Source organism: Urtica dioica, chromosome 7 (genome assembly GCF_054948205.1).
Source record: "Urtica dioica subsp. dioica isolate 48M chromosome 7, U.dioica_male_clone48M_v1_H2, whole genome shotgun sequence".
NCBI classification, from domain to species: domain Eukaryota; kingdom Viridiplantae; phylum Streptophyta; class Magnoliopsida; order Rosales; family Urticaceae; genus Urtica; species Urtica dioica.
In genome coordinates this window covers 33,204,754-33,275,425 of record NC_142762.1, presented here as the reverse complement: position 1 = coordinate 33,275,425, position 70,672 = coordinate 33,204,754, and the positions used below count along the sequence as shown (strand labels likewise).

The 70,672-nt window shown below is 36.5% G+C and overlaps 6 protein-coding genes across 10 annotated transcripts; 2 read left to right on the top strand and 4 right to left on the bottom strand.

The window, feature by feature from the left end:
• Positions 1-2,244: 2,244 nt before the first annotated feature.
• On the top strand, positions 2,245-11,553 carry LOC149390923 (uncharacterized). Its single transcript, XM_089620307.1, has 22 exons — positions 2,245-2,472; positions 2,918-3,241; positions 3,332-3,654; positions 3,898-4,552; positions 4,795-4,881; positions 4,957-5,003; positions 5,115-5,224; positions 5,370-5,470; positions 5,667-5,759; positions 6,091-6,174; positions 6,330-6,482; positions 6,959-7,018; positions 7,552-7,623; positions 7,775-7,882; positions 7,974-8,050; positions 8,729-8,812; positions 9,641-9,773; positions 9,902-9,988; positions 10,086-10,151; positions 10,258-10,353; positions 11,048-11,176; positions 11,380-11,553. Exons 1-21 carry the CDS (start codon positions 2,392-2,394, stop codon positions 11,165-11,167), a joined length of 2,961 nt encoding a protein of 986 aa, XP_089476433.1. The 5' UTR covers positions 2,245-2,391; the 3' UTR covers positions 11,168-11,176; positions 11,380-11,553.
• Positions 11,554-20,429: 8,876 nt separating this feature from the next.
• On the bottom strand, positions 20,430-21,241 carry LOC149390922 (uncharacterized). The gene is made up of 2 exons (XM_089619890.1): positions 21,103-21,241; positions 20,430-20,968 (listed from the first exon to the last, which is right to left on the bottom strand). The coding sequence occupies exons 1-2, from the start codon at positions 21,239-21,241 to the stop codon at positions 20,430-20,432; spliced, it is 678 nt and encodes a 225-aa protein (XP_089476016.1).
• An 8,672-nt stretch (positions 21,242-29,913) lies between these two features.
• On the top strand, positions 29,914-43,742 carry LOC149390920 (uncharacterized). Of its 5 annotated transcripts, none has more exons than XM_089621128.1 (24): positions 29,914-30,072; positions 30,515-31,030; positions 31,128-31,253; positions 31,347-31,717; positions 31,880-32,534; positions 32,741-32,827; positions 32,919-32,965; positions 33,126-33,238; positions 33,351-33,451; positions 33,634-33,726; positions 34,077-34,160; positions 34,329-34,412; positions 34,987-35,055; positions 35,234-35,293; positions 35,711-35,782; positions 35,874-35,981; positions 36,077-36,153; positions 36,741-36,824; positions 37,494-37,605; positions 37,818-37,907; positions 38,034-38,099; positions 38,194-38,289; positions 38,392-38,546; positions 43,490-43,742. In XM_089621128.1, the coding sequence occupies exons 1-23, from the start codon at positions 30,058-30,060 to the stop codon at positions 38,533-38,535; spliced, it is 3,270 nt and encodes a 1,089-aa protein (XP_089477254.1). In that variant the 5' UTR covers positions 29,914-30,057; the 3' UTR covers positions 38,536-38,546; positions 43,490-43,742. The 5 variants fall into 5 exon arrangements, with proteins under 5 accessions (XP_089477254.1, XP_089477253.1, XP_089477256.1 ...); XM_089621127.1 differs by lacking the exon at positions 43,490-43,742 and adding an exon at positions 39,624-39,857; XM_089621130.1 differs by lacking the exon at positions 43,490-43,742 and having other exon boundaries at positions 38,416-38,952.
• Positions 39,587-43,102, bottom strand: LOC149390921 (U-box domain-containing protein 35-like). Its single transcript, XM_089621131.1, has 10 exons — positions 42,885-43,102; positions 42,711-42,808; positions 42,497-42,618; positions 42,137-42,354; positions 41,979-42,036; positions 41,601-41,886; positions 41,206-41,307; positions 40,692-41,120; positions 39,856-40,614; positions 39,587-39,687 (listed from the first exon to the last, which is right to left on the bottom strand). The coding sequence occupies exons 1-10, from the start codon at positions 43,090-43,092 to the stop codon at positions 39,604-39,606; spliced, it is 2,364 nt and encodes a 787-aa protein (XP_089477257.1). The 5' UTR covers positions 43,093-43,102; the 3' UTR covers positions 39,587-39,603.
• A 155-nt stretch (positions 43,743-43,897) lies between the features above and the next one.
• Positions 43,898-45,915, bottom strand: LOC149390919 (protein kinase C-like zinc finger protein). Its single transcript, XM_089621132.1, has 3 exons — positions 45,784-45,915; positions 45,218-45,697; positions 43,898-44,571 (listed from the first exon to the last, which is right to left on the bottom strand). Exons 1-3 carry the CDS (start codon positions 45,886-45,888, stop codon positions 43,987-43,989), a joined length of 1,170 nt encoding a protein of 389 aa, XP_089477258.1. The 5' UTR covers positions 45,889-45,915; the 3' UTR covers positions 43,898-43,986.
• Positions 45,916-47,572: 1,657 nt separating this feature from the next.
• LOC149390918 (ribonuclease H2 subunit B) lies at positions 47,573-50,191 on the bottom strand. The gene is made up of 10 exons (XM_089620326.1): positions 50,045-50,191; positions 49,860-49,919; positions 49,597-49,698; positions 49,086-49,162; positions 48,864-48,987; positions 48,686-48,750; positions 48,535-48,604; positions 48,337-48,412; positions 48,130-48,220; positions 47,573-47,978 (listed from the first exon to the last, which is right to left on the bottom strand). The coding sequence occupies exons 1-10, from the start codon at positions 50,091-50,093 to the stop codon at positions 47,850-47,852; spliced, it is 843 nt and encodes a 280-aa protein (XP_089476452.1). The 5' UTR covers positions 50,094-50,191; the 3' UTR covers positions 47,573-47,849.
• Between the last annotated feature and the right edge of the window lie 20,481 nt (positions 50,192-70,672).

The window sequence follows — 70,672 nt, the reverse complement described above, 5'->3', positions numbered from 1 at the left end:
ACCCTGGTCTCCGAGGCTGGACGGGGTGCAAAGGTCGACCCTCGTCGCTATGAGGGTGGAGGTCGACCTTGGTCTCCGAGGCTGGATGGGGGTAGAGGTCGACCCTGGTCTCCCGAGGCTGGACGGGGGTAGAGGTCAACCCTCGTTGTCGGGGTGGAATGATGATGGAAGTCGACCCTTGTCGGTAAGGTTGGATGTCATGGAAGCATGTGTCGACCCTTGACGTCAGGACGGGAGGGGTGTCCCCTTGGGGCGAGCCTGACTTGTCTTAATTCCGGGCTCTACTCCTTGGACCGGGCTCGCCATACTCCCTCGTTTGGGTTGGGCTTTAATGTTTTTTGGATGGAAAAAATCAAACATAACATTAACCCCCCAATTTCTTGAAGAACTTAGTAATTCAAGAAACTTCATGTGTTTCCTAGGTGGATCATTGCTTGCCCGACGGTTCCCCAACCGCCTCGATCTTTAGTTCAATTGCGCTGATGGTGAGCTCCTTCTCTCGCTTTCGCTTCATATATGCTTTTCCTTCCTTCATCTTTTTTTTTTCGTGATTGAGGGAGTCTGTTTGCCTTTGAAAATGTAATTTTCCCTCCTTTTTTATGTGTTGTGTGGAGCCTTAGAGTGAGAAAAGAGTTCTCTTCTCTTCTTATCATTTCTTTAATCATTCGTTTGTCATCTTCTCCAAGTATTTTATTCTCCATTGATGGATCCTACCAACCCACATGATGACGGTGGGGTCCATGATCTCGAAATTGATGATATTGTGGGGTTCGAGGAATTGAATGCAAGCTTTTCCCCTCCATGTAAAGGTTTTTTTGAGTTTGAGGGGGAGAATGATTTTCATAATATTATTATAGCTGCTCAAAAAAGTCTCCAAAGTTTTGATGAAGTTGCTAAAAAAAACTCAAAAGGTCATGAAAATTTTCGAAAAAACTCCCCTGTTGATGGTAGGATGGTAGGGTCACGGCAATATGCTCTCATGATAAGTGTGGTGGAGTTTCTTTAATTGGGCTTTATGATAGTAGTGACGTGGGTGCATTTGCTTCCTCTAATTTCTTAGTAAATTCAAATACTAGGTCAAACTCTTTGTCTTTCACCTTGGAAAACCCCCAAATTGAGAATGAATGCATGCATTTGTTTCTCTTGTTATTCTTGGACCACTTTGTTAGTGACAAAATGCTCTCTAACTTGGCTACTTTTTATGAAGCCATCTTGGCATTATGAGATGTTGTAGTTCATAATCTCCATCACTATATCTCCCTCGTTATTTTATCTTTGCAACAAATTGTATGAGAAACAAACGTGAATAATACTTTCTCCAATGATATTGTATGAGAGAGAGAAAGAGAGATGAACCTAAAAACCGAAAAAGAAAGTGTGTGAGAGGAGATAGATGATAGATAATTATGAAAATAAAACTAAATTATTTAAAAAACGAGAGAGGTAATTATGAAATAAATACACAACAAAGTTTAAAAACGAAATTGAATAATTGATTTCATTGTCACGTCACACAAATAAACTATTTTGCTAGAAAATTTTCAAATGTTTTGTGTTTGGTAGTTAACTCAAAAAGTTTTTGTTTTCTGTTTTTTAATTTTTGTAGTTGTACTGAAAAACTGTTTTGTAGTTGTTTTCAAAAAGCTGTTTGTTACAGTTTTCATTTTTGTTTTTGAGAAAGTGAAAAAACTGAAAAAAGTGTTTGGTATAGTTTTCATTTTTGTTTTTGAAAGAATGAAAAGAGAAGATGAGGAGAAAGATGAGAGAAGAGAAATTTTTTTTTTTCAAAAACACCTTTTATTTGTTTTCAGTTTTCTTTACTTTTTTCCAAAACAACTTCAAAATTTTTTGAAATTTTTTTCCAAAAACTTAAAACAAACATGTTTTCAATTTTTGTTTTCAACTTTTTCAATTCAAAAACTAAAAAATTGTTTTTGAGAGGAATACCAAACATGGTTGCGGTCTCTACTCTTTACATGATAAACGAAATAATATGTATAGGATATATAATCAGGGGTGGACGCATGTGTAACCCTCAACAGACTTTGGCCCTTCCAAAGCTCCATCGTAAACCATTTATGATGCTATGGTTACTTCATTTAATCCGATCTAATTATAAAAAAAAATAGGGTATAGTATATTTTTTTTTTTCAAATTTAATTATTTAAATACCCGATTTATGTTTTTTTATTAAAAAATATCTGTTTTTTTATAATATTTTTCTTGCTGTTTGTAGTCAAGTCAGTCATAGAACACGTAGTAATTAATCAAGGGCAGCGAAAAACCCTCCCAAAACCCCCCAAACACTACCAAACTCGCAGCCTGAGACTGACTTCATCTTCATCGTCGTCAACCCTAAATCCTGCTCTCTCGATCGAGCGTGAATGAATCATGATTCAGATTCGCAGACGCTTGTTCTCAGCCTCTTCCGCGTCTTCTTCTACTCTCCGACTTCGTCTTTTCATGGCTGAGGTTCCTCACCGCTCTCTCTCTCTCTCATTTCATTTCATTACATTTCCTTTGTTGGGTGTGTAGAAATGGCATGTGCATTGGTGTTTCTTATTTCCTTCTGCAAAACGGGCTCTCAGTTTACAAAGATACGTCGGATGATAAAATGGGCTCTCAGTTTGCTTCTTTATGTTGTTTATTTTGGTTGTATTTGTACACTTAATGATCATATGTAAAATTCTCTCAATTAGACCCCCAAAAACTCTGGTTTAGTCGCAAAGAATTTCAATTTCAATGCTGAGCTGTAATGAGTTCACCGTCTCAAGTTTTCTGAGCGCCAAATCCTTTCGAGTTCTTTTTAAATTCGACATTTGAAGATTTGGTTCTACTACCTTGTCAGAGAATTTATGTTCCACATATTGGGTGTGTTGTTTTAAAGCAATCTTTTTTATCATCGTCTTCGTTTCAGCTACAATGCAGGGGAATTCATAGGAACCCGGAATTTTGCTTACCAAGTTCTCCGTTTGTGATCACTGACGAGTATAGAAAATCTCCTTTATCTAGACCGAAAGAAGTGAGCCATGAATGCATCAACATGGGCAGTAATTTGAGTTTACCTACTTTTGGAGGTTTTTCCAAGAGGTTTTATTCCAGAGCACAAACCGTCTCAAGTGAGCCCGACTATGAGAGTTTACATAGCGACGACAAAGGGGACTCTGGAAAAAAGAAGCCGAGGGCCAAGAAAAGCCTTGTACAAAAAGGTGATGCATGTTCTTCATTACATGACTCAGAGGTAACAAACTATTGACTCCCTAGAAATAATTCGGTTTAGTTCCTTATATGTAATGCTACAATTCAACGACTAACTATCATCGTTTCCCAGTTGGGCGTGAACGAGAATGTTTCTTTGACAAAACCTCTCCCCGAGAAGAAAAGTAGAAAGGGAAAATCGGCACGGAAAGTAATTTTGAAGCCGTTATATCCCCCAATTGGAAAATCAGTTGTAGTGGTGGAATCTGTCGCAAAGGCAAAGGTAATTCAGGGATACTTGGGCGATATGTATAAAGTATTGCCAAGCTATGGTCACATGAGGGATTTGGCTGCTAGGCGCGGATCTGTTCGGCCCGATGATGACTTTAGTATGGTGTGGGAGGTCCCTTCTTCAGCCTGGACTCATCTCGAGAGCATAAAGGTTGCGTTGAGCGGGTACGAAGTTTCCCTTTCTAAATTTTCTGCCATTTTAAGTTGGGCTAACGTTCTGCATTTAATTACAGACGTATGGTCTATGAAGAAAAAGTTACTTCTAATATTTTCCATTAAAGTTAAACCAACAGTGAGTGGTGGATACTTTTTATTTTTCCATTTGACAATTCTATTTCCTTGTTTTCTTTAATATTCTTGTCTTGTTACCAATCTGACCTGCTCATTCTTCTGTGGCTTTCGAATCAGGGCGCAGAATCTTATTCTTGCATCAGATCCCGACCAAGAGGGAGAGGCTATTGCCTGGCATATCATTGAGTTGTTGCGGCAACAGGATGATTTTCACGAAGGGATCACTGTTGCAAGGGTTGTTTTCCATGAAATTACAGAGTCGTCCATAAAAAAAGCTCTGATGGAGCCTAGAGTAATCGATGAAAACTTGGTCAATGCCTATCTCGCACGTCGTGCTCTTGATTATTTGATCGGATTTAATATTTCGCCATTGTTATGGAAGAAGTTACCTGGGTGTCAAACTGCTGGGCGCGTCCACTCTGCAGCTTTGGCTCTCTTATGTGACAGAGAACTGGAAATTGAACAATTTAAACCACAGGAGTATTGGACTGTTGAAGTTGAGTTGCAAAAGAAGATAATGGGTTTAGATGGCAGTCCTTCATCCTTCCCAGCGAACCTGACCCAATATGATTCTACAGGATTACATCAGCTTTCTATTAGCTCTCGTACAGAAGCAAAGGAAATCGAAAGTAAGATCAACTCAGAAAATTTGAAGGTGGTCGGCTGTACAACACAGAGAGTGCAGAAATACCCTCCGACACCATACATAACATCAATCCTTCAACAAGATGCGGCTATGTTATTAAATTTCTCCTTGACGTACACAATGGAGGTTTATAAGCTTTGTTGTTTTCATTTTTTTTTATGTGAATCCATAATTTTTTTTTTTTTGAATTGTATGTGAATCCATAATTGCAACTGTCAACGCATTTCTTCTTGACCTTTACAAATTAAGGTTCATCAAATTGTAGGCGCAATTTGTAGGCAACCTTATTATCAAGCCTTGCGTTATTACTTCTGAGCTGGGTCTTTATCATAAATTTGTATTCTTACTTGCTGAAATTGTGAATGCAGGTTGCACAAAAACTTTATGAAGGGGTTCAGTTGTCTGATGGTGAGGCAACCGGTTTGATTACATACATGAAGACGGACGTGCAACATGTAGGTATTGCTTATTCCTCTCTGGTACCTGGTTGCTCGAACGTGTGTAGTTATGCTAGCTTTGTTTTGTTTCAGATTTCTGATGGTGCTCTCGAGGCCATTCGCTCATTGATAACTGAAAGGTGAAGCAAATATATGTTGCTGTGTTACTTTTAGGACACAATTCTTTACTTCATATATTATTTGAAAGCCATTTCGGCAGTATACTATAAATGCAAATATACTCTCTGCAGGTATGGGCATGATTTTGCGGTAAAAGTTTCTAAGAAACATTCTAAGAAGGTGAAGAATGCTCAAGAAGCCCGTGAAGCAATTAGACCCACAGATATATCAAGGCTCCCATGTAAGTGGTTCTGTTCTCTAGATGGACTTTTACTGTTGTTCACCTTTTGTTTTCAAATGAGATACTACCCAACAAGTTTAATAGCAACATGATATCATGTGAGATTATATACACCCTGTAATTTATTGTAGTATTTGGTTTCTAGCAATGCTTATGGGTATACTTGATGAAGATTCGCTAAAGTTATATACTCTTATCTGGTGTCGCACGGTGGCCTGTCAAATGGAACCCGGGATCTCTAAGCAGGTTGGAAGCTTAACTCAATTCATTTTTTGTGGTTCTCCTGATAGGACCTGGGGAATGAGGATTCATCATAATAATAGGAAGCTATATCAGTCATTATCTGCCTTTACTCATTATCCTTTTTTCTTTCTCTAATTAAGATGGTTTAAGTGTTAAATTTGTTCTATCTGTATGCATCTAATATAGTAAATTGACCCAGATTCAAATTGATGTTGGAAATGGTTCCAAATCCACTATTTTCCAATCTTCATGCTCAAAAACTGAGTTCCTTGGATTTCAGGCAGCTTATAAGGTAAGAAGTCAGTCATTTCTCATTATTTGTCACGCTTATTACCTGTTTACGATATCATATAGAAAAGACTCTTGTTTGCAACCCGTATTTTTATGCATCATCTAAAATTCAAAACTTATTTGTTGGAAATTTATGGGGAGTTTATCCCTGTCTTTATATCACTGAAGCGGCCTAAATTATTATGAAGAATTTCAAATAGCCTACCTAGATATGCTTTTTTCTTCTTTTCCAGTGACTTTATGCATGTGCTTTATATATTGCATCATAATTTAAATTTTGACTTCATTTTCGACATGAGTGTTTCATTTATATCAATATAAATTTTATTTAGGACTTGGAAGCTAAAGTAATTGGATATGATCAAGATGATGGAAACGAGCCTAAAGAAGTTTCCACACTTCTTTCTTCATTGACGGTAAACACAACTCATACTCCCTCTTATTCTTTTCTCTCCCAAAGTGATATAATACTTTATTTAATGCTAGCAAGGAAAATATTTACTGTGATATTTTAAACTTTTATTCTTCAAAATATTCCAGCTGATTGGGTTTTCATCAAACTGTCTTGTAGAATGGAGAGGGACTCTCTGTTCGTGAAGTGTCCCTTAAACAACATCATACTCAGCCGCCTCCTCGCTACTCTGAAGCTTCATTAGTAAGAAAAATGGAGGAGCTTGGTATAGGAAGGCCTTCATCATATGCAGCTACGTTGAAAGTACTGCAGGTAGTTATTGGGTTGGTTGCAAATATAAATCAATTCCGGCTGACTTAAAATACCTATGTATAATGTGATACAATTTAAAGCTCTTCTAAAAAGATCTGTTGATTTTAAAACAGCTTGGTTTTTATTTCCATTTTCCTGCGAATTAGGACGAGGTTGTACTATTACTGTTGCTTGCCTTTTAATCATCATCAACAAAATTTATCCTTTTACATATGAAATAATATCGATAAAGAAATAAATGGTTAAGATAAAAAGCTCTTTTTCCCAACTCATTTATTTCTTGTTCGAAGAAGTAAAAGAGAGGAGGCAAAAGCAGAATGAACTTCAAAGAAAGAAAGAAGTTGAAGTTTTGAGTATTTTTTTAGGGTGTAAATTGAATAAATTGGTCGTGAGGATAATATAGAGGTTTAAATTTTGCGATGTTTGGATCAATTTTTTACGCGAAATTATTGATTTTGGATCAATTTTCATACCAGGATAGGAACTACGTGACAATGGAAAGCCGCGTTCTACATCCAGAGTTTCGTAGTCGTATGGTATGATTTGTATTTCTTCTACTCTAATATGTACCCTTCTTCTTGCACCAATTATTCTCGAGGGAGTGAACAAACGTTTGTAAAGTACTTCCACTCTCCTTTCTGTCCTAGTTCTTGGCCTACTATTTCGCATTTCTAAGAAGTCATATTGTTGGCTGCTAGATGTTTCAAAGCAGTAGGTGTAGTAGCATATACGACATCCATATATGATGTGAGAAACTTGTTTCTTATTTTCTAGGAATGTGCTAGACCACAAGGGTAATTAGTAGTATAGTCAAATATCGGCTAGTTATTTAATTATATTCAAGTCTAGTGGGTCATTAGGGTTATAAGAAGAGTTATTAAGTTGGGTGTTGTATTTATTAGTAGAGTAGTATAATCTGAGGTTGATTCACCTCTCAAGAGTCGTAAAACTTTTGATAATTAACAGGCTTTCTGAATTTTGTTAACCAGAAAAATATTATATTCTATTCTAACCTAGATTACCATTCAATTTGTGGTCTTACTGATTTTTCTTAATGTGAAATATCTAGGTGTCAGCGTTTTTAAATCATCATTTCACCGAGGTTGCAGACTATAGGGTTACTGCTAAAATGGAGTCCGAGGTAAATTATTCTGTCATGGTGGATAATAATCACTTCATTTGCACACAAATAATAATAATAATAATAATAATAATAATAATAATAATAATAATAATAATAATAATAATCGCTTCACTTCTATTCTATTCATTTCTTTGCCGTAATGCTTCAGCTTGATAATGTATCTGCTGGTTTGACGGATTGGAAAGGCCTCGTGAAAAATTATTGGACTCGATTCAGTGCCTACTGTGATAGCTTAGACAGGGTGCAAATCAGTCAGGTAATTTAGTTGTTGGGGGAATCCACTAGTACACAACTAAAGAGTGGGTTCTTTAGAATTTTATAAATTGTGGTCTGTTTTGATATTTCAGGTGGAGAAGATGTTGGAAGCAAAATTTGATGAGTTCTTGTTTGCCTCTCTTCCGCACAAAGATAGGACATGTCCATGGTACTCGAGTTGCTTTTTCTATGTTATACGAGAATTTCAATTTTCAATAACAATTAATCAGTATCAAAAGACCTCCCATAGTTGCATCAGTGTCCAAAAGAGATCGCTGATTACTTAATAGAAGTGATTCAGAAAAAATAAAATTCTGGATTAAATTTTTGCAGCCTGGAATTTAGGATTTCTGGTGGTTCTACTTTCTAATCTACACTAAATTCGCGATAATCCTACACTGATATGTAACAGCCTCTTTATTGAATCAAGGCTCCCAACACCATGAAGTGGATTAAAAAGTGCTCTTTGATTTCTGACTGCACTCACATGATTGTCAGTGTCTATTAGAAATCATCTTCACTGGGAATAAGAGATGAAAATACCCGTGTTACATCCTTGAGTTGGGTGTGAAATCATGGTCTGATCTGATGTATGTAGATTGAGCATCCAAACCTCATGCTCTAGAAATGCAACATTTTGAAAATCTGTTGAAATGTAACTTGATATAACATGTAGTTGAAGAAAAATATAGTTGTTGCAAATTCTTCTTACCGTCACGTATAACTTAAGTTGTGGCTCATTGATGTAGTCTAATCAATATGTTGAACTAATTATTCTGTTCCTAATTTAGAGTTACATGTATATTTGGTCTCTTATATAATTTAACATTATCTGTTCAAATGACAGTTGCTTTGAAGGAACATTGGTCTTCCAAGTTAGTCGATTTGGTGCAAGCTACTTTATTGGCTGTGATCAACACCCAACATGCAAGTAAGGATGAAGTCTTTGATTTTACTTGCTGTTTATTCACTAGATATTATGTAGCTAGAAATGCAAATTTCTGAGCATACGTTTCTTTTTATATTAGGATCATTAGTTTTTTCATCGTTGTTCTAGAGGATCCTGTTGTTGGCATGTGTGACTGGAGACTAATTTCTGCACATGATTATTAATCCAGTCACACTGTGCATACAGTTATGAACCTGCGTATTAGGACTGGATAGGAATTTTAGAAGCTGTTGAATCTGTTAGACCCGGAAGGGTGAATTACTTATTTATTTATTTAATTTAATGTTTAATTATATTTAAGTATAAATAATTCCAGTAGGGTGGGTTATAAGGGATATGGGAAGAGATATTGAGTTTGTTAGTTTTATTTTAGAAGTTTGTCATCTTTTACAGCTTTACTTTGATGATGGTACAGTAAAAACAGAAGTTTGTGATCGGAACTACCACAGGTCGTATCAGAATTTGGCTAGGGATGGGTAACAGATCTGTATGATTTCAGACAGGTTAATTGTAGAAATGGCATAAATATCAGATTCTGGGTTAAAACCAATGGTTGCATTGGCTTTTGAGGAGAATGAAACAGTCTTTGCATCTCAGGGTTAACAAAGCTTAGAGCAGACCTAACTTTCCGTGCCTTTTTTTTGCTTCTTGATATTCATTTTCAAATGGGTCAGTGTTGCTTACTACGCATGCCTAAGATAATTAGAAATCAGAAGAAACAATAGCTATTGGTTGCTTACACTGTCTTACATCCATGGATGAAGAGTGTGAGGATATTCTATTATATTGTGATTCAGTTGGTTTGATCAGGTACATTGCTAAGACACTTTATGGTAATGAAGAACCAAATGAAGAAGAAGAAGAAGATGTTTCGAATCCTAAATCCCGTATTAATATGGACGAGCCAAAGCTGATAGGGGTTTATCCAGGTTCTGACGAAAAGGTAGGATCTTGGTTTTTGTTTTAAAACTGAAATCTACATAATGACCTTTTCAGTATCTTAAGTTCTGCATACATATTTTTTGTATTGTACATTACAAATGTCTTGTTTTTTTTTTCCCGCCTCCCCAGATATTTTTGATCAAAGGACCTTATGGATTATATCTACAGCTTGGAGACAAGAAAAACGGGATGCCTAAAAGAGCTCCCATTCCACACGTACGTAGTTAACATTGAATTATCTTACCCGTAATTTGTGTACATGATTTAGATTTCTGAGAACACATAATTCGAATACGAACATTCTTCCTTTTAGATAAAAGATCCTGATTCTATTACCGTTGAAGTCGCCACCGAGCTGATGCGCTACCCTGTGGTGATGGTTAGTTGTGCATGCCCTTTGGAAGTTTATTTTTTCATTTATTTTCTTTTTCCGTGACATTTATTATCTTCCTTACGGACTCTTTTTTCTTCTTAATCTTTGCTAGGGAAACCATCCAGTTGATGAGCAACCTGTGCTTTTAAAATTGGCAAAGACCGGATACATTGTGAGCCATAGACGGACTTCTGCCTCAATTCCTAAGGTAGATTTCATTTAAGCAATCTTGTTCTGCCCGAGAAAGCTTAAAATATATCCACCAAGTATCACGAGATTTCATCTCAAACCAATTGGTCACAACCTTGTACACCCTGTCGAATCGATTTATTTTTCGATAAGGGATCCTGAATGGAGATTGTGGCTCTTTGGGCACGCTTATCTTTGGCCAACTGTGACGTTCAAAATCGGAAACGGTAACACACTCAGACTCAGACAAGCAACGTCGGCGATTTGAGCAAGAAATGAAAATGACACAGAAGGAGCTACCGAGGTTAGCGAAAGAATGGATGCTTCCTCGTTGAGCTCCATCGAGAAAGCTCGTCCACTAGTATCGTGGTTACACACTCAAAACTTCTCGACCGGTCTCTCACCCAAACTTTCAGTACAACAGATACTCAAAATACCAAAAACCCAGACTCGATCACCAAGAACCAGAGAAACAAGTCTCAAGAATAGATGAACAAGATGCTCAAGAAAGAAAAGCCTAGGTAGAGAGGTAGGTAGGGATGGCTTCACATAACCCAACAGCTTTTGTTTTGTTGGGTACTCGTTGGAGCTATTTACTCAATATCGTGGATTTGTATCAAAATATATTGCAATGAATAACTTTTAAATTATCTTATCCCATCTCATATTTCTGTTACGAAGATCCTTACAACATCAGTGCCTTTTCTTCGCAGAGCGTGGAGCCAAAAGACGTTGACCTTGAGAAAGCATTGGAGTACTTATCAGGAAAGAATGTAACAGTAGCTGGAAGGAAGAAGAAGGGTCCAAAGCTAGAAGCCTTTGACGCCATGTAGTCATCACATGTGGGTTTTATGCGATATATATATATATATATATATATTTATATATATATTATAATTATTATTATTATTATTATTGATTTTTTCATGTGAAGAAAAATAAGTGGGTTGGTTGGTGGTGACTAGGTAGGTTGCTGGCTGTAGGAATTGTAAATTAATTACCACCGGAAAATTGGATCTCATTTTTTTTTTTTTTTTTAAGGCAGCTTTGCTGCGGTGGGGATTGAACCCACGATCTCCACACAGGAGGTGGTGTGGAATTACCACTAGGCTATCCTAGGTACCACAAAAAAAAAAATTGGATCTCATTTTAGCTGCTGTAGATCTTTTTTCTTTTACTTGAAAATGATTGAGATTAGCAAGAGTAGGGTTTTATTCAAGTTGGTTGTATATGTTTGTATTCCTCTGTATTACTACTGATATAAAAGGCAACGTAGTCATGATGTTTTGTATAACATTATAAAATATATTATTTATTTCTCAGTATAAAAAATAAATCACATCATATCAAATATATTATTTATTTCTCATTATAAAATAATTATTCTAAGAATATAATCATATATAATATCTTATATATTCTAAAAATATAAAATAATTATCGAATCAAATCAGATTTAATATATCCCTATAATTTATTGCAATTAACCAATCCCTTTTAGTTTCTTTTAAATTTTAGTGAAAATTTTATTTTATAAAGAAAATAACTCATCAAGCCGAAATAAATTAAATTAACTAAACAATTAATTTAATTTCACTTTAACCATGTCAAAGTAAATTAATAAATGAAAATAGTTACTTTAATTTATTTTGGTCAAGTGGATTATTTTTGGGAGTTTTCCAAAACTAGGACTAAAAAAAATGCAAATGACTTTTTTGGATTTTTTTTTCTTTTCAAAAGGTCACAAATAGGACTTCTGACATTTTTTTTCATTTATGTAATTACCATCCTTATTTATTTACTTTTTGTAAATGTAAATGTCTCATGAACCTCACTCTCACATATCTCCTCTCCATCTCTCTATTATTTGTCCTTATATGTTATAATAAAGTACACATAAATAATTAATAAAATAGACACATTTTTTTTTATGAAATTACTTTGATTTAACTTCCATGAAAATAATAAAATACACACATAAATAATTAATAAATTCGACACATTTTTTTATTTTTATGAAATTAGTTTGATTTTATTCCATGAAAATATTAAAGTACACACATAAATAATTAATAAATTAGACACATATTTATTTTTATTTTTATGAAATTAGTTTGATTTAACCTCCATGAAAATAATAATGTACACACATAAATAATTAATAAATTAGACACATATTTATTTTTATTTTTATGAAATTAGTTTGATTTTAGTGAAATTTGTTGTAACTAGCCAAGTTTGTCATTCTTATTGGGGGAATAGCCTAAGTTTCATTTTATTAAGCAAATAGCCCATATTTTCGGCTCAGACCATAATGCCCTTGGCAAATTCGCGAATTGGTTAATTTAATTAACCTACTGGAGTGAGTTAGGTTAATTAATTAACCTACTGGAGTGAGTTAGGTTAATTAATTAACCTACTAGTTGAATATTAGTTTAAGTTTTGATTTTTTTGTGAGTAAAGTTAATTTACTAAATGATTGAATTCGGAATTAGGTTAATTAATTGAATGCTTTGATTATCAATTGACTTAAGTTATGATTTTTGTAAATTTTTTGTGAATTTCAAATCATTCACGAATCAGTTAATTAATTAACCTAACTCACTCCAGTAGGTTAATTAAATTAACCGATTCGCGAATTTGCAAAGGGCCTCTCCTCAATCCCCTCTGTCGCGAATTTACAGAGTCGCCGCGGCTTGTTTCCTCACCAAAAACCCTCTCACTACGGCTTGAAGCTTCACAAGCCTCCTCAGCGCCCTCAGAGCCTTCCTCGCCTGAAAAATCGTAACTGATTTCAACGAATTTGAATGAACAGCAACATATTTGAATAGATTGTGCGATTAATTTACCAGCGCTCGTGGCTTCCTCCGAACCCGGCCGTGCCTCGCCCCTGGCTCGTCAGCCGGACCACAACCACGGCCGCCTGAGCGGCCGCCACGGCGGCGTCGGCTGCGGCGGCCGTTGCCGCCGCCACCGCGATGGCGTGCTTGCTCTGCTCCTGCTCCGTCTGCGAGTAACACGACTTCAGCCACGCCGTCTCCGCCGCCGAGAGGTTCGGCGGGATCGTCGCCGGATTGTTGCACAGAGCGTCGGAGCACTCTGACCTGCCGAAGCTTGAGCCTCTCTTGTCTCTCCCTTCGCCGGAGCTGCTCCGGCTCTGGCTCGCCGGCTTCTTGTTGTTGGTCTCTCTGTCTCTCTTTATTCCGAACAAGCCTTTATATACACAAGGGTAATTTAGGTAGTGAAATATTAATTGGGTTATTCACCTAATTTATTCAAATTTTGATTATTCTCCTAATATTGGTGGTTTGATTGGGCTAGTAAGCTTATTCTCCCTTGATTTAATTCCATGAAAATAATAAAGTACACACATAAATATAATGTGAAAAATAAAAATATAAAGATATAATGTGTAAATAATGTGTCACGTATTGTGAAGTGTTGTTGACACACATTAATTTTTACAATTTCATCATTTCAAATGGGAAAAGAATGTTAATAATCTAAACATATGAACATATGTGAATGAGGTTTGCTTACCTAGAAGATTATGAGGAAATAATGTGTTCTGTATTGTGAAGTGTTGTTGACACACATTAATTTGTACAATTTCATCATTTCAAATGGAAAAAGAATGTCAAGTAGTCTAAACATATGAACATAGGTTATTGAGGTTTACCGTCATGTCGTTCGACATGTCGTTTTCCCCTCTAACTTATCCTGAACGTGGAAATTAATTGATAACTCATGTATTAGCGTTGTTAATCCTCCAAATCAACTCATTTAACAGTCTAGAAGCAAGTTTATGAGGACCAAACGAGATCAAATGAACGAAAGAGAGCACGTTTCATGTAATTGACACGTATATCTGGGAATTCGTGACTTCTATGTCACAAAAAATAGGGATTTCGTGACTTTCATGATGTTGATGATGTAACTTAATTAATTACATTTAAAAAAAAAAACAGACAGTTGAATATTTTGCGTGTGATATTTAATAGCTTGTTTTCTCACGTAAGTAACATACGACAATCCGCTCTTAATTCGTTGACATGTTCAATGTATACATATATGCATTTTTGTGGGCGTCAGATATTAGAAAAGATATATCTCACACAACCCCAAAGCTTCATGCCATGCCCAAACGTTTACACATAACAACGAAACTTTCTAAGATGAAAAAATGTTAACCCACGGCTAGCTACAGTACATTCATATATACAGTAGAAATTATATTGCTAATAATTATAAACAGCAAGCACTTGATATAATTTTGATCTCTCCTTTTTTTGACATGCCACGAGTCTTGAATATATTGGGCATGTACAGAAAAGTAGTAAAAGAGAAACCAATATTTTGAGAAGAATTAAGCTTTTTCCCGCCTCGAACGCTGTGTTCTCAAAGGCTCAACTGGATCAAATCTGTCAACTATTTTCTTCTTCCAAATCCTTGTTGGCGAACAATAAAAATTCTTTCGCTAGCTCCACCCATTGGAATTCAATTAGGGGATTTGAATTTGGAAATTTTGCGGTTCTTTTCTTGAGGGCTTCGATCTCGTTCTTCCGCGTAGGCTAGTTGATCTTATTCCTCCCCTTTGTGCTCTCCCGATTGTCGCTTTTCCTCCACCATTGAAGGCTTTGGGGTCGAAGAGGAAAGCATACGAGGCTTCGCCGGAGGTCGTTTCTCGAGTCGACCGCTCGAAGAATTCTAAGGGCGCTTCTTGCTCAACTCATTCACAGTCAAGGAAGCCTCATCCCCGCATATTGATGCCTCTAGTTCTCATCTCCATTGAAGGGATCGAGTCTTTCTCTTTGGGGGAGGTGGACCTAATCGATTGCATGGATTTCTCCTCGCTTTTCGACATGCATGCTCGAGACATGAAATAGGTTTCTTTCTCTTCATTCTTTCTCGCTGATTTATTTTTCTTTTCATCTTGATTTTGATTTTGTCACGGTAGTGCTTTTAGGGGTGTTTATGAGAACAGCCAAACCAAACAACCTGATCATCAAAACTAAACTGCTTTCTCTTTTAATCCGTCTCATTAAAACCTGAAGAAGTTTGGGTTGTAACCAACTCAAACCGCAAGTGTTTCGGGTTGGTTTAGTTTTTGATAGTCATGAGATTGGGTTAAACCAAACTAACCCGATGCCGTTAGATTAAAAACTTATGCTCACAAAAAATGTAAAATGTTAGAAAAGTAAAATAAAAAATACACCATATGCTTTACGATTTCATAATAAAAATATAAATGCATTTTTAGATTAGTTAGTTATTTTGTATATATATTGTTGTTCTAATGACAATTGACAAAGAGATAATACAAATAGACTCGTTATGATTATTAAGACTTATTCATAAGGTATAAATTTTAATAAAGTATGATATTGGTTTATTTATTCTATGTATTTGCATGATTTGTGTGGAATTTGATTCAACGATTCTATTTTGTACATTTGTTATGATAAATTCACCACAACAAACCGACTTAATCCACTCCAAATCAACCAAACCAAACTAACCCGATAATTATAGATTCGGGTTGGTTTGGTTTTGTTACCATAAACGGTTTAGATTGAGTTATAAAAATGACAGCCCTAAGATTTCGGGTCGTGTTCACGAAACATACAAACCCGAATAACCCAACCCGATGTACATATGTACATGTCTAGTGCCTTTATTCCTTATTGTACTGCTATTTGTCTGCTCTTATTGTTAGGCACAATGTTCATAGGAAAGACCGGGAGTTGAAGGCCGGCCGCGGAGGCGAAGACAAAGGCGGCCCGAGACTAATCGGGTTAGAATCAATACTTGCCCGAGACTGTTCGAGTAGGCCATATCATATTTCCCAGGCAATAGATCTTAATATTATTTTTTGGTGCACTTCTTTCGTCTGTACGGATCTTCACCAATCTTTATTAGATGACCATTCTCTAGTTTTAAACCATAGATGTAGTAATTATCAGAGTCATCTTACAATTGTGCATTGCTCTGATGATCAATTTTGCGAGGTACGTGTTCATTTAGCTAAAAGAATTGAAACTTTTTTCTATAAAGTTTAATTTGTTTCGCATATTTATTACGTGTGTGGGTGGATTGTTTGCAGGGAATTCTTAATACCTAAAAAGGCCAAGACAACATTGTTCTATCCTATGGGAAAATGGTGGCAATAATACTTAATGTTTGATCAAAATACTACTTATATATTTAAAGTTTTTTTTCTTTGGCAAAAATACCACATGTTACGTTATAGTAGGTCCGTTACTCCTCGGACCGTTAGGTTCTAATAGAAATTTTAACAGCAAAATATCTACGCGTAATTAAATTTGAAACTTTGAGTATTTTTGCTCAAGAAAAAAAAGAATGAGTATATAAGTAGTATTTTGTCTAAACATTGAGTATTTTCTATAGGTAAGCTCAATTTCATTCTATGTTTGACAAATAATTTATATATAAAATTGGTTCACCTACTTAATTCAAATATGCATACTCTTCTTCTTCTTTCTTTCTTTTTTTTTTTTTTTTTTTTTTTTTTTTTTTTTTTTTTCTAATTGTTGTTATTTCTTGCTTAATTCGGGCATGCATTATTTAATTCTAAATAAGTTAGTAAATTATTTTACTATTATTGAAACTACAACTTAAATTATATTTTCTAAATGTCTTCGTTCATAATTTAATAAACTCTCTCTAATTTGATTTCATAAAAGAAAATAAATTTCAAAACCACGAAAAGTAACTTAACAATCATGACAAAAGAAAAAAAAAACATTTTCAAGTTTGGCGGCGATGTGCGTTGGATTGTCAGGCCGGTCGTCCGACAATGTGAAGACTCTGATGATTTAATATCGGTCGGTTGGACGGTAACGACAACAGATGGTCACCTAGATGTCATGCTAAAAAGAGCTCAGTCTTTGGGTTTGGGAGAAAAGAAGCCAATGAATTATAAAACCTATCTCTCCCGGCTTGTCGGGGGACTCACAAATCCGGGAAGCAAGTCTCACTGCAATATCAAATTGAAAATAATAAATGGTGTGAAAGAATCGGTGGCCGCGTCCGATTTTGACACTAGTGAATGGTAGTAGTTAGGTTATAACTACAAATTATGAAAGAAATCGATGGGATAGAGCAATTGATGTAATTTGCACTGTCTTCAAATAATTATTTTGTAATTTGATGATATGATTGATAATGTAATTAAATTAAGGGTAATATAGCTAAATAGCCTCTCATATTTAGACAGTTTTGGATTTGGGCAACATTCTGTTAATTTCGGGTTAATAGCCAATCCAATTTATTTACATAGATAAAAATACCAAAATAACCTCCCAACCGTTCCCGCCCATTTACCTCACGAAAATAAAATCATTTAAAACAATATATTTGGACATTAACTGCAATCTTCTCTCTCACACAAAATAAAATCATTTAAACCAATATATTCGGCCATTAACTGCAATCTTCTCTCTCACACAAACAGAAATGTCAAACACGAAATCCACAAAATTGAAAACCCAAAAAATTAATCGCGTGCTCTGGTTTCATCGGCGAAAAATCTTCTTCTTTTGGGCGACTGATAATTTTAGGATCATTAACATAAACGACGACCATAACATCAAACCCGACGGCGAAGAAAGGTAATATCCAGAGAGTTTACAAATTTGATTTTTTCGAACCTGGTTTTATATACTTGTCTGGTTTCGTCGCGGCGTGATAGCCTCCTCACCGGTAATCTTCGGTCCCTTCGTCCTCCGACGTGTAGTCGCTGCTCTCGCTCCGATCGTCCTCGCGATGCCTCTCCTCCATCGCCAATCTCTAGGGTTTCCACTTCGATTCGGAGAAATAAAAGATTGGAAAAAATGGATGATCGCTCTGGTTTTTAAATCCAATAAGAATGAATACAAAAGAACGTTTTTTTTTTTTTTGGTGCGTGTTTGAGTTGTAAATAAGAGTCATGTAAATTGTAAATTGATTCATTTATATGTAAATTGATGTCATGTTAAATATACTGGTTCATTTACAATCTGCAGAAAATCTGTTTTTGCTTCTAACAATCAAATTTGTGAGCAAAATACACGCTATTTACTGGAATTTTGTTAATAGACAGTAAATATAAAATTTATTTACAGTTTATTTGTATTGTAAATAAGCTGACAAATCAATTAACAACAGATAACGTGAAAAATTATGAGAACCGAGATCCTTACCAGATTCAATGAGCGAAGCCAATAATGAATCAGAATAATATCTATAAATGCTTATTATTGTGGGATATTGTGTATATTCTATTCTGCCACAAATATATAAACTAATTTTCTAAAACCAACCGCTATATATTTCATATACACACGTCCAATATTTAAGGAGAGTACAATAACTGCTTTCCAAATCAGTTTAATTCGAAAATTAAGGAAAATAAGAGAATTAAACATTAAAGCCGATAGTAATAGAGCCAACACACGTCCAATATAACTACTTTCCCTTTCAGTTTATTTCGAAATTTAAAAAAAACTGCCTCTTATATAATGAAGACCGAAATTAATAAGGGCAAATGAGTAAAAAAAATTCAGTTAATGTCATGCCACGTAAGCGTATTGGCTATTTACAAATAATTAACCAAATGTTGGCTAAAACGCAATTGACAACGTTTGTAAGGCTTATGTGGCCAATTAATTATTAAATTAAATAAGAAATTTGGACGAGTAAGACTGTTTCAAAGATTTTTTTGGATTCTTACAAAATAAAAAAAAAAAAAAAAAATATAAGAGCGCATGACCGGCTTAAGTATAAGGGTCTTAAAACCTTTACTTTAAGCCCACACTTAAAAAAAGGTCCATTTTGTTAAGATTAATAAAAACTTACATGCTTCTTTTGACAGAAAACGTGAAATATTATATTTGTAGTGCCTTATTAGATCTACTAGTTTCAACAACGCGTAACGCGCGAGTAAACAAAATTAAAATTGTTTTTAAACAAAAAGTGGGAAATAAAAATAAGGAAAATAGAGTAAGTTGAAGACTTTTAATTTTATTAAATTAAATTTAGCAAAATCGTTTTCAAAGATTTTAAAAAGTAAAAAAAGGTAGGAAAAAAATTCTTTTATGATTCAAAGTTTTTCAAAATATTGCATGTTTTCCTATTTGTCAGATTTCTTAAAAGTATTATGGAGAAAAAAAATTTAAGTAAATAAAAGTTGAAGTTAAATTTTGATAAAAGAAATTAAAAAAAAGATATAGAGAAATAGAAAGTAAGAAAAGTTTCTTATTGTTATATTAATAATATATATTGTTATGTTAAATTGCAAAAGTGTATTATATATCACACAATAACATATAAAATTTACGTGTAATATTGATATCACATATTGATAAACGTGGACGGTACCAAGAAATTTATTAATAAGCACTCGTTTGTGGCGGAAGAAAACTGTGGTTACAGAGATATTTCTTAACAAATAAACAGAAAAAAAATAAGAAGGTAAAGAATATAGATTACACAAATTTTTTATGATATCTATATCCCGTGCAATCTTTTACAATCAAATATCGAATATGATTATAATATACATAAAAAAATTATGTTATTGATATAGTATAATATAGTATTAGTACTTATGATTATAATATACATAAAAAAAATTATACAAAATATATTGATAATTATACAATATGGTAAAATATATTTATAGTAATTATTATGATAATTTACAAAAGTCTTTCATTGTCAGATATCTATATCAACTTATTTACATTTCTTATTTCTCTTATATATTGTCAGATTTATTTTCCTAATAGCAATTAGAGAGAGAGAGAGAGAGAGAGAGAGAGAGAGAGAGAGAGAGAGAGAGAGAGAGAGAGAGAGAGAGAGTAATAAATGTAAAAGAAGGACAAAAAAAAATCATCTAGATGAAAGTGAAAAAAAATAAGCCGCCACGTGGCGATCTCTCGATGAAAGTGAGAGAAATGTTCTTTTTATTATCTCTGTTATATTTGTGATTCAAAATGGGGGTGCTCACATTTTTTTTTGAGGAAACGTGGGCGATACCACGGGCAATTCATTAAAAACCCTCACATATGGCGGATGAATACCGTGGTTACAAGATTAGGCCAACGTAGGTTGATCGAAGATAACATCATCCCTTATACAAGGTGGGACCATTTCCGACCAACACGCGTCCGTGAGAAACTTTAAGGAGTAACGAGCAAGTTTATGAGCAACCACATTATTCGCTCTAGGGAGGAAGAAGATATCAAAGAAAGGAAATTGTGCAGCCAATACCTTGATGTCGGTGAAGATCGTACCAAGTTCCGTCGCCGGGATAAAACCACTTTTGATGGCGTTAACAATCTCCAAACAATCGGATTGAAGAATCACTCTCTCCACCCCGAATTGTCTCGCCATAGACAACCCAAAGGCAACACCGTGAGCTTCCGCAAGGGCAGCCGGTAGCCGCCGGGCCTTCGAGGAAATCCCGGAAGCTATCACTCTTCCACAAAAGTCCCGGATAACGCACCCCACCCCAAAACTACCCTCTTCCGTATTCGTCGCCGCGTCAACGCAAATCGAAGTCAGCCCCCGGGCGGGGGCAGCCCACGACGAAGCCTCGGTAGGATCCTTGATCTTCGTCGAGGGGACCGAACCTGCTCAGGCTTCCTCCCAATAACTTCCGCACCACTCAACAAGGTTTTCAGGGGTCCACCGTGATTGTCCGGAAACAACATTGTTCCTATGATTCCAAATTTCCCATAATAAGATCACATAGAACTCAAATTACTAACCTCGAGGGACTCCAACGCCGACGATAGCAGGCTGATTTCGTCAACACCCCAGAACACCTTCGTAAGCCCTCCAAACCCGGCAGCTTTGCATACTTTTCGGACCCAACTACATCCCCAAAAAGCGTGCATGATCATCTCCGGGGCGCTGAAACAAACGGGGCAGCGAACCTCCTTCGTGACTCTCCGTTTCTCAAGGACCGTGAGCGCCGGAATCCATCACTTACAAACCCGCCAAGCAAGGATCTTCATTTTGGGAGGGACAAAGATACTCTAAAGACCCGTCGACCACCTTATGGGCCTCCCCGTAGAGGTGGAGCACGGCGGCCAGCTCGTATCCATCGCAACTCGATACCCACTTCGCACCGTGTATTCTCCGTCTTTCGAGTAGTTGTTGTCAATGGTGCCCACAAGAATAGTTGTAGTCTTTATTTTGTACATTTGATGTAATAAAGTCTCATGAAGACTCTTGCTTGTAATTGCTTATTCATTAATAAAAAGTTGAAACGTTCATTCATTCCTCCTTGTCTGTTTGAAGCTTTATGATAAAACATTAGTCTTTAGTCCATAAACAAACTAAACAACTTACGAAGAGACAAATGTAGATTTGCATGAACGAACTCTTCGTAGTTTGCTTAAAACGATATATTCGCAATCTAATGGTCAAAGAACTATTGACCTCAGTACGATTGTTAGGAGAATCTATGATGTCTGGTTATGGGGCATTGAGAGTGGGAGACTCTATAGTTCTTGTAGGTATCTTCCGAAGGTACTGAATTGACCAGTGCACTTCTAGAGACAAGATAAGAACAAACCATTTAACCTTTTATGTCTCGAAGTCACTACGTATGAATTGCATCGTGCTTACCTTAATCCTGAAATGAGACATGTCATTTCACACCTTAGTATTCTCATTTGAGAAAGTCAGAGTTCGGACTCACTATGTGATTCCGAACAAGGCCTATTGGTGAAGTACTAAGTTTTGAGAATGTCATGAGTAACTTTGTGAAGTTCTCATAGATATGGAATTCATGTACAAGATTGCTGAAATGCAATGTATATCACCTCATGCTTTGTTCCTTGGAGTGTGAATAAATGAACTGGCCAGTGTCCAAATTGAGTCTTGACTCTTTTGGATGAAACAATGTGACTTGTTAGCTCCTCGTCAATACATTGTTTCTAACTTATTCATAAGCGACAAAGGAGTTGAGGAAATAACAGCTAGAAGGGTAAAATGGTAATTTTGTAAATCCCGACTAGCTGATGATATTCATGAAGGGTAAACACTGATAATATTCTGTGGATCCACTCATTACAAATTAGTTGAATTCTTGAGTAGAAAATAAATTCATTTGAACCGAGAGATTTTCAGTGTCAACTCTTTAGTGGAGTCAGTTGACATTAAGCTAAACTTGGAAAAGGTTTGTGAACTTTTGAGTCCAAGTATTTAGCTCAAGCTTTGTTCATTTGGATCCATGAGGTCACTGTCACGAATCACATCGAGTATGAATAGTTAAACTGGAAGCTAAGTCAAAACAAGAACGAAAATTGTCAAAATGGTATTTTTGTCTTTTGAGACATAGGATGAAATGAATGTCAATAAATTTTTTTGACAAGGTCATTTAATGACATGTTTCACTCGGCCAATATTAGTCTTATTGGGCCTTGTGGATTAATTTCATTTCATAAAAATTTTTTTGAAAATTCTTGATGGGCCTTACTCATGTTGTCGTGAACAAATGAAGAAACTTCTAGAAGCTCTTTCTAGATGAGAAATAGGCGCCCAACATACCCATAGGAAGAGAGAATATTTTGTGCATAAATGTATCAAGATACTTGCCAAAAGAAAAAGATGAAAAAAATTTGCATATGGATGCACAAGGGAATCGGCCAAGCTAGAGAAAGGAACAAAATAGGAAACAAATCAAGGCTTCTAGAAGCCTTGTTTGGCCGAGTATCTCAAGTGGGAAAGAAGGGTTATTTTGCTCATGAATATGTGATATTCTATAAAAGAGGAAACTACCTTATTGAAGGTGAGACCTCTTCTATAAATAGGAGCCTCATTCCTCACATTTTATTCATCCAAAGTTTTAGAGATTGAGAGCTTCTCTCTCTAGACTTGGCCGCCCCTCTCCTCTCTCTCTCTAGTCAATTTAGTTTTATTGTTTTGGCACCTAGGTCCTCATTTGACCTAGAGTTTAGCTTTGCGACTTCAAGACTCGTTCTTAAGTCGCAGTGTTTAAAAGTGCCCACACACTAATTCCTTTTATTTCGAGTGATTTAGTGATAGAAACTTTCGTGGTTGCTCGAGTTGCCGATGAAAGAAAGAGAGACGTGCTGCGAGGGAGACGAACGTTTTCAACCTTCCGAAGGCTCATCAACGTTCAAGCTTCTAAAGAGGTTAGTAAATTTATTATGCTCATATTAGTTTTATTTACATGTGCTTGCACTTTGTCTAGGTTAGTAAAAACTGTTTTACTTGAAAAAGAAAATTTTTAAAATTCCGCCGCTTTACGAAGCGTTAAACCTTTTCTTAAACTCTAGATCAATTCCAACAGTAGTGCCAATAAAGCACGTCATCAATTTGGCTCTGGGACGGAGGGATGCTAAGGATTGCCTCTGCGTCATCAACCCCGAACATATTCCGAACCAAAGACTCGTCCCAATTCCCATCCCCATGTTTAAGCTCCGCCACGACCTTATCATTAGGGATAAGAGGAGGGTCTATGAAGGAGAAGCGGGAAGGGCAAGGAATCCACCTATCCTCCATCACCGAGACTTTTTCACCCGTTCCAATTTTCCACCTCGAGCCATTGGAAATAATTTCTTTTCCCCAAACTAGACTCCGCCACATGAAGGAACTATTAGAGGGACAATGAGCCCGAAGGATATCACCATCTGGGAAGTAGCTCACTCTATAAACCCAGCCAACCAAACTCTCCGGTCTACGAATAAGTCTCCACACATTTTTCGCAAGGAGGGCTTGATTGAATTTTTCGAGGTCGCGAAATCCAAGCCCTCCGTGCTCTTTACGCTTTACCATCACTTCCCATTTGCACCAATGAATTTTCCTCTTAGTGGCCTCGTCACCCCACCAAAAGTGTGCAAAAGCCCCGTGAAGGTTAGTGATGAGTGTTTTTGGAATCCGGAAGCAACTATCCACGTAGCTAGGGATGGCTTGAAGAACGGATTTGATAAGAACTTCCTTACCGGCTTGAGAAAATCGATGGCCGCGCCAAGCCTTTATCTTCTTCCACACTTTCTCCCGCATGAAGGCAAACAACTCTCTCTTTCTTCTTCCGGTGAACGCAGGCAGCCCCAAGTATTTTTGTCGGCAAGCGGAAATGGAAACACCAAGTCTATTGGCCAAACTCTCTTTCTCCTCATCCTCCACATCCTTCCCAATACAAATATCCGACTTCCCATAGTTAATCATTTGGCCGGAGGCGGCGGAGTAGAGGCGAAGGCAATCCGCGACCGTGCTACACTCCTCCATCGTGGCTTTGAAGAAGACCAAGCTATCGTCGGCAAAGAGAAGATGAGACACCCGGAATCCGTCTCGACCAAAACGGACCCCGTGAATCTCCCCCCGGTTTTCTTTTGTTCGGAGGATGTTAGAGAGACCCTCCGCACAAAAGAGATACAAGAAAGGAGAGAGAGGATCGCCTTGCCGAAGACCTCGTTGTGGTATCACTTTCCCTCGAGCTTCACCGTTGACGTTGAAGGAAAAGGAGACCGATATCACGTGGACAACATCTCTTTTCAACTTGATGTGGACAACAATATATCACGTCTCTTCAAATTGTGCTCCTTTTTTCATTTTATTTTATCAAAATTAAGATTGGGCTTTAATGCATATGTCAAAGTTGATCCGTGTTAGCCAATTTTTAATTAATAGTCCAAAAAATGACTAGTTAGTTGTTTTATTTTATTTGTCTCACGACAGAGGAAGTTGGAACCATAATATTTTAAACTTTAATAAGTTGCCACATTATATAAAGATTAAAAAAGTTACTAGTATCTTTTATCAAATTTAAGATAACAATTTAAATTGTGAGGTCTATGGTGAAATAATTTTTTTTTTCTCTAATACATCTTATAGAATGATATAAAAAAAGGTAAATGACCATAAGTAGCAGTAGTTTTAATACTTTTGACCAAAATAAATCAAAGCATAATTTTGGACACTTCTAATAGTGGGTCTCATGTCAAATGTTCATATTATCCTATCATTTCAATTTTTTTTTTATCATTTCTTTCATTTTTCATTTTTACACGTCTTTTTACATTTCATTTTTTCTTTTTCTTTTTTTGTCATATAAGGTGGTGAAGATAACGAGTTTTTATTTATTATTTTTTTTCATCGTCGTCACGTCCAAAAATCACAATTACAAATATTGTAAACATAAATGTTTACAATTACAGATTTTGAAGACATATATGTCTACATTTTCGAAATTGTATATTTACACGTCTATAATTACAGAAATTGTAGATATACATGATTTGTAGGCATATATGTCTACATTATCGAAATTGTAGATATATACGTCTATCATTATCGAAAGTGTATAAAAACATTTCAAAAAATATACATGTTGCCACGAATTCTTACTGATCTTAAGTACACGGACAAATTTAGCTAAAACTTGTTATTCCATATTGCATGTATCCATAACATAGTTAATAAGAGACAATGCCTCTCTAACTTTTATCCTGGTGCCGCCACGTGGCGCCTCCTGGAGGCGCCACGTGGCAGCACCAGGGGCCGACACGTGGCTTTTTTTTTTTATTTTTTTTATTTTTATTTTTTAATTTTATTTTTAGGGAGCCTTCCGGTTTGTTTGTTTGTTTGTTTTTTTTTTTTTTCCAATTTTGAATTTTTTTTCCCTTCCAAATATCAATATATTTTGTATAATTTTTTTATGTATATTATAATCATAATTACCAATACTATATCAATAACATATATTATCATTTTTTTTCCCGATTTTTAATTTTTTTTCCCCTCTCTCATCAATATATTTTGTATATATTTTTATTTCAACTTGAATCCTGGTGTCGCCAGGCAACGACACGTGGAATCCATTTTTTTTTCCTTCCGATTTTGATTTTTTTTTACTTCCGATTTTGATTTTTTTCTTTCCAATTTGATTTTTTTTTTTTTTATATTTTTTATGTATATTATAATCATAATTATTAATAATATATTATACTATATCAATAACATATATTATCATTTATTTTTTTCCGACCTTGTAATTTTTTTCCCTCTCTCATCAATATATTTTGTATATATATTTTTTTCGAACTTGAATCTTGGTCCGCCAGGCAGCGACACGTTGAAGCCATTTTTATTTCCTTCCAATTTTGATTTTTTTTTTACTTCCGATTTTGATTTTTTTTTTTTGCTTTCCAATTTTGATTTTTTTTCCCTTCCAAACATCAATATATTTTGTATGTTTTTTTTATGTATATTATAATCATAATACTAATACTATATTATACTATATCAATAACATATGTTATCGTTTATTTTTTTTCCCGACCTTTAATTTTTTTCCCATCTCTCATCAATATATTTTGTATATATTTTTATTTCAACTTGAATTCTGGTGCCGCTAGGCAGCGACACATGGAACCATTTTTTTTTCCCTTCCGGTTTTGATTCTTTTTTTACTTCCGATTTTGAATTTTTTTTTCCTTCTTTCATAAATATATTTTGTATAATTTTTGTATGTATATTAATTTTTTTCCTCCCTCTGTTATCAATATATTTTGTATAATTTTTTTATGTATATTATATTTAATACAATTAAAAGTCTAAACTTACTTTATTTTACTTATTTTTCTTTTTAATTTTTTTTTTTAAAAATATTGCTGACTCGCGCGTAGCGCGTTTTTTCAACTAGTACCAAAAGAAAACACAATTTCTAATTGCAATGAACTTCCAGCCTTCTCAAACACAATTTCTAATTGCAAAAAAAAAAAAAAAAAAAAACCCAATCAAAATAACCAAAAGGTGATCAATTATGCCAACATACTTTTTCTATGGTATATGCCAACATATCACTGAAATAAAGAACAAGACCAGAACAACACCAACACAACAAGATGCTAAAAAAAAAAACAGAGCGTATAATCACTTAGAACAAAATAAAATAATGAACAGTTTGATACAAGTATTTGTAGAGAAACCTTACCAGATAATTCAAAAGGGCCAGACAGACTTTTATACATGACTTAAAGAATAAAAAAAAAAAAAACAAGTAGAAATATATTAAGGATATTAATCAAATACTTGGCGGGATACTTGGCGGGTTAAAGATCAAGTAGCTTCCACTTGCTGATCTCCGGCAACATCATTTCTTACTGTTACTGGAGCAAAACGTTCCAGTGATATCTCCAGCATGCTTGCCGATCGCCGACGAGTCCAAGAACAAAGCTTTCACCACTGCGATTTAGAAGGTTGTACTAGACATCGCCTCAGCCAATCCGAGAGTTTCATTTCCCGCAAAATATGAGATGGGACCAGGGAATCCCATTTCCCGGATTTCATATGGCCAGCTTCAATTAGGCATAGGCATACTACTAGGAGTGTTCAAAATTATGCTTTGATTTATTTTGATAAAAAATATTGAAACTATTACATGACCATTTCCCTATAAAAAAAAAAGAGAAAATAAGACATTTATACCCTGTGTTTTAGTGAAATGTCGAGTTTAACCATCGGTTTTCAAAAATGTCGAGTTCATACCCTCTGTTTAACTAAAATGACGAAATTATACCCTCTTTTTAACTAAAATGACAAAATTATACCATGAAATAAATAATAGCGTCACAAATCTCCCTTTCATTGATATTAACTCTTATATAAGAAAAACCGAATAAAATCTAAATCAGTACCCTAATTTCCAAATTCTCAATTTTGAAATAAAAATAGCCTTAAATTGAAATTAAATAATAAAACTCATACCTTCTAAGAGATGACTTCATTCCGTGTTCGAATTGTAACTCTAAATCCTTGATTCTCTGTTCGAATATGCGATTTTGATGACTATCAACTATCGATGTTTACCCATTTGCCTCTTTCTGTGTTCTTCACGATTAAGAAACTGTTGTTTATTTTTTTAGTTTTTAAATAAATTACATATATGACGCGAATGACTAAAGATAATTGGTGTTTATATATAAATACTATAGTCAACATCAATGAAAAGTCAATAAAAAGAATATTCGTGACACTGTTGTCTATTTCAGGGTATAATTTCGTCATATTAGTTAAAAAGAAGGTATAATTTCGTCATTTTAGTAAAACAGAGGGTATGAACTCGACATTTTTGAAAACCGAGGGTTAAACTCGATATTTTACTAAAACACATGGTATAAATGTGTTATTTTCCAAAAAAAAAAGCCAATTCTTTGAAATTTTACTTTAGGGCCTCAAAATGTCTTATGTCGATCCTGTAAGAGTGTTACCCTTATACTTTATTATTGGGCAAATAAGATTGTAATAAAAATTTATATTTATTTTAGAAATTATCAAGGTAAGAGCATTTTCTATATATTTTTTTTTTCATGTTCTAAAAAAAAAATAAAAAATATAAGTGTTAACAAATATGTCGATTAATGACAAATTTATCAGTATTTATGACACATTTGTCTCTAAACACTTCTATATTTGTCTCTTTTATATTTGTTTTTAGATTTTAGAATATAAAAAAAATAAAAATAAAATAAAATAGAAAACGCTCTTAACCTTGATAATTCTAAAAGGGAAAATAACATATGTATACCCTGTGTTTAAGTGAAATATCGAGTTTAACCCTCAGTTTTCAAAAATGTCGAGTTCATACCCCTTGTTTAACTAAAACGACGAAATTATACCCTCTGTTTAACTAAAATGACGTAATTATACCCTGAAATAGACAACAGTGTCACGAATATTCTTTTTATTGAATTTTCATTGACGTTGACTATAATATTTATATATAAACACAAATTATCTTTATTCATTCGCGCCATATATGTAATTTATTTAAAAACTAAAAAATAAACAACAGTCTCTTAATTGTGAAGAACACATAAAGAGGCAAATGGGTAAACATCGATAGTTGATAGTCATCAAAATCGCATATTCGAACAGAGAATCCAAGATTTAGAGTTACAATTCGAACACGAAATGAAGTCATTTCTTAGGAGGTATGAGTTTTATTATTTAATTTCAATTTAAGGCTATTTTCATTTCAAAATTGAGAATTTGGAAGTTAGGGTACTGATTTAGATTTGATTTGGTTTTTCTTATATAAGAATTAATATCAATGAAAGGAAGATTTGTGACGCTGTTATTCATTTCAGTGTATAATTTCGTAATTTTAGTTAAACAGAGGGTATAATTTCGTCATTGTAGTTAAACAGAGGGTATGAACTCGACATTTTTGAAAACCGAAGGTTAAACTCGACATTTCACTAAAACACATGATATAAATGTGTTATTTTCCCATTCTAAAATAAATATAAATTTTTATGACAGTCTTATTTGCCCCAATAATAAAATAATATAAGGGAACGTCGAAAATAGCCTCAACGAAAAACTGAAAATTAAAACCCCTTAAACCCTTATCCATTTCCCGTTCCTCTCTCCCCAGCCATTTCGAACTTCCCTATGTTCTTCATCTCCTTGTTGTCTCTTTGAACGCACAACACCCCAACCACCACATATCCTCGTCTGTCGTCTGGTCTGTGTTTGACAAATTTCGAAGCTTAGGGCTACTGGGTGTGTGTGTGTTTTTTTTTTTTTTTTTTTTTTTTAATGCAAAGGGGCTGGGAGTGTTGGGAACGTGTGTGGCAAGGAGAAGGGTATTCATGAATTTCCTTAGTTTATTTGTTGTCCGTTGTGCTTAAAAATCCATTCGCGAGTCTTCTTCTTCGACTGTTCTCTGGCTTCGTCCTTTATGGCTATGGCTAAGGTTTCCGTTCTCTCTAACTTTTATTTAAGTCGTTAAATGTCTGTAATTTAATATCGTTCCATGGAAAGTTTAGCGAAAGCATGTTTTCAATTTCTTGCTGAAAAATTCGCTCTCATTAGTTTATGAGCATGTGTTTGGCTGTAATACTTGCATAACATTGTTTCGCTTATTTGGAGACTCTTATGAGTATGCGTTTTTATTTTCTATTTTTATTATATATTTTTAGCATCAAATTACGTTAGTTTGCTTTTAAGCTCGAAGCAGAACTTAAATGAGTGCTTTCTTGATGCCCAAACATTTTGTTAATATTACTTTTTTTTTAATCCATTTCGTATACTTTTATATTTGAGAGCAAAATTCTAGGTTATTGATGTTCCACATGCGATGCTAATCGGAGATTTTGTTATGAAGCTGTCTTTCTGATCGTTGCCATCTTTTCCAGTTTCAATGCAGGACGCTTAATAAGAACCCAGAAACTTTCTTACCATGTTCACCATTAGCGAGTAATGACAGATATAGCAAATCTTCGTTAATCGGATTGAAAAGAGTAAGATTCTCTTGCACGGTCTCGAGCCAAGTAAAGGCTGGAGTTGGAAGCTTTTTCGGACCCGTAAATATGTTTAGCTATGGATGTGTTAATACCTACGGAGGAGGGTTTAACAAGAGGTTATATTCCAGAAAACGTACTGTGGCAAGCAATGCTGACGGTAATAGTGGTTCTGAAGATGTAAATTTAGAAGCTTCAGGTAAATTGCTATCACCTGATTCAACTTCATCGCCCGCTAGCAGCAACAAAAAGGTTCCCAAAAAAAGGAAGCCGAGGGCCAAGAAAAGCCTTAAACAAAAAGGTGATGTGAGTTCATCATCAAAAGCCAAAGTGCAAGGAGCAGAGGAAACTTCGCCAGCGAAGAAATCGGATACGCAGAAGACACAGCAAAAACCTTTACAAGATGTTCAGGTGAGGAAAAAAAAACTGTTGATCCGTTAAATTAATCTGGTGTAGTTTATTTTATCTGAATGCCACAATTCAGTGACTAACTATCATTTGTTTTCAGTTGAACATAAATGGAAGTGCTTCTATGGAGGATCAATCTTCTTTTACTAAACCTCTGCCCGATGAAACCTCTATCGGAAAATCCAGTGTGGCTCAAGGAGCAGAGAAAACTTTTCACGACTCGAAGGTAATAATAAACCATTGATTCCTCAGAATAATCTGGCGTAGTTTCTTTCATCTCAACGCCAAAATTCAATGACTAACTATCAGTTTTTTTCAGTTGAAGATAAATGGGAATGCTTCTATGGTGGATCGATTATCTTTGACAAAATCTCTCCTCGATGAAACCTTTAATGGAAAATCTGCAATAGCAAAAGATGAAGACCAAGTAAAACCTCAAGAGAAAATGAGCTTTATGCCATTGTATCCCCCGACTGGAAAATCAGTTGTCGTGGTGGAATCCGTTGCAAAAGCAAAGGTGATTCAAGGGTATTTGGGTGACATGTATGAAGTGTTGCCCAGCTATGGTCACATGAGGGATTTGGCTGCTAGATCAGGTTCTGTTAGGCCTGATGACGATTTTAGCCTTGTGTGGGAAGTCCCTTCAGCGGCCTGGACTTATCTTAAGAGCATAAAGATTGCACTGAGCGGGTATGACCTTTTACATGTTTTCCATTTAAGTCGGGCTAACATTGTGCATTGTATTACTGATGTACCTTCACGATGAAGAAAAATTCTATTTAATAGTAGTTCTCTTTGAATAGTCTTGTTCGTAATTTGACATTTGCTAATTCTTCCGTGGCTTCTCATCAGAGCACAAAATCTTATTCTTGCATCAGATCCTGACCATGAAGGAGAGGCTATTGCTTGGCATATCGTTGAGATGTTGCAACAACAGGTGGCTCTTCACAAAGGGATCACTATCGCAAGGGTTGTTTACAATGAAATTACAGAGACATCCATAAAAAATGCTCTGATGGCACCTAGAGAAATCGATGCAAACTTGGTCAATGCTTACCTCGCACGTCGTGCTCTTGATTATTTGATCGGATTTAATATTTCGCCATTGTTATGGAAGAAATTACCTGGGTGTCAATCTGCCGGGCGCGTCCAATCTGCAGCTTTGGCTCTCTTATCTGACAGAGAAATGGATATCGAAAAATTTAATCCACAAGAGTATTGGACAGTTGAGGTTGAGTTGGACAAGGAGATAATAGGCTTAGATGGCAGTCCCACTTCCTTCTCAGCGCACCTCACCCATTATGAGTCCACAAGGTTGAATCAACTTTCTATTTCCTCTCATGAAGAGGCAAAGGAAATTGAAATTATGATTAAGTCTGTAGATTTGAAGGTAGTCGGATGCAAAACAAACAGAGTGCGGAAAAACCCTCGAACACCGTACAATACGTCGACCCTTCAACAAGATGCTGCTACGAAATTGAATTTCTCATCAACACACACGATGAAGGTTTGGAAGATTTGATGTTATAATTTAGTGTTTCTTTGAATAACAAGTGTTCGATGATATTAGTACGCATTTCTTCTTAGACCTTTACAAATGAAAGTTCATATTATATTAGGTGCAATTTTTGTGTGACCTTGTTATTATCTCTTTACGCTTGTACTTGACCGAGCCGGGTCTATATTATAATTTTTTTTTATTCCTGAGTGCAGCTTGCTCAAAATCTCTATGAAGGGGTTCAATTGTCTGATACCGAGGCAACCGGTCTCATAACATACATTAGGACCAACGGACAACATGTAGGTTTCGCTTAAGGCTGCAGGAATTTATTCCTCTCGGGTGTCTGGTTGCTTGAATGTATGTAGTTACGTTATCTCTGCTTTGTTTCAGATTTCTGATGATGCTCTCGAGGCCATTCGCTCATTGGTAGCTGAAAGGTGAATCAAATATATATTTTTTTTGAAACAAGAATCTTATATTAACAGGTGAATCAAATATATGTATCTCTGTTACTTCTCGGACATATTTATGCAAATCGTATCCTATTTGAAGAATGGTTTCTGAGTTCTACTATAAATGCGAAGTTACTTTCTTCAGGTATGGGCCTGATTTTTCAGCAAAAGGTAATGTGAAACATTCTAATCAGAAGGTGAAGAAAGTTCAAGAGGCCCATGAAGCGATTAGGCCCACCAATATTAGAACACTCCCATGTAAGCAATTCTGTTGCTAGATTTGTGTATCTTCTCTTCACCATTTGTTTCAAATTGATATTCTGTGAGAGATTCTTCAATTTCTCTAATTATTGTGGTATTTGGTTTGTAGCAATGCTTAGAGGTATACTCGATGAAGATTCCTTAAAGCTGTACACTCTGATCTGGTGTCGCACGGTGGCATGTCAAATGAAACCCGAGATCTCTAAGCAGGTTGGGAGCTTAACTTACTGCTCTTAAATCCTAGCATAGTTCTGGAAAATATGATTATATTGAATAATAGGAAGCGATATTAGTCATTTATTTTCTCACTCTTTTCTCCTTTAATATGGTCCAAGGTGTATATTTTATTTTCTATATGTAGGGTTTTAATATAGTTTTCTAAATTCACCTAGATACTGATTGATGTTGGAGATGCTGCCAAGTCCATAATTTTCAGATCTTCGTGCTCAACAATCGAGTTCCTTGGATATCAGGCAGCTTTCAAGGTACCATTTATTTGTTGTTATTTGATTGCCCTTTGTGCATGTGATTATCACGCTCAGTACCTCTGAGGTTAAAAATTTATCAATCCGTATTTTCTCTGACATTATCTTAAAATGATTCCTTACTCGAAAGAATTTTCTGAGGGTTTCATCCCAGCTCCCATTGAGAATCCTTAAAAAATTAATTTTGTATGAGGAAGAATTTTAGATCTGATGTATAATTTATAACTGGACTACTTGATCTTTGTCTTGTGACTAGCAGGCTTCTGGTTTTTGTATGGTGTTGTAATTTAGCTTTGTCATAGTTTTCAAAAGAGTGTATTATATATAGTTTTAATTTTTTTTTTTTTTAGGATGTGGAAGCTGAAGCAATTGAATACAACCAAAATGAAGGAAATGACTCTGAAAATGTTTCCAGAATCCTTTCTTCGATGACGGTAAATACAACACACTGCTTTAATGCAAACAAGAAAATATATACTATGAAATTTGAGGCAGATGTATAGTCAACTATGCCCAACTCAGTTCAGGGTTTTTTTTTTTCAAGCTTGTATCCATCAGAATTGTCCACCCGGTTTGTTTTCATCAAATTCATTGTCTTGTAGAATGGAGAGAAACTATATCTTCGTGAAGTGTCCCTTAGTGAACATCATACTCAGCCTCCTCCTCGCTACTCCGAAGCTTCACTGGTAATAATATGCATTTTATATTCACCACTTCTGTTTCCACAAAAGCTTTTTGATTTTATTTTTATTTTTATTTTTATTCACGAGTATGGTTTGATTTCTTTAGTCATTTTATTTTTCTTGTTTGTTGCTTTTTGTGATCATATTTTTATTTTTCAATTTGTTTATTTATTATTACTTAAAATTTTTCCTTTTTTTTTTTTTCAAATTTTCTAATCACCTCAAAAGTGTTCTTCCTTTTTCCTCTCCACTTTCCTTATTGGTTTTCTTTTTACCTGTTTAGTTACTCGGTTCCTATCTTCATGTCCACATTTTTAGTTTTATTAAGAAGATATACAATAATCTGCTGGGCATGAACAGTCTAATACTTTACTCTGGTTCTTGTTTCTTCCAACCTTTGCGAATTCCTTTGGTTTCTAATGCCTTCTATTTTGTACAAGGAAAGAACAATATAAAAGTCTCTCATGTATATTATCTCTATAATAAAGGAACTTGATAAAATATAGATTTGTAGGGAAAAAAACCGTTTCTTTTCAATATATGCTGTATCGGTCTAACTTCTCATGTTTGACTCCAGGTCAAAAAAATGGAGGAGCTTGGTATAGGAAGACCTTCAACATATGCATCTACATTGAGAGTATTGCAGGTAGTGCTTGGTTTCAAATGTAACTAATTTGTCTAAATTAAATACTAAGATATAATGTGCTGGATTTCCATGTATACGTAGGGTTTAAATGAAATGCTAATTGACAGTGAGGTTATTATAGATCAAAACACATCTCACCGTATGCAAATTGATTTCTGATAAATTTTATTTTTACCAGAATAGAAACTACGTAACAACGAAAAGCCAAGTTCTACATCCAGATTTTCGTGGTCGTATGGTATGTTCTTGCATTTCTCTTAATATACTTATGTATATTCCCTTCTACCAACCATCCTTGAGGAGCGAATTCAAATGTTTGTCACGTACTTACATTCTATGTTTCATTCCTAGTTCCTGATCTACTCATTTGCCAATAAACCAATGTTGACTGCTAGATGTGTTTCAAAGTAGTAGGTATATAAAAGAGCCTTTATCTTTTAGGAATGAGATACCTTATGCTTTGTTTCATGATGGGTAAAAGGTCAATTTGTTAAGATATTGATGATTGTTATTAGGTAAAAAAATAAAACATATTTGAAAAGTAAAAGGGTTTCTGGCAACTATGCTATACATACTTTATTTTTTTCCTATTCTATAAATTTCGTTTGCAGTGTGATGTGTGGGTTTTCTTATTTTCTTAGTGTGGAATTTATAGGTGTCAGCGTTTCTAAATCATCATTTCACCGAGGTTACAGACTATGGGTTTATTGCCAAAATGGAAACCGAGGTGAATCATTGGATTTCGTGAAATTTCTACTAGCTTGTGAATTTTGCACCTGTACTTATGTGGCTATATATTTTCTATCTTAATTCTTCAGCTCGATAATGTTTCTGCTGGTTTGACGGAATGGAAAGACCTCTTGAGAAATTTTTGGACTCGATTCAGTGCTTACTGTGAAAGCGCAAACAGTGTGAATATCCATCAGGTGATTGCGTTGTCGAAGGAATCCACAAATTAAAAACTAAAGATTCAAATGGCTCTTCAGGATTTCGTAAACTGTGATCTGTTTTGATTTTTTAGGTGGAGAAGATGTTGGAAAAAAAATTCAGCCTTTTCTTGTTTGCTTCTCTTCCGAGTGGAAACAGGACATGTCCAAGGTGCTTATGTTTCCTTCTTGTATGTAATACTAGAATGTCAACAACCAATGCTGTGTTTGCATCAGTATCCAAAAACCAAAAGAGATTGTTATTGAAAATAAATAACGTAATTTAGTTGTATTTATTTTTTCCTGGAGTAAATTTTTATCGGAAGCCAGGCTGTTTAGGCTTTCTTGTGGTCCTACTAACTCCTTAAGCTACAGTGAATTTGTAATCAGGAATTTTATGAAAAGTTAGGATTCGGTAGATCTCTAATTATTAAGACACTTCAAATTTCCACTGCAGACACTGGGTTGTCCTAAAAGCAGTGTCAGACAAAAGCAGTGTCTATTAGAAACCATCTTCATTGGCTTGACTTTGCTCAAATGAAACATTAAAAATGGAAATATATATAAGAGATGAGGATACTATTGTAACAACGGAAAGAAGACATGCATAGATCTTGAAATTATTTAGTGGTTCATTTTTGTAGTCTAATCAAGATCTTGAACCAATTATTGTCTGCCTGTTATTGAGTTCAATGTTGCTATAAGACTGGATGTTTCCTTCTCGTTTCTTTATAAAATATTTTTTTTGTTCAATTGCAGTTGCTTGGAAGGCACGTTAATCTTCAAAGTCAGTCGATTTGATGCTGGTTACTTTATTGGCTGCGATCAACACCCGGGCTGCAAGTAAGGATGAAATTTTAAGTTTGCTTTAAGTTGTATATGATCTTGGTGTTATTTAGCCAGATGTGCAATTTCTCAGGACTGAATTCCAATACTTTGTATCTATTTATAATGATCATTAGTTTTTCATCGGTTTTAGGGATCCCGTTAATGGCCTGTGCGACTGACACTTATTTCTGTGCTATGAACTTGAATAGTAGGACTGGGTGGGTAGAATTTCAGAAGCTATAGAAATGTGTGGTTTAACACGGGTAACAAATTAGTATGACCCTTCTTACAAGTTAATTGTAGAAACATAATTAGTATTTGATTATAGACCATCCAGGCTTTTAAGAAATCATCAAGATATTGAAAGAAAAAAGACTTGTCTGTAATCCTCCCATAGCGCCAGTGAAACAGGAAAGCGTAAAAAGAAAAAATTCAAGAAATAGACTACTAGATCTCCAGCTATGATTCAACAGTCTTTGCTTCCCCGGGATAACAAAAGTGGGATTTTTTTAATGATTTTTTTTTTATCCTTTTTTTCTGAATGGGTGATTCTTGGTTATTACCTGTACCCAAGAAAAGTAGAAAGCAGAAGAAATGATAATACTTCAAGTGGTTACACTGTCTCTTAAAACTTTGGATGAAGGAGGGTATTCTTAATCTGTTGTATTCAATTGGTTGGATCAGGTACATTGCTAAAACATTTTATGGCGATGAAGAAGATGATGAAAGTCAGCAAACCAGTTTTACCATGGATGAGCCAAGGCTGATAGGGGTTTATCCAAGTTCCGGCGAAAAAGTAAGATCTTGGTCTTTGTATTAAAAAAAAAAATCTACACAAGGACCTTTACATCTTGTGTTCTGCACAAATATTTTGTGTTTTAACATTAAAAGTAAGATCTTGGTCTTTGTATTAAAAAAAAAATCTACACAAGGACCTTTACATCTTGTGTTCTGCACAAATATTTTGTGTTTTAACATTAAAAATTCTTTGATTTCTCTTTTCTCTAGATTCTTTTGAAGAAAGGCCCATATGGATTCTATGTACAGCTCGGTGAAGACAAGAAAACATATGTGCCCAAAAGAGCTCCAGTTTCCCATGTACGAAAAATTGAATATACATTAAATTGTGACCTGTTGTTCTTATGCTTATCCATTGCACATAATCTATGTATGTTTAGATTTCTGAGAACATCGAATTCCAACACGAACATCTTTTCCTTTCAGATAAAAGATCTAGAGTCGATTACTGTCGAAGTTGCCACTGAGCTGCTGAGCTACCCTGCCACTCTGGTTAGCTTTCGACTCCCGCGTTTTTTTAATTTTTTTTTCTTTTGTGATCCCTCTAATTTTTTTGTTATATCTTTAATTCTTAATCTTTTGTTAGGGAAACCATCCAGATGATGGGCTACCCGTGATTATAAAATTGGCAAAGAACGGATTTATCGTTAGACACCGACGTACTTCTGCCTCACTTCCTAAGGTATATATATATATATATATATATATATATATATATATATATATATATATATATATATATTTTGCAATATGCTTCTTTAATATATTGACCAAGAAAGCTCAGATATATCAGTGCCTGGATACACAGAATGTTGACCCAAAGGACGTTGACCTCGAGAAAGCATTGAAGTATTTATCAGGAGTGAAAGTAAGACTGTGTGGACGGCCTAGGAGAACTCCAAAGGTTGAAGCAGTTGAGCCCATGTAGTCAACATCATGGTGAGTTAACTCAAATTCAGTTTTTTCTTTTCTGCTGGCTGTGACGTTTTTTATTTGCCATCCGAAGAGTGAGCGAGCTAATTGGTTGGTGGCAACTAGGTCCGGTCGTTTTAGGAAATTTAAATTAAGGATCACAGAAATAATTGGATATCATTTTTGCTGCTTGAGATTCAATTTTGAAGGGGAGGGATTTAGGAAGAGTTCATTTAAGTTGATATATATACTACATGGATTGCCTTTCTTCTTTTTTGTAATTTATTATTCTTTTGCATGCCTTTTTCTTCTTATGTGAAAGAAAGGCAATCTAGATTAATGTCATTTTGTACAGCAGTTAATAAAATTGTTATTATAGTATTATCAATGAACTTGATTATAAATACAATCCGTAATTTATTACTTGATAATTGTGAATTCTGTATTTTCTTATCAAGAATATTACGTTTGGGATCTGGACGATCATTGTGGTTAATTCATTCTCAAAACCAATGCACACATCACATATTCGACTAAAATTAACAACTATTGGAGTAGAGGTAAAAAATTTAGTTGAAAATTCATTAATAAATGAAACTAAGAGATTGGTAAGCAGTGCATTCAATTTGCCACATATTTTTTTTTTATAAAATTTTTAAGACTCATAATCCACAGCTTTTCTCAATGTGAGTGGAGGCACTACCCTCTGTACTTTGATTTTTGATATAGTCGTATCTGACATGACTTTCTCAATTCTATACTAGTCTCGACCTAATTCAGTTCGGGACAATATGAGGGCAACTTCTTAAGCTATTTGTTTTGCATGACACTTTTCGTTGAAACTTGTAATGACAATTCATGCGAAAGCGTTGCTAGTGCAGGTTCTTTTGGTCATCTCGTGTATACCATATATTATTGTAAGTGTCGACTCTCAGTATAGACTGAGAAGTAGGGCTTTTCTTAGGACTCTTTTAGTACAAGATGGTATAAGCAAACATGGATATTACAACAAAAAAAACTGCCTATACAAAATTTTCCATTCACCATGCACTGATGTATAGAGTATAAAGGTGTTATATCTATTTTACCCTTCTTGTGACTTAGATGTAGGAGGGGGTGAGGCATTCCTTGAACTAGCTGTTGATCCTGAATATGAAGAAGATTCTTCCTGCAAAAAGTCATTGAACTTCGTGTAAGAGAGCTAGCTGTAGAACTCTTCTATTATAATTTTTTTTTACATATCATTAGGTCTTCTCTTATGCTTATTGTCGGTTGAAGTGGGGAAAAAAAATTACTAGGTGTCTGTGATGGAAATCTGTTATAGAAAGAAACTTACTAGCTGCACTGAGACTTGGCTAAGACTCGAGACAGGGCTTTCACCGCCGTCCAAGAATCCCATTTGCATACTTTCTTCTGCGATGGCCCTCAATCGGTTGAGCTCGGGCAGGATGACCTTGCAGAGGTCGGGACGGTCTTTCCGCCTCAACTCCGAGCAATTCAAAGCCAAGTTCGCAAAGCTCAGGGCTTCCTCGACGGGCCAGTCGGGCACAGCCGGGTCGAGAATCTGGTCGAGAACGCCCTTCTCGATGGCCCGCTCGACCTGGTGGGTCAGCCCCATCGCGGGTCTGGCGGTGATGAGCTGGAGAAACATGATCCCGAGGGAGTAAATGTCGGATTTGACCCCGAGCATCCCCGTCTGCTGGTACTCGGGGTCGATGTAGCAGAACGTCCCGGCCGTGGATGTCATGTGGTACTGAGTGACGGTATCGGCTATGGAGGGAGGAACGAGCCTCGCGAGCCCAACGTCGCTTATCTTGCTCACCAAGTTTCGGTCGAGAAGAATGTTCGCCGGCTTGAGGTCGCGGTGGACCACCGGCTCCGGCTTGGTCTGGTGAAGGAATAGGAGTCCGGTCCCGATCTCGGCCGCGATCTTGAACCTCACTTGCCAAGAGAGAGGCCGTGTGTTTCCTCGCCGGAATAGCCGATCTTCCAAACTCCCGTTAGCCATGAACTCGTAGACTAAGCAGCCGTACTCCGGGCACGCTCCCAGAAGCAAAACCATGTTCGGATGCCTTATACAGCTCAGAACCTCGACCTGCAAAAATATATATATTTATAAGTATAGTCTCATCAAGTGGACTGGGAAAATTGAGACGGATAAAATATACACACCTCTTGTTGAAACTGCGATCTTCCTTGGGCGGCGTCGGGGCGGAGAACCTTGATGGCCACGGGGGTGTGGTCTAGGTAACACTTGTAGACCGGACCATAACCTCCTTCTCCGATCTTGAGGGACTCTTGGAAGTTTCCGGTGGCTTCCTCTATCTCCTCGATGGAGTACCGTCTGTATCTGATATCCGGCTTCGTCATCGAATCGATCGCCCGCCTCCTCTCAGCCCCTTCTTTCAGAGCCTTGTGTTCCGCGTTTATTCTCTTCTGCACTTCCAGCTCAGCGATCCTTCTCGCTGCCTCCGCGGCCTCGATGGCCGCTTTTGACTTTGCTCTCTCCTTCTCTGCGATTCCCAGCGCAGCCTCCTCTGACAGCCGCGCTTCTTCCAATTTCCTTCCCTCTTCGTTTTTCCACCGTTGCAGTTCCGATGCCTGTGGCATCGATGGCGTTTAAGAACATTCTGTGAAATTTGGAACGCTGGCTCGGTAGTTGATTTATTTTTATTTTTTTGCGTACCTTATGTTTTGCCGTGAGAGCTTCTCTGCATGCCGTGCTATACATCTCCATTGTTTGCTTCAGCTCAAACTTTAGCCTCTTCATTTCGGCTTCAATATCGTCCTGCAATGGAAATGTATTATTTCATTGTTTCAACGATCTTTTCTATTATGATTTACTTTTTTTTTTTCGTGTTCAAGTTTTAGACAACTCCGAACTGTTAAATTCATTTGTTTAGAACTCTTAAAAAATCAACACCGCCACCTCAATTTCTTTAATGTCAAACTCGTATTTTTAATCACATGGTTATAACCAAGATTTGAGACCATTTCATTTCAAGCTCAGGCATTAGAGGTTTCTTTTTGTTCTGTTATAATTGAGAGAAGGAAGAGGATCGATTTTGGTTGTGCACTTACGAATCCCTGCGATGAATCCGATTCGTGGGAAAACGACGAGAAGTCAGAGGGCGATGAGGCATCAGAGGACTTCCTTCGCGGAGACTCGAAGCTCGAGCTGTTGAGATCGATCTCCGTACTGTTTGACACACGATGCGTTGCCTTCACAGAGTCCAGTCGCTCGTGCGGGTACGGGTAAACGTGGTCAGCACTCGGTCTTGATGAGCTCACAAACGATATGTCGCTATCGATCATAGGAAGTTCGGGGTAAGACTTCCCCGTCACGCCTTTCCTAGAAAACGGAGACCTGCTTTAAACACGAAAACATCAACATCGCTATCACGAAAAGAAGGGAAAAAAAAACATTTCTTTCTTTCTCTCTTATCGCTAGTTTCGTACCTGATGTAGTCCAATTCATCGTACGATCTCCGCAGTGATTCCGGCGGTCTTTCGAGCCCTGGAAGTAAGTCTTGCGGTGATTAGTCATTAGGCAAAGAGGCAACGATGATTGTGCAATGAATGGCTTGAAAGGAAGAATGTCGAATTAACTAACAAACCTCGCTTAGGAGTTCTCGGTGTGTGAGGAACGAGTGGGTCCGATGAATCCGACTTCATGCTTGATTGCTTCTCCAACTCTAAACGGAGCGCCGAGTTGGTCGGGGCAGGGCGTACCGCTGATCTCATCGATTGAATCTTCCCCTTTGATATCACATACACGTTGCAAAAATCCGGTGCCCCTTTTCCAACCGACCCCGGAATATCCGCCGCTTTGAATCTAACCAAGGAAATAAATAAATGTCACAAGAAGAAAATTGCTCTCGTAAAACCTTCCGCAACATTGTGAACCGAAAGTTGCAGTAAAAGTTTCAATTCTGTATTTGATTACGTGACTTGGGACGCAAAGGTACTGAATTTACCTAAGAAAGCCACTTTTTGCCGAGGCGCCAAGAACCAAGTTTTCGATTGCGGACAGAGAAACGTACTCAATCAATGCTTTTGCCACGTCGATATCCTCTAACATGACGTCTTTGCATTGAATCTATAAAATTAAATGTACTGAACTAGTTAGTACAACGCAGATAAACACATGATTAGTTCCAACAAATTTCGGGTATTTTGCTTTTCACTTACGTCCTTCCGCGTACAAAAACAGCGAAAAGGAAGGAACATATCTCTGGTTTGTTGATCTGGCTCTCTGCATAGGGTTGCACCAATTTCTCCAGAAAACCCTGAGAGTCAAAAATATTATGTTAAATATAATTCCTTTTGACGACAAAAAAAAAATGTAAATTCGGGTAGGCTTACTGGGATTGTAGTTGGATATGGAATTGGCTGAGGAATAATGGGAGGAAGATTTGAGCTTGACATGAATGAGAACAACGGTTTGGCCTCTCTGAAGAAGATTGTCAAGAGCCCATTTGAGAGCATTTTGGCTGTTCTTGTCTCTGTCTATTGCCACTGCCACCAATCCATTCCCTACTTTATTGTCGCTCTGATACTTTGGAAGCCACATTTCTAAAGGTAAAATAATACAAGCCAAGCACTTGAGACAAAATGGGCTACTTAACAAGTAGCAGTATATAATGATGGTGTGTTTTTGTTTAAGGTACAAAACCTGTCATGTCTCTCTTTCAAGGTCAAAAGAGAGACGAGAGGAGTTTTGTTGGCCTTTTTCTGCTACTTGGACTAAAAACAATGCAAATTGTCTGATTCTTAATGGTTTAACGATCAACATAAAAAGAATTTCCCTCTCCCCTTTCTCTCTCCTGCGGTTAATTGCTATTTACAGACATGATTTATTTTACTATTTTTTTGATATTTAGTTAATTTGATTATTTCAACCGTCACAACCCAACAATTATCTATTTCGCCACCTATTTGTCTCAATTTGGGCTTTTACTTTTTTTCAGAGACCGCCCTGCATTGCCGCTTGATCTCTCGTCTTAATTAGTCTCAATCTTTCTTTCGTGTGTTTATTTTAGTCAGCAAAAAATAGATACGTTATATATAGGACAAGTGTGTAAGTCTCTCTTCAATTCCTCTTGATACTACTTTCCAAGATAGGTCTTCCATGTTGTATTAGTTCCACCATTAAAATAAAATAGAATAATACAAGTCAAGGATTACATTTGGACGTACTTTTTACCACAATGATACAACATAATACACATCAAATATAGGACAACTAGATTGTAGTATTTTCCCCAAATAATGAATTTTATATATGTATATGTATATATATATATATATATATATATATATATCGATGTCTTTATTTATGAGTTTCATAAGAGTATTTGTTCTTTTCCCCACCATACTAATGTAATGCTATGTATCTATTCATGTCTTTATCTATAAACTTTCATATAAACACAATATAACCATTATGACTCATTTGTATATTGCTCTAAGTGGCCTTTTCCACACAATTTGGGTGAAGATCATAGTCACAAACATCACAAGAGTATGCCCAAAATCTGCCTTGCCCTTTGCAACAATCACAAACATAGGCCTTAGCCATATCCAACTTGAGCACATGGTCATGTTTCACATCCTTCACTTGTGAAGCCAATGCCTCTCCTTCTTTCCTCATAGCACTCTCCAACTCCCTTATCTTCAACTCCGTGAAGGGAAAGGCCTCAGCACCGTACACGGATATCACGGCCTTCCCGTTCTTGTTAACGGGCTTCCCGTCGGGCCCAATAAGAACGAGGGTCGGAATCTCCTTTATGTCAAAGATACGGCATAAGTCTTGTCGAGTTTTTTTGTCCCCGTAAGGGATGGCTTGCCACGGCATGTTGGCGATGTTGAGCTCAAACTCTTTGTGGTCTCTGTCCGTAGACACGAGTACTATCTCGAATGAACGTTGATCGCCGTTCTTTATTGTGTTGTACGCTTCGGTGAGTTTGGATGTGAATGCTCGGCAAGGAGGGCTCCAATGGGCCCCAAAATACAACCCGATCGTCTTCCCGACAAGTTCATAAACAAGTGTCTACATAAAGCCAAAAACAAAAAAACAAAAACTTTGTTAATCTCCTATAAAAGTAATATAATGCCCGAAATTTGAAACACTTTGTAACTTCTAAGATTTAAATGGTGAAATCTAAAAGTGGACCAAAATCAGCTTTAACATGGATGCATCTTCTGACAAGCATTCAAGTAGCTGTGGAAATAAAGAAACCGGAACCATACAATAATATAGTTTCCCCTTATATCATAATTTAAAAGGAAATCATGCTTCAAAAAGTATAACCAAAGTAATTTATTATGAGTAGGGGAGGAATTATAGGAAGCCCTTTTTTTCCCTTGCCAAAGCCATTGATAAGTGAGTCGGGCCGAAAGCAGCGGTATCACACAAAGTGTTGGCATTGTTGGTAAAAAAGGTTGAGCCCATATTAACTCAGTTTTAAGATTACGCGACGTATAAGAATCCATTGGGCCTGGATAATCCCAATTCAAACCGGGTGGGTCTTGACCAAACTAAAATAAAGGGTCGAGCCAAGCTCGACAAATAAGCCCGTCTCAATTTGCCACAATTAAATTAAAAAAAAAATGATGTTCATCAGCGCGCTGATGCGTTGATGACACTAATACAGGTGGCCCATCATGAACTAAATAGTGATAGTTTGTGTATATACCTTTTTAGCATCCCTAGAGACGACATAGTTTCGTCCTTGGTGAGCCAAAACCTCTTCCAACTTCCCTCCCTCGCGCTTTGCCAAATCAATGCCCTTTAGCTCCTCTCTCCTTGCCCTCGTGAAAGGAAACGCTTCAGCGCCATAGTCCTCGATCACCCCTATCAAGTCCTCTTCTATTGGAATCCCGTCCGAACACAACGGGACGAGACACGGGATCCGATCAACCCGGTACTTCCCGCCAAGCCTCCTATGAAGACTTGGATCGTAAGGCACCGCGAGCCAAGGCATGCGCTTGAAATGGTCGTTGAACTTGGTCTCATCTTGGTCAAACGACACCAAAACGATCTCTACCTCTTTTCCTCCGGCCCTCAAAGTGTTATAGAGATCAACTAGAAGTGGTGTGAACGCTTTGCAAGGCCTACACCAATTTGCTGAAAAGAAGAGACAAATTCTCTTCCCATGGCATGATGAAATTGGAACCTGAGTATCAATCAAATAAATAAATTTTTTTTTTTTTTTTTTTCATGTATGGCATAAAAAAGTGTTACTGTAGTATTTATCCTTACCTTTCCTTCGTTGGATAGAAGGAAATCAATTCCTTCAGGTGATAAGAGAGCAACAAGATCGGTGATATCTGTGAATTTTTGCTGGAAATCAACAATAACTTCCATTGAAGAAAATGGGCTCTCAAGGTTTGCCTTTATTGATGGGACCAATGATTTATAAGATAAGGCAAAGACAAAAACAAAAAATAAATGAGTGACATTCACAAAAGTGACGAAAATTGGAACTACAGCAACAAAGAATTTGATGTACAATTATTCACTCCTAACCCATTCGATTATATCCGGAGATTGCGATAAAAAGTTAATATTCTTCAAACGAATATAAATGGAACTTTCCAAAAGTGTGTCTCCACTTCTTGTGGTTGATTTATTTTCCTTCATAAACTCTTATTATGATTTATTTTCCTTCATAAACTCTTATTCATATTAAATATAAAAAAAAACCAAAATAATCAGTCTTAGATCTTGTTCTCATTTTGGTTAGACTTAAAAAAAAAAGATGTTACCTTAAAATTATCATTTGATTAAACACTTTGATTATGTAAAAAGTAGGAAATACAATCTTCTAGACGATTGGATGACTCTCTTCTTCGTTTTTCCTAAATTTGTCTCCTGTGTCTGTCTAGTCATATAATTTTTCTTTTGAAGGGGTCTAGTCATATAATTGTATAAAAATATAGATCTTTCCCCACATATGGATAAGATTGAATTGAACTTTAATGAGAGACATGAGACACACTTTATAAAAAGATAATTCCAAATACCATGTGGCCTCGTTTTATGTCTTCTTCAATGTAAACACATACAACACAACTAGGATTTTCAATTTCAACCCAGCTCGAATTCCCCAAAACCAAATGGATTGTGTTCGTTAGTTGTAAGGGTTTGAATCACTTTCACTAGAGTTCAAAACTTTTTCTACATGAATCATTTTAATATTAAAAATAAAATAAATAAACTAATGTAGAAAGAAGAATATCTTACAGTTATATCTTGATTCCCTAATTTGATATGGATAAGAGGCTGAGAATATCCGTGTATTGCTTCATTCTTCTCTTGAACCAATAACTTTCTCTGCCCATGAAACTTTTTTGGTGATCATTTGAGTCCTAAAATGAAATTTAAAAACGTTATCTAAAACACTTCACACTCAGCTTGAATCATATTCCCCGAAAAGCATTTAATACTAATAGAAATTCCTTTCTTTCTTTGGTATATTCCATTACATTATTTATTCTTTTGCTTCAACTGGTTCGTATATGACACGCTACACATTGTGCAAATGAGATCAATCGTAACGCCAATCTAAATTTAAATTTGGATACGCCGATTTCCATTTTTTTTAATATTAATTTGCCGGGTTTTTATAGAATTTCGTCTGTTTTCTATAGAATTTTAGCGAGAAATCAAGGATATTTCATGGGAAACCGAAAAAAAAAATTGTAATCAAAATTACCGGAAAGTTACCTAATGTTTAGCTTCTTTCAATGAATATTCAATAACAAGCTAAAATGCGACTTTCACCCATCGACATCTTGGAATTAAAATAAAGGCATAATTGGCTTTCAAAAATTAATTAAATTATTTAGAAACGTGTTAAAGTTGCAATCTGTCAAACCTGGATCATACACAGCGTGAGATAACATTTTCTTTTATTTTTTTCACTAAAAAAACATGTTTTTTTCCCTTGTTTCTCCACAGAATAATAAATAGAAACACATGATATGAGACCTAATGTATCACGGGAAACTAACTCTGCTTTCAGGAAATAAAAAGGTACATGTACATAGATATCTTAATATGTTGTAATTATAAATTAATCCTGACTGAAAAAAAAAACATTATTTTTTACAACGTATTTCCCGTTGATCGTGAAATTGGAACATTAACAACCCGAGAAGATCACAAAAAATGAGGATAATAATTAGAAAGAGTACACTGCAAGCAAGCTTCGGCAATCGGTACTTTATTAATGAGAGCGCTCTTTATCTTCTTCTCTTTTTCCCTTTTTTTTTTTCGCTTCTATAAGATCTTAATAAACAACTCATAGATTATGTCTTTTTGGATCAAGCATTTTTCCTTCTCGAAGCTCTGGTAAACATGTCCTTGATGTTTCGCGACTCTGTCTCCACTTTTGCTTTCTTATTACTTGGTCTTCCCGGTTTTGCGGGTTTCTTATTGCCCTTATTCTTCTCCTAACAAAATCAGCCATAACAAATAAGTTTATTTCATGTGATTTTATTGAAAACCATATACAATACAGCAAGATGTTTCGAACTAGAAGCCATAGCAATTAGATTATTATAATTTATCAACTGAATTTAACCCATATCTTAGACTTTGTACCTCTGAGACAGTTGATCCCAAGCCACTTTCAAAGGCATTTGGTACGAATTCAATTTCCGATGCTTTCCTAGTCGCCTCAGACAAATCAATCCTGCAAATACATTTAAAATAAATCGGATGATTATAAACCTGAAAATTTCATCAATCATATATAGAAAACGGGCTTTTTTTTCTTTTCTTTTTCTAGATCAGCTTTTAGTGTCATACCTCAGACGATCACAGAGTTGCTTCAACCACGGATCTTCATTTACATACTCGCTCAGTATCGAAACTGCATCCGACACTGCACAGTGGATATTAATTCGTTAAGAAACAGAGCCATATTTATACCATTTTTATACGCCAGGATTGGTAGTGGCTACACTACATTTTCTAAGTAAAAAAGACATCATTTAGCTGTTATACATGTGGTTTTCTCTTCTTGAGCAGCGTAGTTTTTGTCCAAGTTTAATAATGTCTGTTTTAGCTGACATACCTGCGTACAAAACAAAATAAAAGGTCAATATTTATGTCACAAAAACATCAAAGCAAACGAGATGTCAATTGGAGTACATACCTTGTGGTAGAGCCAACTTATTACTTTTGCATCGTCTAGTCTGAAAAATTTCGAGGATCCAACCTCTGGAAGAACAAAAAACCGGTAATTTAGATCAAATACCCACTTGATGATTATAGTTTCGGGCAAGCTTCCATCTACTGAATCAAACTAAAAGACACAAAGAGCAATGAGTGACCTTTGACTTCACAAACTAGTTGCATATAATTCTCTGCTACTGAAAGTAACTGTTCATAAGCAGGATAGCCATCGATCAACATAATATCGTCCAATTGCCTGAATTTCCCAACATCATCTTTCTTCTGCATAAATTACCAAAAAAATAAAATAAAAAAATACAGCAGATATATATATCAAAGAGGTAAACATAAGTGAGTGTATAAGTTATTCATTTAAGTACCTTCATTCTAGCTTCCTCAAATATGGGCAGTAAAATGAAAACAGGATCGACTGGTGTGGCGGTATATAGGCTGCCATCTACACGAAAGACAAAATTTGATAGTCACCACAAAATAAATTTTTCGGTATCACTCTCAACAAAATAACCAAACAAAGTAGAACACAACCAAAAACATAACGCTATGAACATTGCGCTGATCGCCTAGAATTTCATTCCTAAACAACATGGTTCATGCTTGATCAAATATTCTCCTTCAAATGATTGTCATAATCAATTCAATAAACAATTTAAAAGCAATATGAATCTACTGTAAACTTTATAACATGCCCTCTTTCTTGCCAAACTACACCATGCTCTATGAGAATTTTGCACAATGCTAAAACGACACGGTTACAAAGGGGATAACCAAATCTAGACACGCACTTAAACTTTCTATTTCAAAATTAAAGTCTAATTCTTGAGACGCGAAGCAATGCCAAACTCCCAAAACGCAATTAAAATCTCAGTCAACCTTCGGCAACGTAATTGCCTATAAACCACGATGTATATGGTTGCTTGAACCAATGAATTTCTTGTAGCGCATCTCCGAATAGTAGATAGCATGTCGCATTGCCTGCAATAATAGAAAGAAAAAAAAACACACACACACACAAATTTATTTACAAAAGTATACGAACTTTCCAACTTCAAGCATACATTTAAAATATAGATATAATGTAACAAAAAGCTATATATGAGGGAACGTTTGTGTTTATTTATTTATTTCAAAAATACCAGATTTGGGATGACGAAGCGAGAGCAAGCGTCCGAGTCCATTTCCAAGCTCACTGCAGTCTGCAATATCATCGTCAAAATCCTTTCTAATAAATTTTTAATTAAAAAGCAATGCCAAGAAATGCAAATGTCTTTCACGAAAAAAAAAAATTGATATCGGAGGGAAAAATGAGGGACGATTTTACCTGGAGCGATGAGAAGACGGGTTTCATCACAGCTCTCAGAGGATGCCATGAAAATGACTTACTATTGAATCCTAACCCTATAAAAATAAAACATAAAAAACCCCTCACTTTTCTTGTTGTTTTGGACCTTTTGGTTATGGACGAAAAAAAAAAAAAAAAAAAACCCCGCCATTTGTGGATTTCGCGCTCTTTACTTTTAGGGCATTGTAGAATAGAAATCGCCCTCAAAATAACTACAGCCGCACGATTGGACACGTGTAATCCATATCCATAAAAAAATAATTTATTTATACTAAGTACCACGTTAAAAATAAAATCACTTGTATAGATGCTTATTTTTTACGAGAATGCCCATTAACTATCACCCTTGTATATATTTTAATAAATAAAAAAATGAAATATTATGGTAACAGTTTAATTAATAATGATTAACTATTTTAGAATATCTAATTTGAAATTATTTATTAGCTGCAATCAAAATAGAAAAGTCATAATCAAATTTTTTTTTTTTATCTTACTTAATCTATTTTTGCGTAAGCTAAAAGTTTAAAATAACAATGATATATTTCGCTATATAAAAAAGGGGAAAACTTGGGCTATATAAGCCAATTAATATTAGGAGAATAACTCAAGTTCTCATAAATCAAGGGAATAGCCCAACCAATCTAAACTACCTAAATTACCATCATGTACTTCATCGCTCTCGTCTTCGTCTTCACGTTCGCCATCGTCACCGAGTGGCTCTCCCACTCGCGCCTCCTCAACAAGCGCTCCTCCGCCGCCCTCTCCCAGACGTTGCTCCACGCGTTGCGCGTCGGCTTTGCCTACCTCGTTATGCTCGCCGTCATGTCCTTTAACGGCGGCGTCTTCCTCGTCGCCGTCGCCGGTCACGCCGTTGGGTTCGTGATTTTCGGTAGCCGTCTTTTCCGGAGCGGCGATACCGAGAAAGTCGCCTCTGATCTCGCCCATGGGCTGTAGAGTCCGTTACGGCTCTATCTACCATCGATCGATCAGTTTGTTGAATTGTTGAGCTATTTTGTTGATTCAGTGCTAATTCGCTAATCAATTAATTAATTAACTGATTCGCGAATTAGCACTGAATCATCAAAATAGCTCAACAATTCAACAAACTGATCATTGAGTTAGGTTAATTAATTAACTGATTGGTTGAATTAAGAATTAGCTTAGGTTCTGATTTTTTGTGAGTAAAGTTAATATACTAACCGACTGAATTAGGAATTAGGTTAATTATTGAATGCTTTGAATAAGAATTGACTTAAGTTCTAATTTTTGTAAATTTTTTGTGAATTTCCAATCCAAACATCCAGTTAATTAATGGGAAAATAACACATTTATACCCTGTGTTTTAGTGAAATGTCGAGTTTAACCCTCGGTTTTCAAAAATGTCGAGTTCATACCCTCTGTTTAACTAAAATGACGAAATTATACCCTCTGTTTAACTAAAATGACGAAATTATACCATGAAATAGACAACAGTGTCACAAATATTATTTTTATTGACATTTCATTGACGTTGACTATAATATTTATAATATAAACACCAATTATCTTTATTCATTCGCGCCATATATGTAATTTATTTAAAAACTAAAAAATAAACAACAGTCTCTTAATCGTGAAGAACACAGAAAGATGCAAAGGGGTAAACATCGATAGTTGATAGTCATCAAAATCGCATATTCGAACAGAGAATCCAAGATTTAGAGTTACAATTCGAACACGGAATGAAGTCATTTATTAGGTGGTATGAGTTTTATTATTTAATTTCAATTTAAGGCTATTTTTATTTCAAAATTGAGAATTTGGAAATTAGGGTACTGATTTAGATTTGATTCGGTTTTTCTTATATAAGAGTTAATATCAATGAAAGGGAGATTTGTGACGCTGTTATTCATTTCAGGGTATAATTTCGTCGTTTTAGTTAAACAGAGGGTATGAACTCGACATTTTTGAAAACTGAGGGTTAAACTCGACATTTCACTAAAACACAGGGTATAAATGTGTTATTTTCCCTTAATTAATTAACTTAACTCAATTCAGTCTGTTAATTAATTAACTGATTCGCGAATGGTATAATTGTCTGCTAAGAAAAATTGGGTTATTTCCTTAATTAAATGAAACTTGAGCTATTCCCCTAATAAAAAGTGTAAAATGGGCTAGTGTAGTGACAACAAAGTTCACGGAAAACTTGGTACAAAAACCTTTATAACCCACTAAATACCGGTATACTGTCAGTATTTTTTTTAAATTTTTGTAACTAAAATAAATTGCACTTTTACTATTTTTTTAAACAATAGTCTTTGTATTAACAAAAGCAATAAGCCAAATTACATAGAAAAAGAAAAAAAAAGAAAAGCATGGGGATCAAAAATAGGACCGAAATATCCTCCCACAAACAGGAAGGACGGTCAAGAGAAGAAAAGAAAACTAAAAAATGGGGCACCCCTGACCCTATACCTACATAACTAAATAGCATTGGCCTAGTCTCGTTGAAGGTCCGGCAAAGAATAAAGCTTGAACTCTTTTCAAGAGATGTATAGCCAAAGTGCGATGTTGCGATTGAGTGCATCCTGTATAGCCTCCAAGCACCAGACTTCTTCTTCAAAAATACTTTTATTCATTCGAATCCAAAGAGTCCAGAAAACTGCTAAAATATCGGTCTTGACCCATCCTGGCTTCTCGGATGGCACGCAAACGGGAGGACGGCATCCCGAGGCACGCGTCAGCCTCACGGAAGTATCGTGTACCGCGTGAAATGGAGACGGAGATTTTCCTTCCGACACGTGGTGGAAATGGCAGGGGAGTGTCGGAAGATATGGCACGCGATATTGCCGTTGGACACAAAATGACTCAGTATTAATTGCTATCTGCGTATGTGTGTGTGTTGTACTGTATAACGTTTTTTTTTATTTTTTTTTAATCTCAGCCGTTAGATGAACAAAGATTAAGATCTGGACGGCTGAAAAAATTTGTCCGTTAATTGACCGTTGGCCCTCCGATTTTACATAATTCTTTAAATTTTAACCCACTTTTTATTTCTCCTATAAATACATCCGAATTCTACAATTTTAATCACAACTCAATCTCTCAAACTCTCAAAATCTCTCAAATTCTCTCATATTCTCCACATACAAAGTTTATAAGTTTATATTCTAAATTTATTTATTTAGTTAAGTTTAAAAATAATTAGTATATACTTAAGTTTTTATTTTACTTAATATTATATAGTTAAGTTTTTTGTTTACTTAATATTATATACTTAAGTATTATATTTATTTATTTAGTTAAGTTTAAAAATAATTAGTATATACTTAAGTTTTTATTTTACTTAATATTATATAGTTAAGTTTTTTGTTTACTTAATATTATATACTTAAGTATTATAATTTTGTTTATACAACTAAGTTTAAAAATAATTAGTATATACTTAAGTTTTTATTTTACTTAATATTATATACTTACATTTTTTGGAAAACTTAATATTATATACTTAAGTATTATAATTTTGTTTATATAACTAAGTTTATAAAATATTTATTATATACTTAAGTTAGTATTATAATTTTTTTAGATAATTAAGTTTATAAAATTAATATTATATTCCTAAGTTAGTATTATAATGTCTGGAGAGTCAACATCTCGCCGAGGTTCTCGTCGAGGTTCACATGAATCGCGCCGAAGTTCTAGTCGCACTGTCACGCCGTCGCAATCACAACAACAAGACGAGCAACACGACGAAGTTGAACAACCTTCTCCACCTCAACAATTTTCTCAAAATTGGGTAAACCTTACTGAAAATCCCAATTACATCGAATATTCTCGACCACAATGGCATCCACCTAATGTCCCTCTAGAATTAGCCCGATTCGCCCCGATCTCCCCTTATCAACCTGAATATCTACCACAATTTCTTTCACAACAACCTCCACCTCCTCCCCGTCCAATTCACGAACAATATGGTACACAATATCATCCTCATCGTGCCCAACCTTCTAGCTCCCATCAAAATCCACACGAAGACCCTTACATGGTGTACCGAGAACAACTCCGTAGATTTGAAGAACAACAACAAGAGGCACCTCAACCACCTCAACACGAGCCATCACCTCCTCCACCTCCACCACCTCAACACGAGCCATCACCTCCACCACCTCCACCACCTCAACCCGAGTCACCTGAAGACGAAGCTCCCGAAGCACAACAACTTCCACAAGAGAAGAAGAAAATAAAATCCTGTTCTGAAATGTGGAAATACTTCATCGAGTTCACTGACAACGAAGGAAAGAAGGGAATATGCAACAAATGTGGGAAGCACGTCAAAGCCGACTCTGCATCTCATGGTACTTCATCGTTGCGCCACCACTACAGGGTTTGCGTCTTGAAGGGATCTACATCCATGGTAATTACCCACGATCCCGTAGAGTTTAGAAAAGAATTAGTAAAGTACATAGTTTCTACCGACCAATCATTTTCTCATGTAGAAAGCGCAAGCTTTGGTAGATTTGTGCATTACTTAGTTCCTGGTATAAACATCATTTCAAGAAAAACTCTTAGAAGTGATATTATGAGAATTTTTTTGGAAGATAAAGACACACTTAGAGCATGCTTCATGTCTGCTAGGTTTAACGTGGCTCTCACTTCTGACATATGGTCTGGAAATGCCAAAATGGACTACATGTCCGTTGTAGTTCATAACATAGACCAGTCTTGGAATCTCAACAAGAGGATCGTAGCGTTTAAGAGAATATAGGTAGTCATACCGCTGATGCCATACTAGCAATCCTCCTAGACGTTATAGAAGAGTGGAATTTTCAGGATAGAATAATTTCAATAACCCTAGATAACGCCACAAACAATGACGCCATGGTGAGAGCGTTACGTCTTAAGATCCCCAATCAAGAGTGTCTTTTACACCAAAGGTGTGCAACCCACATCATAAATCTCATAGTGAAATCCAGGTTTAGGCATTTTGACGAGTGTATCCGTAAGATTAGAGATGCTATATCTTGGTTAAACAGTTCGAACCAAAGGGTAGACGACCTTAAGAGGCGTTTTTTAATCAACGGTCTTGAGGAGAGACAATTCCACACCGATAACAAGATTAGATGGAACTCAACATTTTTAATGTTGCATTCTTTCTTATCCGAAAGACATGTAGAGATTACACGAGAATTCGTGAACAGAAACGGAGGCCATGACATAACCGAAACAGACATCGCAAGGGCTAAGGTCTTTACTCATTTTCTTCACGTTTTTTACGATGAAACATGTGCATTGTCTGCTGTTTACACACCCACATCTTATTTAGCCATACATAGTGTTACAAAAATTGCCGAACATCTTCATGATTGTAACCATTTTGAAATTTTTCAACCATGCGTAGAATCTATGAGAGCAAAATTTTCAAAATATTGGGGAACTACAAAAATTCCTTACTTATATGGTTTTGCATGCATTCTAGACCCTCGAATGAAATTTGGGGGTTATTTGACGTTTTTACAATATTTAAAACGTCATATTGGACAAGATTACGTTACACATGATCATGCTAGGGTTGTGGAAGAGTTTTACTCCTTTTTCAGGTTCTACCAGCGCCAAGCTCCTGTATTTCCCGAGCCGAGTCCACCTCGACACTCATCGACAAGCAAAGGAATGTTCCGAGACATAGCTCGTTTTGCTCTAGGTGGAACTTCATCTCCAAGATCGTCACCGCATGCCCAACCCACTGAAGATACGGCTTCCAACGACGAGATCGCGTTATACACATCTCAACAATTTGCCTCCATGAACCAAGACGACCTCAACTTGCTAGCGTGGTGGCGTCAACACGAGAACATGTTTCCGATCTTGTCGAAGATGGCCCGAGATGTTCATTCGATCCCGGTGTCAACGGTGTCGTCCGAGTCCGCATTTAGTAGCTCGGGTCGCATCCTTGATGATCGTAGACAAAGTTTGAAACCCGAAATGGTCGAGGCTCTCACCATATACAAAGATTGGTGTCAACACGAACAACGTTCTCAAGAAACATTTGTGAACATTGATCTTGTTGATAACTTTGATATTAACTTTCAAAACATGACTATTAATGAAATGTAGTCTTGTTGTAATGCTTTATTCATAATATTGTTGTAATGTTTTAACTTTATTTTAAAAAAATATTAATAAAGATGAAATTCAGTTTACATATTAGTATCTTATTTTAATATTTTAACAGTTTAGTCCTTTTCATTTACCATTTAAATTTGATTTTTTATTTTTTTTTTAATTCCTTATTGGAAGTTAATGGAAATATGGATTTCCATTAAGGTTAACGGAAATTCCATTTCCGTTAAGCAATGGAAGACATCAAAATGGGTAATGGAAATACCATTTCCAATAAGCAATGGAAGGTGGCTTATTGGAAATGGAATTTCCATTACCTTCCATTGCCCAGGATGAGTCTTGACCGCCACCTGTCATCTACTATTTTTTCTTGGCGTCGAGTTAAGCAAAAAGAAATCTACCAATAACACAACCGAGGATGCATTAATCCTAACTTTCTCGAAGAACCATCTCCACAACCCAGCTGAAACTGGGCAATCCACAAAAAGATGCTGACTATCCTCTTCAGCTCTTCGACAAAGAGTACATCAGCTCAGGGAACGGGCCCAGTATGGGTTCTGCCATTGAAGAAATGTTGCGGTGTTGACTCGTTTGAGGGCCACTCTCTAGCTGAAAATCTGAACCTTATTAGGGTTGCGGATTTCCAAATGGTTTCAAAAAACAGTATGCCGAATCTGTAGGAGCAAGAGAGGCATTCATGGATTTGACTGAGAAATCGTCTGTGTCGTCCATCCAGGCCCTTCGGTCCGCCAGGCCTTCCCAAAAGGAGACCTGATCTAGTGAAAACATCATCTGCGCGAACCCTGAAAACTCTTGCTTTGATAAGTTTCTTGGAAAGTTGAAATTCCATTCCATCACATTCGAGCTTGATGCGGAGGATACCAAATGCGCAATGGGAACTTGTTTAAGAGGACATAATCAGCACAGAACCATGTCTTAGAGCCGTCACGAACCACCCATTTTCTCCGCTTATAGAACTCTTCTTGGATCGAGAATATAGATTTCCATGGACTTCAAAGAGTTTGGTCCGAGGTTGTCCCGAGATCACAACTATTAGCTTGAAAACTATAGATAGTGACAATAACCTTATGCCAAAGCTCTTCGGCCTCAAGAGGGAACCGCCAAAGCCATTTAGCTAGTAAGGCCTTATTTTTCTCGACTAAGCCCCCTATACCCAATCCGCCCTTCTCTTTTGGCCTAACACAAACTTCCCACGCAACCGCTACTCGACCTTTCTTCTTTTCAACCGCTTCTTTACATCTCGGGTTGATCTTCGAGAGGCATACCGAGATAAGAAATCGGCCACTCGACTTTTTAACATCCAAGAGACATGACGAGTCTCTCACATTCCTCTGACTCGCAATTGATCCCAACCAAACTACTTTTCTCGATGTTAATTTTCAGTCCCGACCCCTCACAAAAATGCTTGATAATCTCGAGAATATTCACCCAGTTTTGGTCCTTAAAGTCTCTAAAGATAAGGGTGTCATCCGCAAATTGGAGATGAGAAATGGGCAAGCGTGATGGGCCCACCGAGAGCGAGCAGAATGACTCATCCTCCAAGCCCCGCTAGATTCGCTGGGACATTGCGTCCGCCATAAATATAAATAGAAAATGTGATAGGGGATCGCCTTGACGAGCGCCTCTCGAGCTCGAAAAGTCTCGCCGATCTTTTCCATTAATGATGACGAAAAAAGACACCGAAAAAAGGTAGCACGACATCCATTTCCTCCATCTAGCCTCGAAACCTTTCATTTCCATCACAAAATTGAGGAAATTCCAGCCCACCGTATCGTAAGCCTTCTCGAAATCAATTTTGAAGACCGCACCTTTCTTTTTTGACCTCTTGGTTTCTTCAACCACTTCATTTACGATTAGGATTAGATTTGAAATCTGCCTCCCCTAGACGAATGCACCTTGAAATGATGAAATGGTTAGGTCCAAAACCTTTTTTTATCCATTCCGCCAAAACTTTTGCTAAGATCTTGTATAGTCCGGTTACCAAACTGATCAGTCTAAAGTCTTTGACTTTGCAAGCGTTGAGCTTTTCTTTTTGGGAATGAGACATAAAAAAGTTTTGTTGACGCTCTTGTTGACGATACTCGATTCCCAAAAACTCTTGAAATAAATAGTTGATATCGAGTTTAATAACCTCCCAGAAATCCCGAAAAATGCCATGGAGAACCCGTCCGAACCCGGGTATTTATTTCTAGCGTATCCAAAAACAGCCTCCCTAATCTCATGCTCTTCGAAAGGCCGCGAGAGATCTTCTATGCTTCCACTGTCAATGGCATGCCACTCAATGTTGTTCCATTCTCCGAGTGGAGAAGGAGTGGCACGGTATAGCCTCTCAAAGAAACGATTAATCTCTTCAACTATTTCTTCTTCAAAGATCGTTCTGGACGCGTCCTCCTTTTCCAATTTTCAGAGAGGGTTCTTGGCCTTCCTCGTTTTGAGAAGAGTGTGATAGAGTCTCGTGTTCGCATTGCCATATCTTGCCCAACTAATTTTTGACTTACACCTAGCCACCATCTCCTCGTCAGCGATGATGCCGTCGAGTTGGCCTTTGAGGAAAGCTCTCTCGAATCTCTTTTCTTCCGACCAATCAGATCTTCCCTCAAGTCTATCCAGCTTTGAGATATTTTTCTCAATCAGGATTTTCTGGCCAACCATCTTCTCTCTTTCTCCAACAACCCACACTTTGATTTTATTTTTTAGAGCATGTAGCTTTCCCATGAATTGATGTCCTGACCACCCTGCCTGAACCAGATTAGACCATGAACGAGCCACCAGATCCTTGAACTCGTTGTTCCCTAACCACTCGTTATCCAATGTGAATGGTCTCAGACCCCATTTTACTATGTCCGTGGTGTCCGTGAGAGGGAAGTGATCCGAAACTCCTCCAAGTTAAGCTTCTTAATGGCAAAATGAGAAAACTTCTCTCCAACCACCAGTGAAAAGGAACCTATCGAGGCGTGAAAAAGTTGGATTCCCCCAAAAGTTTTATCAAGTAAAGATAACTCAGAAATAACCTCGTTGAATAATCTCATGATTTGTCTAGCCCTCACCGGTTTATTTTTCTCTACTTTGAATCTGACTACGTTAAAGTCTCCGCTGATACACCATCTAGGGCCATATATCTCGCCTAGCCCGGCGAGCTCGTCCCAGAGTTCATCTCTCCCACATAAACGACTCGGCTTGTAAACCCCCGAGAACCATCAAGGAGTGTCTCCATTCTCAATCTCTATTGCGACGGAGAAAGCCCCAACCATGTTGCCAGACACCAAAACTCTTTTGAATCCCATATAATCATAATTCCACCCGAAGAACCGATAGAGGGCAAGGTGATCCACTCTTTGAATCTTGAACTCAAAACACTTCCGACAAAAGTTCGATCAACGGTTCTTCTTTTAGTTTCGTGTAAGACCAGAATATCCGGATTTGTTTTGCAAATCAATGAATTTATTCCTCTGCGTTTTTCGGGATATCCCGTACCCCTAACATTCCAGGATAATATCTTCATAAAAAATATGATTTTCTTTTTTTTAGTTTTGGTTTCCCGAAGCTCATATTAAAATCCAAATTTTGCAGCTCCTTTTTTTCCTTCTTTATTGACTTCTTAGATAGACCTTTGTGTTGACCAGAAACACGAGCTTCCTTCTAGCTGTGGGGACCTAAGGCTGACTCGACCTGTCTATCTTTAGAAGATACCAAATTAATGGGTGAAGAAGATACCAGAAGAATCCTGTTTGGGTCCGGCGAGGCAGAGCTTCCGACCTCACAAGATGAGAGCTCTACTTCTAACATTTCCGCAATGCCTTCCAAACAATCCGAGGACTCATCAGCTTGATTCTCTTCAGAAGAGCGGAAAGACTCTTCAGAAGATCCGTCCTCCGGTGAAGAAGCGTCTTCTTGATATCCCATAAAATCGTCTTGAATCGGCTCAAGTTTATCGTCTTCGTCAAGGCCTTCAGAGTAAGGACAAAAGGCGAAGTCAACCTCCTGTCCCCCAGCCACCACCTTCGTGAATAAATTTTGCTGAAAGCTTATTTTTTTCGACCTCCCTCCTCAGAAACACTTGTGTCGACCCCCACGATTTTTCTGATTACTAGCAATTTTTTTGTGAATCGCAAAATCGTTCCATCGCTCAATGACTCCTTTGCGAAATTCCAGTTTTGATTTTGGACGACGAGTTTTTGGAAAATGACCAAGACTTTTGATGTCAATAGATTCTGAACCGAGCCAGCCAGGTTCAAGACCAAGCCCAAAATCATAGTAAGCTTCGAGTGGAACCTCTAAAGAAGCGTCATCTTTTTCAGGTAGTGAAGTTGACATTTTAGACTCAAAAGTCGTTTTGATGAATACATGCAATTTGATCAGCAAGCCTGGAATAGATGTCCACCATCTTTGGGTCCAAATCACAGCCCATTAGGTTTAAATAGGCATCGGGCTTTTTTTGGGCCCATTAGCTACTGGTACTTGATAGGCATGTGGGGGCTCACGTGGATCTTTAAGACCTCTTGTCCTTCACCGCCTAATGAAGCTTCGATCAACCTTGAGTCGAGCGGTATGTCAGTAACAAAAAAGATTTGTGAAAATTCTTCGTCCCTATCTCAACGATGCGATGCCTCAGAGACATCCGCCTTGAAAGCATGAAAGTGAGGCAGAGGACCAACGGATGTCTCTGCGACCATGTCTGCTCCAAAGTGGTTAGACCTAACCTCCTTTTCTGAAAAGCACTTGAAACAGCTTGCTTCTAATGTTTTTCTACCATTTTCCAAAAACGGTTCCAGTGAAAAGGGTATCGCCAAAAGAGGCGCAATCTAAATCAGAGCGATTTCTTAATGAACACCATGAGGTGGCGGAGGGTCATGAAAAATGGGATCCTTGGGCGATTCATCCAAGTTGAATAGCCCAAAAAAAATTGTGCGAGCCCCCTACAGAAGTTCCATAGTTTCAGACATGAGACCATATTGAGGGCCCCTAACCTTGATCTTGGCATATCTAATAGCTGAGAAATCCAATGTTTCCTTGGCTACTTGAATGATTCCTCCACACTTGCCGCCAATCGTTCTTAGGGCGTGAATGCTCCACGGATCAAAAGGTAGTCATTCGATTCCGATCCATTCATTCCGATCCAAACTAGTCTTCAAAATTGTCTCCTTTGATTTCTCGTCCCTACACCACAAAATTGCTTTGTTTCCGAAAAATGGGGAGCTTGAAACCTTCGTCTTCGTGGACCTCTGTATAGCCCATATTATGTCTTCCCAAGAGTTGAAACCCTTTAGTCTCTTGACCACAACCTCTAGTTTCGTCGTTTTATCAAAGTTCGGAGCTTTGATAATAGGAGAGTCAAAGTATTGACCAAGCACATTAGCCTTTAATTTTTTTTTTTTGGCATTCTGTACCACATCTGCATATCTGACCTCCTCTGATACCTCGTTCCTTCTTGCCACATGTGGGATATCACCCATTTTCTCGTAGCTTCTCTGGTTGTTTGACCATCGGCTAAGGATCAAGCTTAGAATACTCAAGAAAGTCTTCCAGCCATTCCTTTTTTTTATCATTCAGGAAAGATTATCATCTTGCCTTCTCCTTGCGCCACTTACAATATTCTCAGGCATGAGCCTCTCTTGTTTGACATAACATCCATAATAACTGAGAATCCATTCCCTACGAACCTCCTCCAAAATATGAGAGAAGAAAAAAAGCCCATAACATTCCTCCACAGTTTTCACCAACCATCCTGCTACCACTCTGTTTAGAAATATGAATTGTTTCTATTGACCTCAAGAATACGAACGATACCACCATCTCTTCTAAGAGATACTGAGAATCGTTTGTCTTTTACGACGCAATGATCTATAAAAACATTATCTCTTACACCACCATGATTAGAAGCCATGGTTATAGTTCATAGTGAGAAAAAAAGGATGGAAAATAAAAAGTAGGAGAGAGAAGAGAGCATGATTGTGAGCTATGTTTACAATTATTACTACATCACAATTGCATTAAAGCGTTCACTTGTATATACGATTTTTTTTCCGCGTGTACATAAGTGACCGAAATTTTTTGTACATATGTATGTACGATTTTAATTGTGGATACGATTCTTTGTTTTTCTTTTACTTATATATATATATATATATATATATATATATATATATCGGTTTATATATAAAAAAAATTACATAAAAAGACATATATCTATGTATATTTATGACATGTTGGTCTATATTATATACATTTATAAAATAAATATACAACACATTTATAATTATATTTTGTTGTAAGATATTAGTCGCTATACCCGTCGGTAAGTAATATATCTGTTGGTATGAGACTTCGTTCTTTTTGAGCCAAGTCGCACACGTGGGGCCTAAAGAGTTTAGGCCTACCTTGAAATCACTAACTCTTAGGCCTCAAATGTTTGTGAGATAACACTTAGTAATTTCACATCGACGACACCTGATGAAGGGTCACCTCGAAACGATCACGAAGACACGCCCCGAGGTAGCAAACACCTCACCTCGATCGGGAAATAAATTATCAGGAAGCCGACAACGTAATTCGACAAGGCTCGACGAGTTCAACGATCAAAGACGTAGAACAAGTAATGCTCGCACAACGCGGAACCACATGTAGGAAGTTACAAATTAAAAAAAGAGATGTTACCTTCATCTCACGCGGGAATACCAGTTCAGCACCACTTGTAACGTGATCCAGCGACCAATGGAGATCATGGCGATGTGGCACCGAAGATAATGGAGGACGTGAGATGTGAGAACAGCTATAAATAGAGCCTCAATCTCCAAAAATCGGACGCACAATTCATCTCTGAAGCACACTTGTTTACATTCAGCTATTTCACGTCTCCATTTTCACTTCTCATTGTATTATTAAGTTATTATTAATAAAGCTTCGTGGATTATCTTTGTTCACTCGCTTGTTCTTTCAATTCACTATATTCAAATCCATTAACAAGATCAAGGTCCATTATTTTCTCTCTTAATAAATCTAAATAGAATAGAAATTATGGTTTCGACCCCTTGACAAGTGAAGCGAACCCCGCTTCATCAATATCAGCGATATACCATCGGTATTATCGTTAGGAGGGTATGTATATTTTCGTAGGAAATCAATCAATATACCAACCGATAGTCGATATATTAGAAAAAAATCAAAACTTCGGTATCAATATCGGTATTGGTATCTTAATCTTTGTGTAAGCCATATGACTAGTAGACTAAAAACTATTAAAGATAAAATGAAGTTCTACCGTTTCAAGTGCCATTAGTATGATTTCTCTAAAAGGTAAGACTTAAAATTCATGCTAGAAGAAACAAATGCGAGCTCATTAGAAGAGATTTTCAAATGAGGAGGTGGAAAACCTTTGCAATAAGGGATTTTCCTCAACTATCTTACTATATGTGCCGTTGCAATTTGGTCATTTTGTCTCTCATTTAAACTTTATTACATCGAATCTCTCGTATACACATAATTCAAATTTTTTTCTTCATAAAAGTAGTGCGAGGATTTCTATTAGGTAGTGTTGTAACACTTATAAATATAGGCACCAACCAGACGCTTCAAAATAATAATAAAAAATGAGACTTCAAGTCCAAAATTATTCAAAATTAAAATCGAATTTTTAAGCATACATATGTAAACTTCTGTGAAAGGAGAAGATCATACACACTAACTCTTGAGAAATTCAATGGCTCATTGATAATACCATTAAAGTAAATGGATGAGCCCAACATTAGAAAACCAATTACTACAAAAAAAAAAAAAGAAATTAAATAACGTTCAAGTACTAGTACCACCAAAACTTCAACTATTACGAAACTCTACTTCATCCTTAGATCAAGGCAATCACAATAAAATTGTGGTCCACAAAATGAAAATAAGCAACAACAAAGAAATATGTAAGTAAATTTAAAATCTCTGATATAAAACAATAAAGATCATTAAACATTGCAAGCTTGACAAAATTTAAAATAAAGCTCATATTTATTAAATCATATATAGCTAACTATTATAAAAAACATGCACATATTTCATCTAAGATCTAACTCGGATCAAAGCAACTTAACATACTCGTTAGTTATGAATTTAATAACTCTCTATTTTTAGAACTTATAGTATAAGTTTCTCGAACAATATAAGAGCAAAAAACAACCGTAGTAGATGATGTATACCGTTGGCAACAACAATAACGCCAGAATAAGAAGCAATCTAGATATTTGGTTTTGGTTGGAATTGTTAGAAATATTACGTAAATAATATTTATTTTTGGGAATAAAAAAACAAATTTAATAGTAGAAGAAATAAAATAAATAAAAGACAACAACAACAACAATATTATAAACGAAAAAGATAAAGGGAAGACAAAACAGAAAAAACAAAAGCTGAGGACCGTTCGACGGTTTCCTTAAAGCATTATTGCCCTCCCACGGGTGCCGGAATCGACGAGCAATTTACGTCACAAGATACAACGACGGAATGAGAAGAGCTTTGCACCAAGCAGAACTTCTCCGGCGAACTAAAACTGTAACGGAAACCAACTACCGGACTACAAGAGAAAACAAACAATTTCGGAAAGAAAGGAAAAAGAATAGAGAATATGTGTTTCTCAGTTTTGTTTCGAATGAGTGCAAAGGCCTCCTTTTATAGCCTTAGAGTATGAGCGGTTACACATAAGAACCATTCAAAACCGACGAGGTATTATGGCCTTTGAATGCATTAACACACACTAATGCTGCTGTTACAAATCGTTCAACTTAAATCATTTAAGGTCTTATTACGTTTTCATTGATATGCCACAACTAATGCACAATAGGAGATTAATTCTCATAATAGCACAAAATTTATTTGAGGAATTAAAAACTTCAAGAAGTGAAATTTGCAATAAAAAGATAAGGATCACCACAAACAAGCCCAAGCCCGGCCCGGCTCGGCACGACCGACCGGACGGCGGCGGTGCGCGTGAGGTGGTGTATTGAGATTGCATGTGCCCCACGCCTTCTACAAAACTGGGTCACCCTTGAGAATTCAAAACTTTTTCCACTCTAATGCTACATAAACCATACCAATATGTTCATGCCGAGATCCAAGCCCTTGAACAAAATGATACGTGGGATATCGTCGAGCTGCCACCAGGCAAGCGAACTGTTGGATGTAAATGGCTCTTTACCATCAAACACAACCCATATGGTGCAGTGGAGAGATTCAAAGATTGCCTTGTCGCAAAATGGTACACTCAGGCATATGGCATCGACTATTAAGAGACGTTTGCTCCAGTCGCGAAGTTCAATACCATCAGGATCCTTCTTTCACTAGCAGCCAACTTAGATTGGCCTCTCATTCAGCTCGATGTGAAGAATGCTTTTCTAAATGGCGAACTGGAAGATGAAGTCTACATGCAACTCCCACCGGGATTCGACAATGATCAAGGTGCCAACAAAGTCTGCAAACGCAAACAGTCTCTATATGGACTAAAACAGTCCCCTCGAGCGTGGTTCGAAAAATTCACCAATGTGCTCAAGTGTTGTGACTACGAGCAGAGTCAAGCAGATTCGACCCTCTTCTCAAATATCTCCATACAAGACAAGCACACCATCCTTAGTGTGTATGTGGACGACATAGTCATCACCGGAGACGATCTAGAAGAGATCAAGAGACTGAAGCAAACTTCGTCATCTGAGTTCGAAGTCAAAGACCTCGGCAGCCTACGTTACTTCCTCGGCATGGAGGTAGCTCGATCTGAAAAGGGCATCTCTGTTTCCCAGCGCAAGTACACTTTAGATCTCCTCAAAGAAACTGGCATGCTTGGCTGTAAACCAGTTGACACTCCGATGGATGCCAATGTGAAACTTCTAGCTCGCACCACTGAGGCCGCCACTGACAAAGAAAGACTTCAGCAGCTCGTAGGAAAACTCATCTACCTCATCCACACGAGACCAGATATTGGATTCGCAGTAAGTATGGTAAGTCGATTCATGAGTAATCCTTCGAAAACTCACATGGACGCAGTTATGAGGGTTCTCCAATATCTCAAAACTGCCCCAGGGACTGGTCTCTCCTTCAAGAAAAGACGAAGTTGTGGTGTCGAAGTGTTCACAGATGCGGACTGGACCGGATATGTTCCAGACAGACGATCAACATGAGGCATGTGCACATATGTCTGGGGAAATCTTGTCACATGGTGAAGCAAGAAACATTCTGTTGTCTCAAGAAGCAGTGCTGAAGCCGAACTCAGGTCTTTAGCAAGCGGCGTATGTGAAGGCATTTGGCTGAAGAGAGTTCTCGAGGACCTCAAGATCATCATCGAAGGTCCAATAAAGATTTTTGTGATAATCAAGCCGCTCTCAGCATAGCTAAAAATCCAGTCCACCATGACAGAACGAAACATATCGAGATCGATCGATACTTCAGCAGTGAAAAGATTGAAGCAAAAATTATCGACATGGAATACATTCCGTCAGGTCATCAGCTCGCCGACATTCTCACCAAAGTACTTCCTCGAGCGACATTCTCCGAGCTATCTAGCAAGCTTGACATCCTCAACATATACAGTCAAGCTTGAGGGGGAGTGTTGAAATCTAGCTCCGCAGTTCGCCCTCCCTTGTCACTTCATCACCTTGCCTAAGCTTCACCTCACCACTTTGCCTAAGCTAAGCTTTACCTCGTCACTTCGCCTTTCCTCCCGACAAGCGTGTCTCGGGAACCCTCACGTCTTGGAACCCATATCACATGGGAAAAGTGTTGCATTTATTTGTCATCATATTTTCTATGTGTTGTTCTCTGTGTAATATTTATTATTCTCTATTTTCTAGACATAATTATTACACGTATTTATTACACTATCATGTATCTAGTCTATACTAATGTATCCACCATATGTATAAATATGTGATACAAGTTCATATCAAATAATAAGAAATAACATTCAAAGTCTCAGAACACTTTCTCTCATTTCCGACCTTTTTCCTCTTTATTTCTACAATAATAAATACGCTTTATTATCCAAATCTTCTTTAATATTCCAACATCAATTGTGATGCAGGGCAAACTGGGCTACAGTTTCAAGAATGTTGGGATCACAGAAACGGACAAAAGAGTAGGAATTGACCTAGTAAACAAGACTCACATAGTGAGGTCTCAGGTTTCAAGACCAATTCGGACGTTTAGGCTTTCAAAATGACGTTTTGTGTTCTTCTCGATTTATTTAATTATAGCTTTTATTATTGTGTTAAGTAGATTTAATTTGATGTATTAATATTGAGTTTTGGATTATGAAAAGTCTCCTGATGCATCTATAAATCTTGAGCACCTATTTTATAATAGATAGATTTTGTTTAATGAAATAAAGAGAGTTCTCTAAAAAAAACCCTTCTTTTGGTATTCTTTGTGAATCAACGAAATTGAGATGCCCTTAATCTGGTATTCGTAGTCTAACGAATCAACAGGTTTTGGAAGAATCATTGACCGGTATTCTTGTGCGAATCAAAGGTCGTGATTATTTATCCTTTCCACCACATCCCCCTGCATCAGTTGGTATCAGAGCCGAAAACGATCGTGAATCATGCAACTTTGTACCGGATTCGTTGAAGACTACCCTATGTCATACGTGTTCAATGACGATAGTGAATATGAAGAATATTTTTTTTAGCCATTGGGTGATCCAATATATGACGAGGAATTCCATGATGAGGAATTCAACGATGAATCAATCTTCCACAAATATAACATCAACGAGCCAATATTTGATGATCCGATCTTCGAAGGGCTGATCTTTGACAAATATGAGGAAGACACGAAGATATCTCTTTCTCCACTGATCAATCAATCCGATGGAGGTGATATAATTTTCGTTGACGTGTCTTATTTATTCGAGGTTGAATTGAGTATTTTTTATTTCATCAAGATTGTCATTCTTCACTCGCATCACCTAAGAATACGTTGAATTCGAGGACGAATTGTGTCAAACCCGGGGAGAATGATGCAGGGCAAACTGGGCTACAATTTTCAGAATGTTGGGATCACAGAAACAGACAAAAGAGTAGTGTTTTCTTAGTGTAATCGACCTAGTAAACAAGACTCACATAGTGAGGTCTCAGGTTTTAAGACCAATTCGGACGTTTAGGCTTTCAAAATGACGTTTTGTGTTCTTCTCGATTTATTTAATTATAGCTTTTATTATTGTGTTAAGTAGATTTAATTTGATGTATTAATATTCAGTTTTGGATTATGAAAAGTCTCCTGATGCATCTATAAATCTTGAGCACCTATTTTATAATAGATAGATTTTGTTTAATGAAATAAAGAGAGTTCTCTAAAAAAAACCCTTCTTTTGGTATTCTTTGTGAATCAACGAAATTGAGATGCCCTTAATCTGGTATTCGTAGTCTAACGAATCAACAGGTTTTGGAAGAATCATTGACCGGTATTCTTGTGCGAATCAAAGGTCGTGATTATTTATCCTTTCCACCACATCCCCCTGCATCAGTTGGTATCAGAGCCGAAAACGATCGTGAATCATGCAACTTTGTACCGGATTCGTTGAAGACTACCCTATGTCATACGTGTTCAATGACGATAGTGAATATGAAGAATATTTTTTTTAGCCATTGGGTGATCCAATATATGACGAGGAATTCCATGATGAGGAATTCAACGATGAATCAATCTTCCACAAATATAACATCAACGAGCCAATATTTGATGATCCGATCTTCGAAGGGCTGATCTTTGACAAATATGAGGAAGACACGAAGATATCTCTTTCTCCACTGATCAATCAATCCGATGGAGGTGATATAATTTTCGTTGACGTGTCTTATTTATTCGAGGTTGAATTGAGTATTTTTTATTTCATCAAGATTGTCATTCTTCACTCGCATCACCTAAGAATACGTTGAATTCGAGGACGAATTGTGTCAAACCCGGGGAGAATGATGCAGGGCAAACTGGGCTACAATTTTCAGAATGTTGGGATCACAGAAACAGACAAAAGAGTAGTGTTTTCTTAGTGTAATCGACCTAGTAAACAAGACTCACATAGTGAGGTCTCAGGTTTTAAGACCAATTCGGACGTTTAGGCTTTCAAAATGACGTTTTGTGTTCTTCTCGATTTATTTAATTATAGCTTTTATTATTGTGTTAAGTAGATTTAATTTGATGTATTAATATTCAGTTTTGGATTATGAAAAGTCTCCTGATGCATCTATAAATCTTGAGCACCTATTTTATAATAGATAGATTTTGTTTAATGAAATAAAGAGAGTTCTCTAAAAAAAACCCTTCTTTTGGTATTCTTTGTGAATCAACGAAATTGAGATGCCCTTAATCTGGTATTCGTAGTCTAACGAATCAACAGGTTTTGGAAGAATCATTGACCGGTATTCTTGTGCGAATCAAAGGTCGTGATTATTTATCCTTTCCACCACATCCCCCTGCATCAGTTGGTATCAGAGCCGAAAACGATCGTGAATCATGCAACTTTGTACCGGATTCGTTGAAGACTACCCTATGTCATACGTGTTCAATGACGATAGTGAATATGAAGAATATTTTTTTTAGCCATTGGGTGATCCAATATATGACGAGGAATTCCATGATGAGGAATTCAACGATGAATCAATCTTCCACAAATATAACATCAACGAGCTAATATTTGATGATCCGATCTTCGAAGGGCTGATCTTTGACAAATATGAGGAAGACACGAAGATATCTCTTTCTCCACTGATCAATCAATCCGATGGAGGTGATATAATTTTCGTTGACGTGTCTTATTTATTCGAGGTTGAATTGAGTATTTTTTATTTCATCAAGATTGTCATTCTTCACTCGCACCACCTAAGAATACGTTGAATTCGAGGACGAATTGTGTCAAACCCGGGGAGAATGATGCAGGGCAAACTGGGCTACAATTTTCAGAATGTTGGGATCACAGAAACAGACAAAAGAGTAGTGTTTTCTTAGTGTAATCGACCTAGTAAACAAGACTCACATAGTGAGGTCTCAGGTTTTAAGACCAATTCGGACGTTTAGGCTTTCAAAATGACGTTTTGTGTTCTTCTCGATTTATTTAATTATAGCTTTTATTATTGTGTTAAGTAGATTTAATTTGATGTATTAATATTCAGTTTTGGATTATGAAAAGTCTCTTGATGCATCTATAAATCTTGAGCACCTATTTTATAATAGATAGATTTTGTTTAATGAAAAAAAGAGAGTTCTCTAAAAAAAACCCTTCTTTTGGTATTCTTTGTGAATCAACGAAATTGAGATGCCCTTTATCTGGTATTCGTAGTCTAACGAATCAACAGGTTTTGGAAGAATCATTGACCGGTATTCTTGTGCGAATCAAAGGTCGTGATTATTTATCCTTTCCACCACATCCCCCTGCATCAGTTGGTATCAGAGCCGAAAACGATCGTGAATCATGCAACTTTGTACCGGATTCGTTGAAGACTACCCTATGTCATACGTGTTCAA

Bases quoted from the DNA above. Each gene is read 5' to 3' on its own strand.
- LOC149390920 (XM_089621128.1), top strand. The intron at 35,056-35,233 runs GTAGTGCTTGGT...TATTTTTACCAG, and splicing joins CTACATTGAGAGTATTGCAG to AATAGAAACTACGTAACAAC. The intron at 37,908-38,033 runs GTACGAAAAATT...TTTTCCTTTCAG, and splicing joins AAAGAGCTCCAGTTTCCCAT to ATAAAAGATCTAGAGTCGAT.
- LOC149390922 (XM_089619890.1), bottom strand. From the start codon at position 21,241: ATGATCATGCACGCTTTTTGGGGATGTAGTTGGGTCCGAAAAGTATGC. The intron at 20,969-21,102 runs GTAATTTGAGTT...AAGCCTGAGCAG, and splicing joins GTTGGAGTCCCTCGAGGTTA to GTTCGGTCCCCTCGACGAAG.
- LOC149390921 (XM_089621131.1), bottom strand. From the start codon at position 43,092: ATGTGGCTTCCAAAGTATCAGAGCGACAATAAAGTAGGGAATGGATTG. The intron at 42,619-42,710 runs GTAAGTGAAAAG...TTAATTTTATAG, and splicing joins GTTTTTGTACGCGGAAGGAC to ATTCAATGCAAAGACGTCAT. The intron at 41,887-41,978 runs GTACGAAACTAG...TGTTTAAAGCAG, and splicing joins GATGAATTGGACTACATCAG to GTCTCCGTTTTCTAGGAAAG.
- LOC149390919 (XM_089621132.1), bottom strand. From the start codon at position 45,888: ATGGAAGTTATTGTTGATTTCCAGCAAAAATTCACAGATATCACCGAT. The intron at 45,698-45,783 runs GTAAGGATAAAT...ATTGATACTCAG, and splicing joins TTCTATCCAACGAAGGAAAG to GTTCCAATTTCATCATGCCA. The intron at 44,572-45,217 runs GTATATACACAA...GGCTTTATGTAG, and splicing joins TCTCTAGGGATGCTAAAAAG to ACACTTGTTTATGAACTTGT.
- LOC149390918 (XM_089620326.1), bottom strand. From the start codon at position 50,093: ATGGCATCCTCTGAGAGCTGTGATGAAACCCGTCTTCTCATCGCTCCA. The intron at 49,920-50,044 runs GTAAAATCGTCC...ATGATATTGCAG, and splicing joins CCGTCTTCTCATCGCTCCAG to ACTGCAGTGAGCTTGGAAAT. The intron at 49,163-49,596 runs GTTGACTGAGAT...TCTTTCGTGTAG, and splicing joins AGGCAATTACGTTGCCGAAG to ATGGCAGCCTATATACCGCC.
- LOC149390923 (XM_089620307.1), top strand. From the start codon at position 2,392: ATGATTCAGATTCGCAGACGCTTGTTCTCAGCCTCTTCCGCGTCTTCT. The intron at 2,473-2,917 runs GTTCCTCACCGC...TCTTCGTTTCAG, and splicing joins TTCGTCTTTTCATGGCTGAG to CTACAATGCAGGGGAATTCA. The intron at 7,883-7,973 runs GTAATTTAGTTG...TTGATATTTCAG, and splicing joins ACAGGGTGCAAATCAGTCAG to GTGGAGAAGATGTTGGAAGC.